This window comes from Lolium rigidum, chromosome 1, assembly GCF_022539505.1.
Source record: "Lolium rigidum isolate FL_2022 chromosome 1, APGP_CSIRO_Lrig_0.1, whole genome shotgun sequence".
Lineage (NCBI taxonomy): Eukaryota > Viridiplantae > Streptophyta > Magnoliopsida > Poales > Poaceae > Lolium > Lolium rigidum.
The window spans coordinates 102,984,283-103,047,422 of NC_061508.1; the positions used below are offsets into that span (position 1 = coordinate 102,984,283).

The 63,140-nt window shown below is 44.2% G+C and overlaps 1 protein-coding gene and 1 pseudogene across 1 annotated transcript; one reads left to right on the top strand and one right to left on the bottom strand.

Annotated features, from left to right (window-relative positions):
- Positions 1-3,452: 3,452 nt before the first annotated feature.
- LOC124678843 lies at positions 3,453-6,882 on the bottom strand. Its single transcript, XM_047214694.1, has 6 exons — positions 6,800-6,882; positions 5,500-5,757; positions 5,289-5,395; positions 4,967-5,099; positions 4,655-4,849; positions 3,453-4,108 (listed from the first exon to the last, which is right to left on the bottom strand). Exons 2-6 carry the CDS (start codon positions 5,746-5,748, stop codon positions 3,668-3,670), a joined length of 1,125 nt encoding a protein of 374 aa, XP_047070650.1. The 5' UTR covers positions 5,749-5,757; positions 6,800-6,882; the 3' UTR covers positions 3,453-3,667.
- A 32,585-nt stretch (positions 6,883-39,467) lies between these two features.
- LOC124649658 lies at positions 39,468-50,458 on the top strand (annotated as a pseudogene).
- Positions 50,459-63,140: the final 12,682 nt, after the last annotated feature.

The window sequence follows — 63,140 nt, forward strand, 5'->3', positions numbered from 1 at the left end:
GTGTTGATGGGATTGATGATCCAGCTACCAAACCATTAGGCTGGGGTGTGACCACCAGAGATGAGATAGATGATGCATTATAGATCCTACTTCAAGGTAGACACCCTAACTTTTGATGCTCTACAGACTGAACCAATTACAGCTGGACGTGTCATGTACCTGGCAAATAAGCATCAGTGGCACATTTAAACTAGCTGGTCGAGCTGTAAGTCAGAAAGTCTGAAAGAACAATCAAAGAATCTGGTGTAAATACAATTATGTTTAGGACTCTTCTCTTGTTCCTTTGTATACTTTTGTTTGCTCTATAACTTGATGTCACACTTTCTATACTTGCTAAAATGAGAATTTGTAATCCTGTGACGGACAAAAATATTACATTAGATTGATTTCATGACCCTTTTGCTTCATGCATATAATATTGTTAGTTAAATTTATTTTGTAAGCGTCACTGCCACTCCACGTTTGGACGGGCAGGAATGTAGCCGAAGGAAAAAAATGCGTTATACCGTTGGAAAAGTGAAGCACATACCTAGCCACCAACTAATTAACCTCAGCATAAATAAATAAAGTGCATATACTTTGCGATGATAAAGAAAAACGAGCGCAGCAAAGCGCGCAAGGACCATCTAGTTCAGTACAAGGGACATAGATCTGGGCGACAGGGAGACAATTTCAGGCTCACATATAACTGCAGCGTTCAACATTGAACATAGAAAAGAAAATTTAAAAGGGGGGGGGGGGGGGGGGGGCTTCGCATCCAAGAAGCAATAGAGCTCAATCTCAGGCTCAGAGGGCGGCCCTGGGCCTCGCCTTGGCGGCTTCCTCCTCCTCCTCCCTGTCGAGGGCGGCGAGGAGGTCTTGGGCGTGGCGCAGCCCGGCGGCGATTTCAGGGATGAACATATCCCGGGTGTAGGCGTTGAGCCGTTGGAGGTCCATCCCCTCGGTGAGCTTCTTCTCCTCGGCGTGATCCTTGACCCACTCCTCCAGCTCCTTCCGGAGGTCGATGCCGGCGACACCATCCATGGGCGCCACGATGTGCCCGAGGATGTCGGGTGTGAGCTCCATCCGCCCCGCGAACGACTCGAGCTCCGCCGCGCTCAGCGGCGGATGCACGCGTAGCTCCTCGTCCATCGATCCCAACCCGCCGCCGCTGCTCATCGAATCGTTGTGGTCGGTTTGGTTCGATTCAGTTTGATTCAACGCCAATAACTCCGGGACGAGCACGATTTATTATCCGGTGTGGTGCGACGGGTACGGCTCGGGCTCGGACTTCTACAAAAGTTACAATTTATCGTATTTAAGTTACTTTGCACTTTCTTACAGATTTTATTAGGATTGTAAAAAAGTAGATGTACCGTATGTGAGTTTCCAACAATCGTTGTTTTCAACTCCCAATTTCATAATACTAAAGAAAACATAAATAATTTTTCATCGACTCAAGTCTAAATACAATCCTCTGGCCTAATTTTGGCGCGCCTGGTGAACTGCAAACGGTTGCGCACGCTAAAACTGAAAAACATGCGCTGCAAAACGTTTTTACAGCACTAATTTTTAGCGTCTTCTGTTGGAGTTGCTTTAAGGCACCTAAGGCACTTGAGATAACATTGTGCAGCCGAAGTCAATGCCTCCACACTCTGCGTGACGGCTGAAATAATACCATCTTGCAGGGTCTGAGACTCGTAGATAACACTAGTTGACACATCAAGTTGTCCAAATTTTTATTTGTTAAAACTAAGAAAAATAACCCTTGTGCATTGCTAATAATATATTTTTAAGATTCATGTGCACTTTAGAACTCTCTACCAAGATATTCATCGATACTAAAATAGGGACACACACATGTCAATAAGATAATATATCTAAGTGTATTTGGGTTTATTTCTGAGTAGTACTATATTTTTGTGAAGAAAGTATGTACTAAAATAGGCACAATCACATATGAATTTAATAATATATCTAAGTGGAATTGATGATAAATGATGTTTGGATTATTTAGGATGGGAATTGAGATTTTTATTACCTAATTGTGTTACTTTTAATATTCCTAGATAGTATAAAAATAAATTATATTTTCGGTTGTTTAGTAAATATTGATCAATTTAAAACTAGTTAGGATGTAGCGACAACGAGATGTAAAAAAGTACAAATGTCTAGTATAAATGAGTGTCTATTGTTTATTCTACCTCACCATGTTCCAACTAATTTTATAGGACCAAGTATGTAATTTTTGTTTTTTCATTGGGCTTATATCCTTTCATCGTCACCATCAAAGGGTCTCGCATTTTTCTTGATACCAAGGTGTTTGCCATCTCTAAGTCGAGACCACGAGGTAGCAACTCTGCAACATAATAGACTAGGGTATACAGAGATAGAAATTGAGGATCCGAGCAGAGATCCACACATAAAAAAAGGGAGGGAATGGGTGGAGGGGGAGAAGACAACACCTACATAGCAAGAACCTCGTCGAGAGTCGGCATCTTGATCAGCTTGCCACCAGCGCCAGCGTCAATGGAGAACGCCGGTAGACAATGGGTGTGGGCTTCCCTCCGACTCCGAGGCTACGACACGGGCGATGTGAAGTGTACACCGGAAGGAGAAGAGAGGACACGACAGCAAGTCGGACACTGTGTGTGGTTTTATTCTACCGTGGCCAAGGCCTATTCCGGTGGGTGAGGGGATCAGAGAAGCCCTTGCAACCAACAGCGACCCAAATGAAGTCTTTTTTATTTTGGTATTTATTTTATTTTGAGGAAGAAATGAACCTTTACATTACGAGACGTGCTAAAAAAAATCTATTGAGAAGATGTCAATAGCCTACTTGATTCAAATTTTATAGTCCATCGCGGGTTTCCTTCTCGGCACGGGTCAAAAATCATAGGCACCACGAAGGGCTACTTTGATTCAAATTTTATAGGATTTGTTGTCCTATGCAGGTCGTATTATTGGGGAAGTTTTTTATCCACTGCAACCACTTTTGTATAATTCAGTTGTTTTCTTATCAGAAACTCTTCGAGAAAAAGTCGTGTAGTTTCTCAATCTTGAATAATAGTAGTACTTGAAAAGGACATATCACTCTAACTATGTATGTTGTGTTCCTGTGTTTTTAAACATATTCAGAAGCTGCATTCAGGTTGACCGCAGTGTTTTGCTTAGCCTTTTGATTGCGCGATACTAGTCGCCACGATCGTGACGGACTGACTGTTGTGCAGCAATTCTGTAGTTGTTCCACGTACAGTTCTTGGCGTCATGTTATCAGCTTAAGGGTTAAGCTGCAGCAGAAACACATGCCCCGAGGCATGCAACGCACAAACAGAATACTGTACATGTCAAAGGCAAAAGAACAGAAAAAATAAAACACGAGGGGGGTGGAGTGATCTGCGGCACTCCAGCAAACATCAAGCGGTGGAAGAAATTCTACATTTGCCTGACTGCCAATCAATGCCAAATAGACAAGTAGTGGAACCAAAGGATTATACAGTCAACTATAAGGGACTATATCTCCCACCGATATTAACACCCCAGGTATCGCACATGAAGAACTCCTGCGCTGACCCTCAACAAAAGGAGGTTCGATGTACTGACGGACCAACCCATAAACCATGTACAGCAAAACGTGAATTGAATGTGGAAAAAATTGCAACCTCACTGCATCCGCCATCTCCCAATGCTAGCAACCCAAGGCCGTGGCGCCTTCTTTTGGAGCAACAGGGGCACCGTCTTCTTTTGGAGCAACCAGGACAGCGCCTTCTTTTACAGCAATAGAGATGCCACCTTCTTTAAGAGCAATGCCGGCTTCTTTTAGAGCAACAGGAATGCCGGTTTCTTTTGGGGCAACAGGGACACCCACAGTGGCACGAAGGATTGATTGGGCGCTTAGTGTGGAAAGCTTAGATTGGCAGAAAGCCTCCCAGGATTCAGCTTCTGGTGAGGTAGCAGGCATGCTGTCACCTTCCCCTGAACTTGAGGCTTGAGACTTCTCGTAGAATGTTTGTAGCTCCAGTGATAGCTTGCGAGCAGCCTCCCTTGACTCAGGAAGCTGGTCACTGAGCTGGGTTGCTGCGACCTGGATGAGCTTATCCATTCCATATTCTTTGATTCCTTCAACACCCTGGATAGAAGAAAAAAAGTTACTGTTGTAGAAAAACTGGACCGTTCTATTCCTGATATTCAGAACAGTGACCAAGAGTGGTTGGTCAGTAGATGCAGACCCCCACCACATAACAATTTCTATGATCAATCTCCAGCAAATAGTACGTGGTAGAAAATTGTGAAACTCTTTGAAGATACAGACTACAGCTAAACATACATTTGCCACTAATGTTCTGAACATATCAAAGTTCTACCGTGTCCACTATATCATCTGAGGCTAAACTCCAGCTTCATATTATGACACAGAAAATTCAAACAAAGTATTTGCATATGTAAATAAACTACAAAGTCCCTGGAAGAAGTTGAATGGAAATTCTAACTGAGCCCATGGACAGGAAGAATAGCACAAGGAAGTTAAATATCCATATGCACGACTGTATCTAGCTAAGCATTACTATGTGGTGTATTTAATTAATTCTTTGGCCTCTCTAAGAATTACTTGGAGATAGTCTAACAATAACTGGGACCAAAAAAATTGTGGTCTCGGATAGAGAGTTTCACTTACAAGGCGTGGTACACTGTTGCTGAAACAAACAGATGCCTTTGCTCTAATCCGTGGATTCCTGTTCTTGAGGTAGGGCTGCATTTTAGGTAACAATACAGAAGGGGAGATCCAGCTTGTCATTGACGTAAGGGCTGCCTCAGCAGCTTCACAAACGAAGCGCTTGTCTTGTGAAGATTTCAGAAATAGCGGCATCAGCTGCGAACACATATAACACGCATGATGTTTTGAAAGACTTCATGGTTTGTACATATCATGCGGAAACTAAACAAGTGCACTAGTGAACATCATATAGTGGGAAGAGTAGAAACACACCAGAAGGTCAATTGAGTCGACCATTAGTTCACCATAGGCCTTAAAGATGTCAGCGCAGGTCATAAGCGCGGTTTTACATAGAGCACTCCTTGGATTCTTAACAGATTTCACAATGAGAGGAACTAGAGGCTCCCTGGAAATTGCATTTATAGCACATAGTCAGTATAAGAGATGTAATGTAGTTTCATAGCATCATTCGATGGACAAATAATGTCAACACAATCAATATATAGCAGTTGCAATGTAGTTCTATAGCGCTGTGGATGGACAAATGATATCAGAGGCTAACAGAAGCTACAGCAAAAACAAGGAAACAACTTACAGCAGCTCCTGCAACCTTTCCTTGTGATATATTGCCAACTGACGAACATTGTTGAGAGCTTCACATGTCTTGACCCAGTCCTTTGACTCCAGCCTTGCAAGCAGAGTCTGTCGAAAAACAAAAAATGGAAAACCTTAGGGCAGAGAGATTTTTGTTTAGATGTGAAGCACCAACAAGAAATCATGAAAATGATGAACAGCTAGTGGCATACACTAAGGCTTGTGTCAACATCCGGGAGATCAGTGAGATTCTCAGAATCAATGTACTCAACATCTACAGCTGCAACGTCGCATCCATTGGTCACATCAGGACATTCAGATAGAGCCTTCTCTTCCTTCTTGACACACTTGTTGCCGTTCAACACAGGCTTGGTATTGCAGGGTTCCACGGAAGAATCTTTGCTTTTCTCCAGCTCAGCTGGTTGAGCTGACTTGAGATCTTGCAACACGCTATCTGACATATTCACAACCTGCATCGATTGCCCAAAATAGGGATAATAAGAACAAAACGAGTAAAATGCAGTTTCTCCTAGCAATTACACAGAAAAATAGTGTGGGGTATCAGCGATCATTGTGTGGAGCATTTTTTGTAATGTACGGGCAGACAATAGTAAGCCATTCCACCAAACAACAATATGAAGAAAATGCAACTATCCAAAGCTACAAAAACTAGTGCAACTGGTCTACATTATAAATTAGGTTTCACCAAAGCTATTGGACCCATGAGAGATGAGAGTTGGTTCCAGTAGACTGTGGGGACTGGGGAGCTCTACTCGAGACCTACTATAGCAAACGCATGATAGCTAGAACTAGAAGCACTGGCACACTGGAACTGAATATGAACTGGATCACTGGCTTGGTTCAGCCGACTCAGCAACCGAAGCCATTCCACCAAAAACAATATGAAAATGCAACTATCCAAAGCAACAAAAACTAGTGCAACTTGTTTACACTATAAATCAGGTTTCACCAAAGCTATTCGACCCATGAGAGATGAAAGTCGGTTCCAGTAGACTGTGGGCACTGCGGAGCTCTACTGGAGACCTAGTACAGCAAACGCAAAATAGCTAGAAGCATCGGCACACTGAACTGGATCACCGACTTGGTACAGCGGACTCAACAACCGAAGCGTCACCAAGCTTGGAAGTAGCGGCATCGGATTTCGCAGACCCTATCTCCCAATTACTCCCAATATAGGCGATCCCATCCACGACCTAGTATTCAACCTACCGCACCGAAACCGCTAGTTCCGCACCGAACTGCGAACGGCGGACAGATCTCCAGCCCCGCCGCTGCTCGCTCCCCAGCCGTTACGCGAGCGGGGCGCGGAAGCGGTAACCCCCGCCCATTTCACCACCAAATTCGGCGAGATCTATCGAACCCCCGGAAATCCCCAAAACAGTGCTGGGTAAAACAAGTAGGAAAGGTCGGCGCGCGGGGGCGGCCAGATCCGACGGGCGAATGCTGCCGCTGCGGGGAGAGATCGCGGGGAGGGATCGGGGGAGGGTGTACCTCGGGCGGCGGCGCGGAGAGGAGACGGCGACGAGGACGCGGCCGGCGGTGTAGGGAGTTGGCTGTCGCTGCGGCGCGGGGCGGGGCGGAGTGTGGGGGGATTGGCTGATTGGTTCCCTTTTGTGCTGCTGTCTTGGAATGGGCTGCGACTGTCGAGTTATAGTGGTGTCCTTTGCTGCTGCCGTTTTGTGCTTTGGCCGCTCGTGGACTCGGTCTGCGGAAGTTGCATCCGGGGGCCTCCAGATCTTGGGTATTCGGTGTAGGTGTCTGGCTTGAGATCTTGTTAATTTTGCCGAAGGCATTTTAGTTTCAAATTCAGCTCACCAATCTTTCTATCCTGTGATTGCAATGTTACCAGCGTATTACATGAAAGTGTACGATTAGGGTGGAAAATAATGAAACATTTTTTTTTTGATACGGTGCAATTTTGTCACAGCCCGAACAACTAGTCAACTACTGTCAATGCCAAGGTTTAGCACAAAATGCAGAATGAAACTTGGATAAATAGAGTTGCAAAATGGTGATTATGTTAGGGGCCGTAGGCAAAGCCTTTCATCGGATTCCCGTAATAATTCGGCAATAATTAAGGGATTGCATTCCATGTGAGATCTGATGGGGTTGGGGTTCGGTTTAAAATAACGGGAAATCCGGGGGAGCCATTGATGGGCCGCTGCAGTTACGACAACAAGGTCGGTCCTCCCTGCTAGTGCTAGCATACATGGGCCACTGTCAGTGAACGAAGCGAGTAGCGGCTCTGTCGACGGTCTCATTACAGTCCACCTCCCGGGCGGAGCAAAACGAGCGAAACTGGCCGTCGTAACGTTCTCGCGCCGGCGACGTTCCAGAAAAAAAGCAAAGCGAACTGGCCGTTGTACGTTCTCGCGCCGGCGACGAGATGCATTGCAAGTGTTCTCCGCTGCTCAAAACGCAGCAAAATCATGCTAGCAAGCCTGAGCTGTGTTCTTTTCTTTCCCTTGCGGCCGTGCGTGTAAAATTGAGTTGAGTTTACGTTGCTAAGAGAACACATGGTCACCAATCTCGTCCCCGGACACTCCTCCTTGCATTGCTCCTCCTCTCTTCTTTTGCCACCCTCGATGGCTCGTGTCGCGGTAACACCACGGCAACTAGAACTACTAGGAAAACCTCTGCTGCAGGCGCATCAAATTAGCTTATTCCTGGCGTACCAGAGCTCTCGTTCGCCGGAAGTAGTACGAATAGGGAACAAAAAAGGCCCACCCACCACCACCCCACCAGATGCATGCATGTCCATTTCCTTCATCATTACATTTACAGAGCATCGGTCAAAAGAAACAAAATTACAACTAGCCATGAATTTTGCACAAAACACCCTAACAAGAATTTAGAAAAGCAATCGGATCCTGAACGCGACGACCGTGGACGGCGAGCCCTGCTCGACGCGACGGCCATGGACGGCTAGCTGATGGCTGCTACAGGTGGCGGGGACGCACGAAGACGGTGGAGGAATGGCTGCTGCTGGTGAAGTCCTCGGGGAGTAGGCCGGAATGGCACCGTGACGCAACCAGGAGACGGTGGAGGAGGACATGGCGGGCGGGGGAGTGGGCGGGCTTGACCACCGCCAGGACGTCATCGTCGCCCCGCGGCGGTGTCCAGGTCCATCCCCGCCCTCCTACAGCGAGTCTCGGTCCTCCTCGACGAAGACGTCGCGGCGAGTGAGGATTTGGAGGCCCCTGCCGCTGCCCCGCCCTCTGCACGCGAGTCCCGGTCCTCCTCGACGAAGACGGCGCGGCGGGTGAGGATTTGGAGGACCCTGCCGGTGCCCCGCCGGCGACACCACTGCGAGGTGCCCACCTACGTGTTGCGCGGCCGCGGCCAGCACGCGCGCCGCGTTGAGCAGTGACGAGAACGATCTCCGCAGCAACATCCCGCCGGCGAGCTCTCGTTCTCACGGCAGACAGAGAAAAAATGGGGAGGAATGGAGGAGGGCATGTGGGTGTGGTTGCGGTAGGGGAAGGGAGTGGGGTAGTGTGCCAGCGGTACACGATTCAGCAATAGGCCATTCCTAGTAGTGTAGTGCTAGGGTTGCTGGGGGTGGTGATGCATGCATTCATGACGATGATGATGATGTATATTTTGTGATATCTTGAACTTTTGAAAATTGATGCCAAGGCATGTGTATTTTCTGAGGTGGTGTATACTAACCTCTCGGATAGTGAACTACTTGCGGTGGTAGCATGACCATATATAGGAGCTAGGGTGAACTTGTAATGTTTCTTTTAAGAAAAAAGACACTCAAGTGCCCAATTTTGAATTAACAACGATCGTCCAATTTAATACAACGTGCTGATCAAAACAACTTACAATCCAAGGTAGACAAAAAGCACAAAGAAAGAAAATTGAAGTGTTGACGGTGAAGATGAAGTACAAGAGGAGCAGCCACTATCTTGAAAACGAGCACGCGAACAGGAGATCCCTGGGGCTGAGGCAGGTCTAAACCTTCTCTATCGCCGAAGTGAGCAGCCTGCTCTCTCATCCTAGATTGAAGGACGCCGCACCGTGGCCGGTAGAGTTGCTTCTACTAGAGCTAAGGAGGAGCTACGCACATCGGTAAAGCAACTATACCGCGTGGTGCATCACAGCTTTATCACACGAGGGGTTAGTATATACCACCTCGAAAAAGTTCATCATTACAGACCGAGGATCGGGCTCAAGCAAATCCTAACTTATGGATGGATACGAGAGCACCTCCTAAAATCAGCAGATCATGATGAAGGAAGCAGAAACACTAAGCAGGAAACTACTTGCGTAGCCAAGTCCTAAGCCAACTCCTCCTCTCCGCTGGGTGCAGCTTACGGTACTCGGCATACTCTTCTTTATTGTCTACAATATAGTCGATTGCCCCGACTAGCAAGTTAGGTTCAAACAGCTGCGCCCTGCATACAAATCGGGGCGTGAAGATCGTCTTCATATGAGCATAGTTCGTGATCGAGGTCCCGACGTACTGACAATGCCTCGGGTAGCGCTGCAATCCACAAGGAGAAATTGTTAGTGCGGATGCCAACGACATACTTTCAGATCTATGAAGGAACTCAGTGAGGCTTACTACCTGAATGTACTCATCTGTCGTCTCTTCAACAGCAAGCAGCAACCATCTTAGCTCATGTCCAGAATGCGATCGTATTTCATTTTGAGTATGACGCTTCATTTGGTCCTCCAGTTTCTGATGTGGTTGTAGATCTGAAGAGTGGTCACATGTATGCCATTGAATGCAAGAACATCAGCATCTAACTTCTTCATCTGCTCCTCTTTGAATTCCAGGTTAAAACAGACGTCGCTATGGATGAGCAAAACAAACCGGTTGTGCACAAACTTCCACATCCTAAAGCACTAGCACATCAATGAACAACACTACCACATTGACATCCTTAAGCACTAGCACATTAATGAACTAACACTACCACATCCACATCCTTAAGCACTAGCACATCAATGAACTACCTCAACCACATCCACATCCTTAAGCACTACCACATCAATGAAATACAAGAAAACAAAGAGCGGCCTTACAGTCAGAGGAGGCACACGCAGCGTCGAGGTCGGGGAAGCAGGGGACCATGGCGAAGATGCAGGCAGCACAACCGTCCCCGTGGAAGAGTCAGATGCAACTGCGACAGCCGTCCCTGTGGTAGAGTCAGATGCAACCTAGACAACCTCGACAACCTCGACCGGCGACGAATGAATGGCCTACAATAGATACATTCAGACCCTTGTGTACCCAAAAGATCTAGATCTAAGGCTATGGTTTGCAGAAGCTTACAACAACCGAAGAGATCGAAGCAGAGGAAGAAGACGATCATCCGTGGCCAGTAGTTGCCGCCACAGCCAACGTCGCCGCCGCAAGCCTCGCCGACCGTGCGGGTGAGAAAGAGCCGGCCATGTCGCTAGATCGGGTAGGGTGGATAAGCTCGAAATAGGGGAAATAGGGGATTTGGATTTGGCGGTGAGAGAGCCGCCCCAATATACGGTGGCGAAATTTCGAGCGCGGTGACCGAATTCATCCCTCCGAGATTTTGCCGTTCCGCGCCAGCTCGCGCCATCTCCTGTGGTGGCTCTGGGCGAACGCGGCGTTGTCGAGTTTTGCGGAGACGAGGGTGGCTCCCTAGAAACGGCCAATCCGAGCGTTCCTCAAGGGCGTGGGCCGAGGGTGCTTTAAAAATCGTGCCATGCGACAATGCGGGTGAGCCCAGGCAACCAAACGGGTCAAAAATTACGCCCCCCATGCGAGCCAAGGAGAGTCCATGCTACCAAACGCGCCCTAGATGATACCCCGCGCGTTGCGACGTGATATTTTTAACGATATATAGAATAAGAATAAGTATATATAGTTTTACGAAATTTGTGATGTATAGAATTTCATTATTTCGAAGTCGATACACGATTTGAGTACTTGAGTGGATTGGTGAAAATAGATGATCTGATCCAAATATGCTTGTGATGTTAGTACAGGAAGGCTCCATGTATGACAGATGAGAGAAGCGTGTGGATTGCAAGTTGTATATTCTTTTGATTTGGACGAAAGAATTGGGATTGTTGTTGCATTGCCACCAAAGTTGTATAAACTGCAGTAGAGGTGCACAATTAAAATATAGTGTTTGATTTCAGCTGGAAATTATATTTTCGATGAATGCATACAGATGGACCTTACAAACGTGTATCTTGGTGCTTCCTAAAGAAAAATGTCAGATAATATTTTAACATCTTAAAAAATCAGGGTAGTGACTTAAGAAAAGTGCAGGAATAATTAAAGTGTTGGGCAAATATAATACACACAAAAGAGAGTGCTTCCTGTTTGTAGTCGCATGGTCTGCCATCAGTGTCTGCATATCGGCCGAGAATTGATTACCATCGCCGCATGAACAATACAGGAAGGATTTGGCATGGTACGGATGGAAAGTTGCCAAAAAGTGATAATGCCCAGCATTTATTTAGGCGGACAGATTGGATTATCTTGAATTGTTCAAGATTACAATGGAAGTGAATCAATCTATTGTTCAGTAACTCTTTATGTAAGAAACGATATAACTAATTTAGGTAGAATCCAGTGCAGTCCTTTGCTGTTCCATGCGTGGTTGTCTAGTTGATGATGCCCTGCATGTGGTTAATTTTTTTAGCAGTATTAGAAAGGTAAGCTTGTGTGTTAAGGTTAGTGATATACTCAATATTTGGATAATTTTTTGGATATGATAATTGAAGGTACTTATGTTATTTTATTGTTGATCCTCTTGCCTTTCTTAGATGTCTGCTGTAACATTGATGTAGGATACAAAAAATGGAAATCTTGAATGCGATATTTGGTAAAAGATATGAGGGGACGGTACATACCCTTGCATTGTTAGAAATGTATTGGTGAGAAATTAAATCACATACTACTATAAGTTTGTCGTCACCTTTTTTTCTTTTGTTGTTTCCTGTTCAATGCTTCATTTTGCTCTAGGGTTTTTGTAAAACAATAATTATCATTTGAAATTCATGTTGATTCTAAAGAAATCGGCCCATGATTATGGATTAAAGTATTACCTGAGCTTGTTTTTGTCCATGGTAATAGTTGCTGGTTTGCAAACAGAAGCAGGTATTGTGTTTGAACAGATGCATTTGACGAAACATTGGCGACAGAAAATTACAATGTAATAACTAATTAATCCCGAGGAGATTCCACTATAACAAATACATTACAACAGAATGGTCACAAAAATAGAAGGGGTGTCTCTAAGTCTCAGTCGGATGAGACTAATCTTAAGTCTCTGTCGACTTACATTAATATGTTTAAATAAAGTGCAAACAATAGCAAACACAAATCTTCAAAAACAAAACTCAATGATAGAACACGTGACTGAGATATAAGCTATGCTTCAGCTAGCTGAAACTTAGCAATTCCGAAATAGAAAATGCGTGTGGTAATTCAATGTAAATTAAATTGAAGAGTAGGAGGTTTGAGCTTGCATACCAATGCAAGTAGGTTCTGTGCAGCATCCGTAGGCAGTACAAGCGATGATGGCATGTTTCTTATAGCTTCAGCCAGCACACCGTGGATCCAATAAGTCCAAATAAATCGGGGGCTTGAGGTAGCAGCAGGAAAAATCCAATCAAATTAGGTGCAGGTACGAACAAATCGTCGAGCGGATTTCAGACGGGAGCTCAACCTGCTAGATTGGAAAGAACGTGTTCACGGATTTGAAAAACAAAGGGCATGGGGAGCGGGCAGGACCGACATGGACGCCGCTGGCAGAGTCGACGGCCTGAGCAGACCGGCGTGCTTGGTGCGGATGGCAGCATGGCATGATTTTAAACCTGGAGGCGGTGATGGCGACGGATGAGTTTTTTTTAGATAAAAGGCAACGACTTACCCGACTTTAAATTAATAAAGCTCTTACGATAGCCAAGATTCAATACAAGCTGCGGCATACAACTTAGCCAAACATGAGACACAACTCGTAAGACATGAAAAGAAACACGACAACTTCAATAGCATCATCCGGGCGGGGGAGTAGAGCGGTCATCACTTGCGATGAGCTCCGCGCGCACCTGCCTTAGCTTTTCCCCCGGCCACTCCAGCCTTGCCCTGTCCTGGGCCTTTGCCAGAGGCTTCCAAAATTGCATTAAAATGGAACATTTATATAGGAGGTCAGCGGGATGGCGAAGCACCTTGGCTTGGAAGATATGTTTGTCGCGAACATGCCAAAGCGACCAACAAAGAGCTGAAAACAGGGTCCACAACAGACGGTGGGCCCTGCCAGCGAAACTAGAAACAATGTCAAAAAACTGCGGGAAAGAAGTGGGAGTCTATCTGCACCCTAGCATCTGGCGGATAACACTCCACCCAACCTTTGCCAAGGAGCAGCAGAAGAAGATATGCCTGGTAGTTTCCTCTATTCCGTACAACGCACACCGGCCCTCTACGGTGTGCAATCAACTCTCTAGTAGGAAGTATGTCCAATGCTAGCTGCCAATTGAAGATGCGAACTTTAAGAGGATCTTGGCAGCCCACAAGTCCCTAAAGTGGGCCACGGAAGCTCCGCGCGACAACACATTGTACATAGAGCTAACCGAGTAAACTCCGGAAGGGTCAAGCGTCCAGGAGACCTTGTCATGTCCAGGGAGAAGGTGTGTGTTGTCCAGGAGGGTCTGTAGCTATTCCCACTCTGCTCTACCTTACTCATCAAGGGTCCGCCTAAGTCTGAGGTGGTCCTGTCCTTCACAAGCCTGTGCTACCGAGATCTTCTGATTTTCACAGATACTAAAGATAAGAGGGAAGCGCTCCCTCGGCACTCCCCCTCCCTCAGCCCATCTATCATACCAAAATTGTGTCCGCTGAACATTATGAACTTCATGCTTAGATCTGATCTGAAGAGGTCCTTGATCTGATACAAGATTTTCCAGAATGCCGAGCCCCCTTGGCCCGTACATGCAAAGATATCTGCCGTGTCCGTGTATTTTGCCCTAATCAACCGAGTTCAATTGGCGACGAATGAGTTCGATCGAGCAGTTTTCTATCCTTGAATGCTTAGATTTATTAGGTGATTTCATCAACATTTCTAATGAGGAACCCTAAGAGCATATCCAGTCGCGTTCCCCAAAGCGTCACCTAAATCACGACGGATCAAGCATTTGGAGGACGCTCTTTGTGTCGCGTTTGGGAATGTCGCTACCCAGCCGCCCCCAAAAGAGGCACCAAATCAATGAAAGTGCATGAAAATAAAGGTGTTCATTCAACTTTGCTTATATTTTACAACTTTGAATGAAAACGGCAAGATTATCTAACCGTAGCCTACTGGCCGTCCGGTGGTGCATCAGCCGCCCCGTCCCGTCATCGCCTCCCCTCCGACGCAGCTCCTGCGCCGCGCGCCGCCTCTCCCTAAGGAGCGCGATGAGAAGACGCCGGTGCTCGTTCGCCGCATCATCGCCTACACTCCGCAGCTGCTCCTGCTGGAGGGAGAGTTCGACGCCACGGTGAACCCACGTGTCGTTGTCCTCCTCGCGGGCACAGGCGTCGTCCTGCAGCTTCTTATGCGACTCGAACGACTCGAGGAGCGCCCTCTGCTGCGACGCTACCTCCTCCAGGTCCGGCCCGTCGTCGCCGAACCAGTTGAAGTCGTCGTTATCCTCCTCCTCCACCACCTCCTCCTTCTCCTCCTCCTTCTCCACTTGCGCCGCCGCCGCCGCGAATGCATCCGCCTCCGCCACCCAGGCCGTCGCTTCCGCACTGGCGCCTCCTCTCGCATTTGCTGCTCCAGCGCCTCCCGCCACTGCCGTTGATGGAGCTCCCGCATCTACAGCCGCTCCTACAGCTCCTCAATGAACCGCTGCTCGTACATCTCATCAGCACGCTGTCGTAGCTCCATCTCATACGCACGGCGGCGCCGCTGCAGCTGCTCTGCACGCCGCCGCTCGCCCATCTCCTCCGCCCGGTGGTGGCGCGCCTCTTCCGCCGTGGCGGCGTCGAACATCGTTGTGGTGTCCGCTAGCGCCGCCTGCTCCCACGCTTCGTTCTCCGCAGCCTCCGGGTTGACGTCGAACTCCCGTGGTGGTGGAGATGGAGGTGGAGGTGGAGACGGTGGTGGAGGCAACTGGCCGCCGTCGGCACGGTTCGTCATTGGGTAGGTGGTGCGTAGGCGACGAGGCATGCGTTTGCGGCGGAGAAAGGGATGCCGGCGGCTGTGGTGGATTCCGTTGAGTGGAGGAGGCCTTTTATAGGCGCCGACGATGCGAGAAGAGGCGGGAAGAAATCGTGGAAGCAGGCCAGAACCCGCGGGAAGAAAGAGCGGAAACACGTGGTGGCGTGCGAACGACATCGACGCGTGGAGGAGGCGCAGAGATGCGTCGGGGAGGCGCAGCGCCGACGGGATGTCTCGCCGATACGTCCCAAACGTATCTATAATTTCTTATGTTACATGCTACTTTTATGATGATACTCACATGTTTTATACACATTATATGTCATTATTATGCATTTTCCGGCACTAACCTATTGACGAGATGCCGAAGAGCCAGTTGCTGTTTTCTGCTGTTTTTGGTTGCAGAAATCCTAGTAAGGAAATATTCTCGGAATTGGACGAAATCAACGCCCAGGGTCCTATTTTTCCACGAAGCTTCCAGAAAACCGGAGGGGAGACGAAGTGGGGCCACGAGGCGCCGCCACAACAGGGCGGCGCGGCCCAGGTGCTGGCCGCACGGCCCTGGCGTGTGGGGCCCTCGTGTGGCCCCTGACTTGCCCTTCTGCCTACATATAGTCTTCGTCGCGAAACCCCCAGTACCGAGAGCCACGATACGGAAAACCTTCCAGAGACGCCGCCGCCGCCAATCCCATCTCGGGGGATTCAGGAGATAGCCTCCGGCACCCTACCGGAGAGGGGAATCATCTCCCGGAGGTCTCTTCATCGCCATGATCGCCTCCGGATCGATGTGTGAGTAGTTCATCCCTGGACTATGGGTCCATAGCAGTAGCTAGATGGTCGTCTTCTCCCCATTGTGCTATCATGTTAGATCTTGTGAGCTTCCTATCATGATCAAGATCATCTATTTGTAATCCTTCATGTTGTGTTTGTTGGGATCCGATGAATATTGAATACTATGTCAAGTTGATTATCAATCTATCATATATGTTATTTATGTTCTTGCATGCTCTCCGTTGCTAGTAGAGGCTCTGGCCAAGTTGATACTTGTGACTCCAAGCGGGAGTATTTATGCTCGATAGTGGGTTCATGCCTCCATTAAATCTGGGACGATGACGAGAAAGTTCTAAGGTTGTGAATGTGCTGTTGCTACTAGGGATAAAACATCGATGCTTTGTCTAAGGATATTTGTGTTGATTACATTACGCACCATACTTAATGCAATTGTCCGTTGTTTACAACTTAATACTTGGAAGGGGTTCGGATGATAACCTGAAGGTGGACTTTTTAGGCATAGATGCATGCTTGGATAGCGGTCTATGTACTTTGTCGTAATGCCCCGATTAAATCTCATAGTACTCATCATGATATATGTATGTGCATTGTTATGCCTTCTTTATTTGTCAATTGCCCAACTGTAATTTGTTCACCCAACATCTGCTATCTTATGGGAGAGACACCGCTAGTGAACTGTGGACCCCGGTCCTATTCTTTACATCTGAAATACAATCTACTGCAATTGTTCTTTACTGTTCTTCGCAAACAATCATCATCTTCCACACAATACGTTTAATCCTTCGTTTACAGCAAGCCGGTGAGATTGACAACCTCGCTGTTACGTTGGGGCAAAGTTCTGTGATTGTGTTGTGCAGGTTCCACGTTGGCGCCGGAATCCCTGGTGTTGCGCCGCACTACACTCCTCCGCCAACAACCTTCAACGTGCTTCTTGGCTCCTCCTGGTTCGATAAACCTTGGTTTCTTTCTGAGGGAAAACTTGCTACTGTGCGCACCACACCTTCCTCTTGGGGTTCCCAACGGACGTGTCAACTACACGCTGAAGGAGATATGCCCTAGAGGCAATAATAAAGTGGTTATTATTTATATCTTTATGTTTATGATAAATGTTTATATATCATGCTAGAATTGTATTAACCGAAACATTAGTACATGTGTGATATGTAGACAAACAAGAAGTCCCTAGTATGCCTCTTAAACTAGCTTGTTGATTAATGGATGATTAGTTTCATAATCATGAACATTGGATGTTATTAATAACAAGGTTATATCATTGTGTGAATGATATAATGGACACACCCAATTAAGCGTAGCATAAGATCTCGTCATTAAGTTATTTGCTATAAGCTTTCGATACATAGTTACCTAGTCCTTATGACCATGAGATCATGTAAATCACTTATACCGGAAAGGTACTTTGATTACACCAAACACCACTGCGTAAATGGGTGGCTATAAAGGTGGGATTAAGTATCCGGAAAGTATGAGTTGAGGCATATGGATCAACGGTGGGATTTGTCCATCCCGATGACTGGATAGATATACTCTGGGCCCTCTCGGTGGAATGTCGTCTAATGTCTTGCAAGCATATGAATGAGTTCATAAGAGACCACATACCACGGTACGAGTAAAGAGTACTTGTCGGGAGACGAGGTTGAACAAGGTATAGAGTGATACCGAAGATCAAACCTCGGACAAGTAAAATATCGCGAGACAAAGGGAATTGGTAATGTATGTGAATGGTTCATTCGATCACTAAAGTCATCGTTGAATATGTGGGAGCCATTATGGATCTCCAGATCCCGCTATTGGTTATTGGTCGGAGTGAGTACTCAACCATGTCCGCATAGTTCTCGAACCGTAGGGTGACACACTTAAAGTTGGATGTTGAAATGGTATTTCTTGAATATGGAATGGAGTTGGAATATTTGTTCGAAGTCCCGGATATGATCCCGGACATCACGAGGAGTTCCGGAATGGTCCGGAGAATAAGATTCATATATAGGATGTCATTTTATGTGAAATAAAATGTCGCGGAAGGTTCTATGGAAGGTTCTAGAAGGTTCTAGAAAAGTCCGGAAGAAACCACCAAGGAAGGTGGAGTCCACATGGGACTCCACCACCATGGCCGGCCAGCCCTAGATGGGGTGGAGTCCCAAGTGGACTCCACCATAGGGGGCCGGCCACCCCCCACATGGGAGGTGGAAATCCCACCCTTTGGGTGGGAGTCCTAGTTGGGCTAGGTTTCCCTCTTATGGAAGGTTTTGGTTTCGGGTCTTATTCGAAGACTTGGACACCAACACTTGGGATCCACCTATATAATGAGGGGCCAAGGGAGGGGGCCGGCCACCCCCAAGACTACAAGCTGGCCGCCCCCCATAGAGTGGCCGGCCACCCCTCCCAAACCCTAGCCAAGCTCCTCTCCTCCATATTGCCCGCATAGCTTAGCGAAGCTCCTCCGGACTTCTTCACCGCCACCGACACCACGCCGTCGTGCTTGTCGGATTCAAGAGGAGCTACTACTTCCGCTGCCCGCTGGAACGGGGAGGTGGACGTCGTCTTCATCAACAACCGAACGTGTGACCGAGTACGGAGGTGCTGCCCGTTCGTGGCGCCGGAACCGATCGTGATCAAGATCTTCTACGCGCTTTTGCAAGCGGCAAGTGAACGTCTACCGCAGCAACAAGAGCCTCATCTTGTAGGCTTTGGAATCTCTTCAAGGGTGAGACTCGATACCCCCTCGTTGCTACCGTCTTCTAGATTGCATCTTGGCTTGGATTGCGTGTTCGCGGTAGAATTTTTTTTGTTTTCTATGCTACGTTATCCTACAGTGGTATCAGAGCCGTGTCTATGCATAGATGGTTGCACGAGTAGAACACAATGGTTTGTGGGCATTGATGCTCTTGTTATCTTTAGTTGAGTACTTTGCATCTTTATGGCATAGTGGGATGAAGCGGCTCGGACTAACTTTACATGACCGCGTTCATGAGACTTGTTCCTCGTTCGACATGCAACTTGTATTGCATAAGAGGCTTTGCGGGTGTCTGTCTCTCCTACTATAGTAAAGATTCAATTTACTCTTCTATTGACAACATTAGTATCAACGTTGTGGTTCATGTTCGTATGTAGATTAGATCTATATCGAAAACCCTAAACCACGTAAAATATGCAAACCAAATTAGAGAGCGTCTAACTTGTTTTTGCAGGGTTTGGTGATGTGATATGGCCATAATGTGATGATGAATATGTATGAGATGATCATTATTGTATTATGGCAACCGGCAAGAGCCTTATGGTTGTCTTTAAATTTCATGTTGAGTAGTATTTCAAAGTAGTTGTAATAGTTGCTACATGGAGGACAATCATGAAGACGGCGCCATTGACCTTGGTGCTTCGCCGACGATGATGGAGATCATGCCCAAAGATGATGGAGATCATGTCCGTGCTTTGGAGATGAAGATCAAAGGCGCAAAGACAAAAGGGCCATATCATATCACATATGAACTGCATGTGATGTTAATCCTTTTATGCATCTTATTTTGCTTAGATCGCGACGGTAGCATTATAAGATGATCCCTCACTAAAATCTCAAGATAATAAAGTGTTCATCCTTAGTAGCACCGTTATCAAGTCTTATCGTTTCGAAGCATCTCGTGATGATCGGGTGTGATAGATTCGATAAGTACATACAACGGGTGCAAGACAGTTTTGCACATGCGGATACTAAGGTGGCCTTGACGAGCCTAGCATGTACAGACATGGTCTCGGAACACGTGATACCGAAAGGTAGAGCATGAATCATATGATTGATATGATGAACACTTTGAGTGTTTGCCATTGAAATTACACCTTTTCTCGTGATGATCGATTTGAGGTGCGGTGGATTTGGTTCGTGTGATCACTAAGACAATGCGAGGGATATTGTTTTGAGTGGGAGTTCACCTAGATTTTTAATTATGTTGAATTAAAATTTGAACTCAATTTGTCATAAACTTAGTCTAAACTATTGCAAATATATGTTGTAGAGATGGCATCCTCAATCAATTTTAACCAGTTCCTAGAGAAAGAAAAGCTTAAGAGCAACGGTAGCAACTTCACCGAGCTGGTTCCGTCATGTGAGGATATTCCTCTCCGGCGGAAATCTGCAATATGTGCTTGATGCACCGCTAGGTGACCCTCCTGCGAAACTGAAACCGGTGAAGTAAAAGCTGTTTACGAGACTCGGAAAACTCGGTACTCTCAAGTTCGGTGTGCCATCCTGTGCGATGCTGGAATCCGATCTTCAAAAACGTTTTGAGCACCACGATCCTCATGAGTTGATGAATGAGCTGAAAGCTATTTTTGAGACTCATGCGGCCGTGGAATGCTATGAAGCATCGAAACATTTCTTCGAATCTGTATGATGGAAGAAGGCAGCTCCATTAGTGAGCACATGCTCGCCATGACCGGGCATGCGAAGAAACTCGGTGACTTGGGAATAGTGATTCCTAACGGATCGGGGATTAATCGTGTCCTTCAATCACCGCCACCAAGTTACAAGAACTTTGTGATGAACTACAATATGCAAAACATGAACAAGGAGTTACCCGAACTCTTTGGCATGCTAAAAGCTCGCTGAGATTAAGATCAAGAAAGAGCACCAAGTGTTGATGGTCAACAAGACCACCGAGTTTCAAGAAACAGGGCAAGTCTAAGGGAAAATTCAAGAAGGGTGGCAAGAAAGCTGCCACGCCTCCTATGAAACCTAAGAATGGCCCTAAGCCCGATGCTTGAGTGCTATTACTTGCAAGGAAAAGGGACACTGGAAGCGTAATTGCTCCAAGTATTTGGCGGATCCGAAGAGCGGCCTTGTCAAGAAGAAGAAAGAAGGTATATCTGATATACATGTTATAGATGTTTATCTCACTAGTTCTCGTTCTAGTACTCGGGTATTTGATACTCGGTTCGGTTGCTCATATTTGTAACTCGAAACAGGAACTAAAGAATAAACGACAAGCTGCTGAAAGATGAAGTGACGATGCGCGTTGGAAATGGATCCAAGGTCAATGTGATCGCAGATCGACACACTTCCTCTACATCTACCTTCGGGATTAGTTTTAAGCCTAAATAATTGTTATTATGTACCTGCGTTGAGCATGAACATTATATCCGGATCTTGTTTAATGCAAGACGGTTATTCATTCAAGTCCGAGAATAATGGTTGTTCTATTTTTATGAATAATATCTTTTATGGTCGAGCACCACAAAAGAATGGCTTATTTCTATTAGATCTCGATAGTAGTGATACGCATATACATAACATTGATGCTAAGCGAATTAAATTGAATGATAATTCTACTTATATGTGGCACTCGTCGTCTTGGTCATATTGGAGTGAAACGCATGAAGAAACTCCATACTCGATGGATTACTTGAATCACTTGACTTTGAGTCACTTGATAGATGCGAAGCATGTCTAATGGGAAAAATGACTAAGACTCCATTTTATGGTATGATGGAGCGAGCTACTGACTTATTGGAAATCATACATACCGATGTGTGCGGACCAATGAGTGTAGCATCACGCGGTGGTTATCGTTATGTTCTAACCTTCACGAGATGATCCGAGTAGATATGGGTATATCTATTTCATGAAACATAAATCCGAAACTTTCGAGAAGTTTAAGGAATTCCAAAGTGAAGTAGAAAATCAACGTAACAAGAAGATCAAATTTCTACGATCTGATCGTGGAGGTGAATATCTAAGTTATGAGTTTGGCATGCATTTAAAGAAATGCGGAATACTTTCACAATTGACACCGCCGGGAACACCACAATGAAACGGTGTGTCCGAACGTCGTAATCGAACTCTCTTAGATATGGTTCGTTCTATGATGTCTCTTACTGATTTGCCGTTATCATTTTGGAGTTATGCATTAGAGACAGCCGCATTCACTTTAAATAGAGCACCATCAAAATCCGTAGAAACGACACCGTATGAATTATGGTTTAATAAGAAACCTAAGTCTGTCGTTCCTTAAAATTTGGGGTTGCGAAGCCTATGTAAAAAAGTTACAACCGGACAAGCTAGAACCCAAAGCGGAGAAATGCGTCTTCATAGGATACCCTAAGGAAACTATAGGGTACACTTTCTATCACAAATCCGAAGGCAAAATCTTTGTTGCTAAGAACGGAACCTTTCTTGAGAAAGAATTTCTCACTAAAGAAGTGACTTGGAAGAAAAGTAGAACTCGATGAGATTAATGAATCTATACTCGTTGATCGGAGTAGCGCGATGCCGGAAGATGTACACGTACCGCGTACACCCGCAACGAGAGGAAGCTAATGATAATGATCATGAAACTTCGAACGAGGAAACTATCGAACCTCGCAGATCGACAAGGGAACGTGCCACTCCTGATTGGTATGATCCTTGTCTAAATGTCATGATTGTGGATAACAATGATGAGGACCCTGCGACGTATGAAGAAGCGATGATGAGCCCGGATTCCAACAAATGGCAAGAAGCCATGAAATCCGAAATGGGATCCATGTATGATAACAAAGTATGGACTTTGGTAGACTTACCCGATAGCCGAAAGGCCGTCGAGAATAAATGGATCTTCAAGAGAAAAAACAGATGCTCGATGGTAATATTACTCGTCTATAAAGCTCGACTTGTCGCAAAGGGTTTCCGACAAATTCAAGGAGTTGACTACGATGAGACTTTCTCACCCGTAGCGAAGCTAAAATCTGTGAGGATTTTGTTAGCAATAGCTGCATTTTTCGATTATGAGATTTGGCGGATGGATGTCAAAACGGCGTTCCTTAATGGAGACATTGAGGAAGAGTTGTATATGGTACAACCCAAAGGTTTTGTTGATCCTAAAAATGCTGACAAAGTATGCAAACTTCAGCGTTCAATCTATGGACTGAAGCAAGCATCGAGAAGTTGGAACCGACGCTTTGATAAGGTGATCAAAGACTTCGGGTTTATACAGTGTCATGGAGAGGCTCGTATTTACAAGAAAGTGAGTGGGAGCTCGTAGCATTCCCGATATTATATGTAGATGACATATTATTGATCGGGAATGATATAGAACTATTAAGCGAGTGTAAAAGGTTATTTGAATAACAGCTTTTCAATGAAAGACCTTGGTGAAGCATCGTATATATTAGGCATCAAGATTTATAGAGATAGATCAAGACGCCTAATAGGGCTATCACGAGTACATACCCGGACAAGATTCTAAAGAAGTTTAGAATGGACGAAAGTAAGAAAGGGTTTTTACCTATGTTACCAGGCAAGGTCTTGAGTAAGACTCAAGGACCGGCTACGGCAGAAGAAAGAGAAAGGATGAATCGGATCCCCTATGCTTCGGCGATAGGCTCTATTATGTATGCCATGCTATGTACAAGACCGGATATAGCGCATGCTCGTTAGTTTGACTAGCGAGATATCAAAGTGATCCAGGAATGGAACAACTGGACAGCGGTCAAGAATATCCTGAAGTACTTGAAAAGAACTAAGGATATGTTTCTTTGTTATGGAGGTGACCAAGAGCTCGTTGTAACAAGTTACACCGATGCAAGTTGGAACACCGATCCCGATGACTCTAAGTCACGGTCCGGGTACGTGTTTATATTGAATGGTGCTGCGATAGTCGGGCAAGCTCGAAGCGGTGCACGGTGGCGAAGTCTTCAACGGAATCGGAATACATAGCGGCTTCGGAGGCTTCATCAGAAGCGGTATGGATGAAGAGGTTCATTGTAGAGCTCGGTGTGGTTCCTAGTGCATTGGACCCATTAATCATTTACTGTGATAACATGGGTGCCATCGCCAATGCACAAGAGCCAAGGTCACACAAGAGGCTGAAGCATATCAAGCTGCGTTACCACTCGATTCGCGAGTACATTGAAGATGGAGAAGTAAAGATTTGCAAAGTACACACTGATCTGAATGTAGCAGATCCGTTGACTAAAGCTCTCCCTAGGGCAAAGCATGACCAACACCAGAATGCCATGGGTGTTAGGTATATTACAATGTAATCTAGATTATTGACTCTAGTGCAAGTGGGAGACCGAAGGAGATATGCCCTAGAGGCAATAATAAAGTGGTTATTATTTATATCTTTATGTTTATGATAAATGTTTATATATCATGCTAGAATTGTATTAACCGAAACATTAGTACATGTGTGATATGTAGACAAACAAGAAGTCCCTAGTATGCCTCTTAAACTAGCTTGTTGATTAATGGATGATTAGTTTCATAATCATGAACATTGGATGTTATTAATAACAAGGTTATATCATTGTGTGAATGATATAATGGACACACCCAATTAAGCGTAGCATAAGATCTCGTCATTAAGTTATTTGCTATAAGCTTTCGATACATAGTTACCTAGTCCTTATGACCATGAGATCATGTAAATCACTTATACCGGAAAGGTACTTTGATTACACCAAACACCACTGCGTAAATGGGTGGCTATAAAGGTGGGATTAAGTATCCGGAAAGTATGAGTTGAGGCATATGGATCAACGAGTGGGATTTGTCCATCCCGATGACGGATAGATATACTCCGGGCCCTCTCGGTGGAATGTCGTCTAATGTCTTGCAAGCATATGAATGAGTTCATAAGAGACCACATACCACGGTACGAGTAAAGAGTACTTGTCGGGAGACGAGGTTGAACAAGGTATAGAGTGATACCGAAGATCAAACCTCGGACAAGTAAAATATCGCGAGACAAAGGGAATTGGTAATGTATGTGAATGGTTCATTCGATCACTAAAGTCATCGTTGAATATGTGGGAGCCATTATGGATCTCCAGATCCCGCTATTGGTTATTGGTCGGAGTGAGTACTCAACCATGTCCGCATAGTTCTCGAACCGTAGGGTGACACACTTAAAGTTGGATGTTGAAATGGTATTTCTTGAATATGGAATGGAGTTGGAATATTTGTTCGAAGTCCCGGATATGATCCCGGACATCACGAGGAGTTCGGAATGGTCCGGAGAATAAGATTCATATATAGGATGTCATTTTATGTGAAATAAAATGTCGCGGAAGGTTCTATGGAAGGTTCTAGAAGGTTCTAGAAAAGTCCGGAAGAAACCACCAAGGAAGGTGGAGTCCACATGGGACTCCACCACCATGGCCGGCCAGCCCTAGATGGGGTGGAGTCCCAAGTGGACTCCACCATAGGGGGCCGGCCACCCCCCACATGGGAGGTGGAAATCCCACCCTTTGGGTGGGAGTCCTAGTTGGGCTAGGTTTCCCCTCTTATGGAAGGTTTTGGTTTCGGGTCTTATTCGAAGACTTGGACACCAACACTTGGGATCCACCTATATAATGAGGGGCCAAGGGAGGGGGCCGGCCACCCCCAAGACTACAAGCTGGCCGCCCCCCATAGAGTGGCCGGCCACCCCTCCCAAACCCTAGCCAAGCTCCTCTCCTCCATATTGCCCGCATAGCTTAGCGAAGCTCCGCCGGACTTCTTCACCGCCACCGACACCACGCCGTCGTGCTGTCGGATTCAAGAGGAGCTACTACTTCCGCTGCCCGCTGGAACGGGGAGGTGGACGTCGTCTTCATCAACAACCGAACGTGTGACCGAGTACGGAGGTGCTGCCCGTTCGTGGCGCCGGAACCGATCGTGATCAAGATCTTCTACGCGCTTTTGCAAGCGGCAAGTGAACGTCTACCGCAGCAACAAGAGCCTCATCTTGTAGGCTTTGGAATCTCTTCAAGGGTGAGACTCGATACCCCCTCGTTGCTACCGTCTTCTAGATTGCATCTTGGCTTGGATTGCGTGTTCGCGGTAGAAATTTTTTTGTTTTCTATGCTACGTTATCCTACACACGCATCAAGCAATTTTTCTGGCGCCGTTACCGGGGAGATCAAGACACGCTGCAAGGGGAGTCTCCACTTCCAATCTCTTTACTTTGTTTTTGTCTTGGTTTGTTTTACTTTATTTACTACTTTGTTTGTTGCACTTAAACAAAACACACAAAAATTAGTTGCTAGTTTTACTTTATTTACTGTCTCGTTCTCTATATCAAAAACACAAAAAAAAATTAGTTACTTGCATTTACTTTATCTAGTTTGCTTTATTTACTACTGCTAAAATGGGCACTGTTGAGAATACTAAGTTGTGTGACTTCACTAGCACAAATAATAATGATTTCCTATGCACACCTATTGCTCCACCTGCTACTACAAGCAGAATTCTTTGAAATTAAACCTGCTTTACTAAATCTTGTTATGAGAGAGCAATTTTCCGGTGTTAGTTCGATGATGTTGCTGCCCATCTTAATAATTTTGTTGAACTATGTGAAATGCAAAAGTATAAGGATGTAGGTGGTGACATTATAAAATTAAAATTGTTTCCTTTCTCCTTAAGAGGAAGAGCTAAAGATTGGTTGCTATCTCTGCCTAGAAATAGTATTGATTCTTGGACTAAATGTAAAGATGCTTTTATTGGTAGATATTATCCTCCCGCTAAAATTATATCTTTGAGGAGTAGCATAATGAATTTCAAGCAATTAGATAATGAACATGTTGCTCAAGCATGGGAGAGAATGAAATCTTTGGTAAAGAATTGCCCAACCCATGGACTCGACTACTTGGATGATCATCCAAACCTTTTATGCAGGATTGAATTTTTCTTCGCGGAACCTATTGGATTCAGCTGCTGGAGGTACCTTTATGTCCATCACTTTGGGGGCGGCAACAAAGCTTCTTGATGATATGATGACAAATTACTCCGAATGGCACACGGAAAGAGCTCCACAAGGTAAGAAGGTAAATTCTGTTGAAGAAACCTCCTCCTTGAGTGATAAGATTGATGCTATTATGTCTATGCTTGTGAATGGTAGATCTAATGTTGATCCTAATAATGTTCCTTTAGCTTCATTGGTTGCCCAAGAAGAACATGTTGATGTGAACTTCATTAAAAATAATAATTTCAACAACAATGCTTATAGGAACAATTCTAGTAACAACTATAGGCCATATCCTTCTGCTAATGGTAATAGTTATGGTAATTCTTATGGGAATTCATACAATAATAATAGGAGTGTACCCCTGGTCTTGAAGTCATGCTTAAAGAATTTATTAGTACACAAACTGCTTTTAACAAATGCGTTGAGGAAAAGCTCGATAAAATTGATATTCTCGCTTCTAAGGTTGATAGTCTTGCCTCTGATGTTGATCTTTTAAAATTGAAAGTTATGCCTAATAGGGATATTGATAATAAGATTGTTACTACAGCAAATGCCATCCAAGTTCGAATTAATGAGAATATTAGATTGATGGCCGAATTGCATGCTAGGTGGGAAAGAGAAGAAAATGAAAAACTAGCTAAAGAGAATAATGTAGCTAAAGTTTGGACTATTACCACCACTAGTAATGTTAATGATTCACATGTTACTACACCTTCTACTATTAATGGTAAAATAATTGGTGTTGGCCATGTTACTACTCCTAGTGCAAAGCGTGCAAAATTGCCTGAAATTGCTAAAACTGCTGAAATTGATAAAACTGCTGAAATTTTTCAAAATATTGGGGATAATGATCCCATTGCTGTAGATCATAATGGTTTAGATTTTGATGATTGTCACATATCTGAAGTTATAAAGTTCTTACAAGAGCTTGCTAAAAGTCCTAATGCTAGTGCTATAAATTTGGCCTTTACAAAACATATTACAAATGCTCTCATAAAAGCTAGAGAAGAGAAACTAAAACTTGAAACCTCTATTCCTAGAAAGTTAGAAGATGGTTGGGAGCCCATCATTAAGATGAGGGTCAATGATTTTGATTGTAATACTTTATGTGATCTTGGTGCAAGTATTTCTGTTATGCCTAAGAAAATTTATGATATGCTTGACTTGCCACCATTGAAGAATTGTTATTTGGATGTTAATCTTGTTGATAATGCTATAAAGAAACCTTTGGGGAGGATTGATAATGTTCGTATTATGGTTAACAATAACCTTGTCCCCGTTGATTTTGTTGTCTTGGATATTGAATGCAATGCATCTTGTCCCATTATATTGGGAAGACCTTTTCTTCGAACTGTTGGTGCCACCATTGATATGAAGGAAGGTAATATTAAATATCAATTTCCTCTCAAGAAAGATATGGAACACTTCCCTAGAAAGAGAATGAAGTTACCTTATGATTCTATTATTAGAACAAGTTATGTTGTTGATGCTTCATCTCTTGACAATACTTGATTCACACTTTCTGCGCCTAGCTGAAAGGCGTTAAAGAAAAGCGCTTATGGGAGACAACACATTATTTTATTTCTGCACTTTATTTTATATTTGAGTCTTGGAAGTTGTTTACTACTGTAGTAACCTCTCCTTATCTTTATTTTATTACATTGTTGTGCCAAGTAAAGTCTTTGATAGTAAAGCCAATACTAGATTTGGATTATCGCAGCGAGAACAGATTTCTTGCTGTCACGAATTTGAGCAGTAGTCCCTGTAGAAAAATCAAAAAAATCTGCCAATTTACGTGCGTGATCCACATATATGTACGCAACTTTCATTCAATTTGGGAATTTTCATCTAAGCAAGTCTGGTGCCACTTTAAAATTCGTCTTTACGAACTGTTCTGTTTTGACAGATTCTGCCTTTTATTTCGCATTGCCTGTTTTGCTATGTTTGATGGATTTCTTTGTTCCATTAACTTTCAGTAGCTTTGAGCAATGTCCAGAAATGTTAAGAATGATTATGTCACCTCTGAATATATGAATTATGCACTGACCCTCTAATGAGTTTGTTTCGAGTTTGGTGTGGAGGAAGTTTTCAAGGGTCAAGAGAGGAGGATGATACAATATGATCAAGAAGAGTGAAAAGTCAAAGCTTGGGGATGCCCCTGTGGTTCATCCCTGCATATTTTAAGAAGACTCAAGCGTCTAAGCTTGGGGATGCCCAAGGCATCCCTTCTTCATCGACAACTTATCAGGTTCCTCTAGTGAAACTATATTTTTATTCCATCACATCTTATGTGCTTTACTTGGAGCGTCTCGTTTGTTTTTATTTTTGTTTTTGTTTGAATAAATCGGATCCTAGCATTCTTTGTTTGGGAGAGAGACACGCTCCGCTGTTTCGTATGAACAAATATGTTCTTAGCTTTATCTTTAATATTCATTGCGAAATTTGAACTACTTCATTCATTGTTATATGGTTGGAAACGGAAAATGCCGCATGTGGTAAATGATAAAATGTCTTGAATAATGTGATACTTGGCAATTGTTGTGCTCATATAGATCTTGTTTAAGCTCTTGCATTATGTACCTTGTACTCATTAATGAATAACTACATAGAGCTTGTTAAAATTTGGTTTGCATGATTGATCTCTAGAGTCTAGATATTTTCAGGTTGAGGTGTTTGAACAACAAGGAGACAATATAAAGTCTTATAATAGCTACAATATGTTCATATGTGAGCTTTGCTGCACCTTTTTATACTTGAGTTTGCTTCAAACAACCTTGCTAGCCTAGCCTTGTATTGAGAGGAATTCTTCTCGTGCATCCAAATCCTTGAGCCAATAACCATGCCATTTGTGTCCACCATACCTACCTACCACATGGTATTTCTCCGCCATTCCAAAGTAAATTACTTGAGTGCTACCTTTAAAATTTCTATTCTTTACCTTTGCAATATATAGCTCATGGGACAAAATAGCTTAAAAACTATCGTGGTGAAGAATATGTACTTATGTGTCTTATTTCTTAATAAGTTGCTTGTTGAGCGATAACCATGTTTTCTGGGGACGCCATCAGCTTTACCTTTGTTGAATATCATGTGAGTTGCTATGCATGTTCGTCTTGTCTGAAGTAAGGGCGGTTCTCACAATCAAATGGTTTGAGTATGCATACTGTTAGAGAAGAACATTGGGCCGCTAACTAAAGCCATGATTCATGGTGGAAGTTTCAGTGTGGACAGCTAATCCTCAATCTTTTATGAAAATATTAACTGTTGTTGAATGCTTATGCATTAAAGAGGAGTCCATTATCTGTTGTCTATGTTGTCCCGGTATGGATATCTAATTTGAGAATAATCAAAAGCGAGAAATCAAATGCGAGCTTTCTCCTTAGACCTTTGTACAGGCGGCATAGAGGTACCCCTTTGTGACACTTGGTTGAAACATATGCTATGCAATGATAATCCGTGTTAACCCAAGCTAATTAGGACAAGGTGCGAGCACTATTAGTATACTATGCATGAGGCTTGCAACTTATAAGATGTCTTATACATAACTCATATGCTTTATTACTACCGTTGACAAAATTGTTTCTTGTTTTCAAAATGAAAAGCTCTAGCACAAATATAGTAATCAATGCTTCCCTCTGCGAAGGGTCTATCTTTTACTTTATTATTGAGTCAGTTTGCCTATTTCTTTCTATCTTAGAAGCAAACACTTGTATCAACTGTGTGCATTGATTCTTACATGTTTACTTATTGCACCTGTTATATTGCTTTGTGTTGACAATTATCCATGGGATATACATGTTGAAGTTGAAAGCAACCGCTGAAACTTATATCTTCCTTTGTGTTGCTTCAATGCCTTTACTTTGAATTTATTGCTTTATGAGTAACTCTTATGCAAGTCTTATTGATGCTTGTCTTGATAGTATTATTCATGAAAAGTCTTTGCTATATGATTCATTAGTTTACTCATTATATTCATCATTTCTTCGAATCGCTGCATTCAACTCATATGCTTACAATAGTATGATCAAGATTATGATAGCATGTCACTTCAGAAATTATCTTTGTTATCGTTTACCTACTCGAGGGCGAGTAGGAACTAAGCTTGGGGATGCTTGATACGTCCCAAACGTATCTATAATTTCTTATGTTCCATGCTACTTTTATGATGATACTCACATGTTTCATACACATTATATGTCATTATTATGCATTTTCCGGCACTAACCTATTGACGAGATGCCGAAGAGCCGCTTCTTGTTTTCTGCTGTTTTTGGTTTCGTAAATCCTAGTAAGGAAATATTCTCGGAATTGGACGAAATCAACGCCCGGGGTCCTATTTTTCCACGAAGCTTCCGGAAGACCGGAGGGAGACGAAGTGGGGCCACGAGGCGCCGCCACAACAGGCGGCGCGGCCCGGTGCCGGCCGCGCGGCCTCGGCGTGTGGGGCCCTCGTGTGGCCCCCGACTTGCCCTTCCGCCTACATATAGTCTTCGTCGCGAAACCCCCAGCACCGAGAGCCACGATACGGAAAACCTTCCAGAGACGCCGCCGCCAATCCCATCTCGGGGATTCAGGAGATCGCCTCCGGCACCTCGCCGGAGAGGGGAATCCTCTCCCGGAGGTCTCTTCATCGCCATGATCGCCTCCGGATCGATGTGTGAGTAGTTCACCCCCGGACTATGGGTCCATATCGGTAGCTAGATGGTCGTCTTCTCCCCATTGTGCTATCATGTTAGATCTTGTGAGCTGCCTATCATGATCAAGATCATCTATTTGTAATCCTTCATGTTGTGTTTGTTGGGATCCGATGAATATTGAATACTATGTCAAGTTGATTATCAATCTATCATATATGTTATTTATGTTCTTGCATGCTCTCCGTTGCTAGTAGAGGCTCGGCCAAGTTGATACTTGTGACTCCAAGAGGGAGTATTTATGCTCGATAGTGGGTTCATGCCTCCATTAAATGCGGGACGGTGACGAAAAGTTCTAAGGTTGTGGATGTGCTTGTTGCTACTAGGGATAAAACATCGATGCTTTGTCTAAGGATATTTGTGTTGATTACATTACGCACCATACTTAATGCAATTGTCCGTTGTTTACAACTTAATACCGGAAGGGGTTCGGATGATAATCCGAAGGTGGACTTTTAGGCATAGATGCATGCTGGATAGTGGTCTATGTACTTTGTCGTAATGCCCCGATTAAATCTCATAGTACTCATCATGATATATGTATGTGCATTGTTATGCCTTCTTTATTTATCAATTGCCCAACCGTAATTTGTTCACCCAACATCCTGCTATCTTATGGGAGAGACACCGCTAGTGAATTGTGGACCCCGGTCCTATTCTTTACATCCGAAATACAATCTATCGCAATTGTTCTTTACTTGTTCTTCGCAAACAATCATCATCTTCCGGACAATACGTTAAATCCTTCGTTTACGTGCAAGCCGGTGAGATTGACAACCTCGTTGTTACGTTGGGGCAAAGTTCCGTGATTGTGTTGTGCGGGTTCCACGTTGGCGCCGGAATCCCTGGTGTTGCGCCGCACTACACTCCTCCGCCAACAACCTTCAACGTGCTTCTTGGCTCCTCCTGGTTCGATAAACCTTGGTTTCTTTCTGAGGGAAAACTTGCTACTGTGCGCATCACACCTTCCTCTTGGGGTTCCCAACGGACGTGTCAACTACGCGCATCACTCGCCTGCCCCTCCGTCGCCATTAAAGCAAAGCTGTGACGCTTCGTTCGTATGTTAATGACGCGTTAGGCCCGCCACTCCCCGCCTCGCTTCTCGCTCTGTCCGATACGCCTGAAGCGTCCCATGTGATGACCTCGGGCGTCGGACACCATATTAGGTTGGGCCGGACAAAAGGAACGTTGAGACGCGCAACTGGAACCGAAAAAATGTCCGCGCGTCCAAAAACGTTTGAGATGTTTTAGAGGATGCTGACTGGAGATACTGTAAGGTTGCGTCTGGGACATTGGTGCTGAGGAGGCCAGACTGTCACGGCGGCGATGTGAGGAGTTATTACTGCCGGCCACGACCAAGAATACACATCATTTTTTTCTCTGAAACAGCGGTTGACTTTTTTATTATACTACGAACGTCCATACTCGAGTTAGACTGCGAGCCCATAAGCAGACTTCAAGCCCATGTTGGTCAAGTCCACGTTGGTTCAGCCCACGCTGGATAGAGGGACGAAGCAAGGAGGTGCGACGGGGGTGCTGTACGCCGACCTGGTCGGTGCGGACTAGGCGCCGCACACCCCCAGGCGGGTTGTTGGGCCGGCCCAACGTTTCCACTGTTTCTTTTTTTTTGTTTCTTTTGCTTTTTTGTTTTTTCCATTCTATTTTTCTTTTTACGTTTTTTAAAAGCTGATTCTTTCTAGACCCGATTTTTAAAATTATTTTAGTTTTTCTGAAATTTAAATATTTTTAAAATTTGAACATTTTTTAGATTGGAACAATTTTTAATTGGAAAATTTTTTAAAATAGAACAAAAAAATCAAAATTTATTATTTTTTTATATGAACAATTTTCGAATTTGAACAATTTTTTTATTTGAACAATTTTCGCATTTGAACAATTTTTTTATTTGAACAATTTTCGCATTTGAATTTTCTCGAATATTTGAGATAAAACAGTTTACATTTAAATATATATTTAAATTAAAAAAATTAAATCTTAAGAACAAAAAAAACTGAAAATAAAAGAAACTGAAAATAAAAAAATAAAAAATAAAAAAATAGGAATGAAAAAGAAAACAGAAATGAAAAAGAAATGAACAGAAAAAGAAATGAACAGAAAAAAGATCTCAAAAAATGAAAACGGGCAAGTGGCCCAACACCCGAACTGGGCCGGCCCGTACCGCGCGCGGGGGTGTGCGGCGCACGGTACGCGCCGACCTGGTCGGTGTATAGGAAATCCGGCGACGGACGGCCTACACGAGCGCACTGCTGAAAATAAGGGGTCACGTGACTGCATGAGAAGTGATGAAAATTTAGTAGCGGGAGATTTCTATTTAGACATAAAAGATTTTTACCTCTATTGTTTTATTACTAAATCGTCCATAAATGGATGCCAAAGATTTATTCAAATTCGGATGTATCTATACACTAAATCGTGACTAGATACATTCAAATTTAGACAAACTTTTGGCATCTATTTATGAACAGAGGTAGTATTATTTTCTTCTCTACCGCAAATTGTTTAATTTTTAATTCAAGACAAAGAAAAGAGAATAATTTGGAGGTCTGAGGTGAGAGGATGCAATGCATCCCTAGAGAGTGGAGATGCATGCTGAAGCATGATACAATTAGAGCCAACATTCTTACCAGGAACAGGTAAGGGAGCACAGATCAACGTCCATTCTGTTTATAAAATTTTGTATGGAGACGCATGCTGTAGCATTGATACAATTGGAGCCAACATCTTACCAGGAACAGGTAAGGGAGCACAGATCAACGTCCATTCTCCTTATAAAATTTTGTATTTTAGTTTCTGATCATTTTTGGATTCTGATTGTTTTGGAAAAAAGGTCCTGGTCAGAGATCTTCTGTAATGTGTATTTTTGTTCATAGAAGCATCTACTTGTTTTGTTCTAGTACGTCGAACTTGTTTGCAGCTTATTGACGTATATCACCTTATACATTAATAGTTGAGATGAGTAATGAGAGGAGAATCAGATAGAGGATGAAGTGTTGAAGTTATGAGCGATCAGAAGAGTGCACTCATCCTCCATGTACGCCGACGACGTGGTCACCTTCATCAGGCCTAGGAAATGTGACCTCCTAACTTGTGCCTCCATTGTGGATGACTTTGGGGTGGCATCGGGGCTCCGCACCAATCTCGCCACATGCTCCATCCACCCCATTCGCTGCTCGGTGAAGCAAGTGGATCTTGCGCTTTCGATCTTGGGCTGTGAGGTCGCCTCCTTCCCCTTCAAGTACCTGGGCCTTCCCCTGGGGCTTCGAAAGGTGACGGCCGCCCAGCTTCAGCCTCTTGTGGACAATGCGGCCGGCAGGCTGCAACCGTGGTGTGCGAACCTTCTCACCAGAGGGGGGAGGACGATCCTTGTTCAGACGATGTTATGTGCGATTCCCATTCACGCCATGATGTCGTTGGACATTCCTCCCAAGGTTCTTGAGTCGTTTCTCAAGATCAGTAGGGCTTTCATGTGGAAAGGCCGGAGAGAGGTCAAGGGAGGACACTGTTTGGTGGCGTGGGACAAGGTGGCCTCGCCTAAGCTGCTGGGTGGTCTGGGGATTCCGAACCTCAAGCTCCTCAACATGGCGCTTAGGTGCCGGTGGTCGTGGCTCCAGAAGGTGGATCCCTCCAAGGCTTGGGCTGATTTTCACATCCAAACGCCCAGCATGTGCTCAACGATTGTTGACGCTGCTACTTACTACGAGTTGGGCAATGGAGAGCGGGCGCGGTTTTGGAAAGACAGGTGGCTGGGAGGAGAGAAGGTGGAGGATATAGCTCCACATGTGGCCCTGTTGGTCTCCAAGCGGAGTGCCAATGCCCGTTCTGTCAAAGAAGGGTTGGCAGGTGGGTGGCTCTTGGACTGCGGTCCAGATTTGGGTGAGCGAGCTCTGCCTGAGTTCTTTCTGTTATGGCACAGACTAGCCACTGTCGTCCTCGTTCCCGATCAAGAGGATAAGCTAGTTTGGAGGTGGACTAGCGACGACTGCTACTCTTCCAAGTCAGCCTACGAGGCTTTCTTTGGCGGGACTATCAGAGCCCCAGTGGTGGATGAGATCTGGCATTCCAGAGCGCCCTACAGTTGCAAGTTCTTCGCGTGGTTGGTGTCGAAGAACCGCTGCTGGACGGCGGACAGACTGCTACGCCGTGGTCTGCCGGCCCCCGCGGCTTGCCCCCTTTGCGACCAGGAGCCGGAGACGCTGCAGCACCTTCTCCTTGGATGTGTCGTCGCGCGGGAGGTTTGGATGTGGGTCCTCCGGCAGTGGGACAAGACGGACTGGCTTCCGGTGGCTGATTCAGACATTATGGAGTGGGGGACGTCTAGATCCTGCCCGCGGGCTCACCAGCGGGACCTGTGGACGGCCATCATCCTGGTGTTCTGGTGCATATGGAGACACCGGAATGACGTGGTCTTCAATGAGGCGGTTCCATCTCAGGCTTGCATCAAGGAGAAGATTAGGGAGGAGTGCGATAGGTGGAAGCTTGTGAAGCTCTTCCGTAGCTCTTTTTTTGTTTTTCCTGAACCTGAGCTACACCGTGGCAGTTAGGAGAGTAGGCTTAAGGTGAGAACCTGCCACCTCTTGCTGGCAGCCCTTCTTTGCCTCTTGGCACCCCTTCTATGTGATTGATACACCTCTCCATGGTGTATTCTCAAAAGAAAAGAAAAAAGAGTGCACTCATGAAAACAATTTATGGACTGTGTCAACTGCAAGAGCTCTCTATGTACTTCCCTTCTGTTAGTAAAGAAGAAAACAACATGGTTGATTGTACTGTTTGAGTTAATAGTTTCTGGAAGCTGTCTATAAACATTATTGTCCTATGACTTTCCCTGTAATTTTTTGAATTTATATATGCTAATCCTATGCTGTAGTGGTGGTGCTGGTACTGGACTGAAGGCTCGTCTTCTTTTGAATAAAAAGATTGTAGAAACTCTGGCATATGGAAAAGCAGGGTGGCATCAAGGCTAATCATCGGCTACCACAGTTGCCATCACCCTCCATTGTCTTGTTTGTTGATAGTTTAGATATAAGCAATTTTTGCATTAACCAAATAAACCTCGCAGAGATCAGGTGTGGACACTTTAAATTTAATAAAAAATAAAATTGTAGATAAAACATACAAAAGCGATTTATCTAGCAAACGCATCTCCTTTATAATTGCACGACATCAAATTGTCATTTTAGTGACCGCTTTAGCGTGAATAATTGTAGGTTCTTATCTCTTTTTTAGAGAGGAATTGCTTTGTGCTATTACTAATTTCATATGCTATACATCTTGCATATTGAGATTTACTAGTTGAATGCCCGTGCGTTGCTACGGATCCCATTTAAATTTTGTACAGAAATAATAATATTTTTTCTTTAATAAAATTATAAAAATCGACAATGTATGCATAGAAAACAACAACCTGACAATTATATCTTAAGACTAAGTGTAAAATGGGTAAACAAAATAAAATATACATCCTCAATAAAATTTGTTCATTTTTTCATAAATGTGCATATTTCATGCGATGCCACACCAATGTTGCTTTTTTGTATCTTCTTCGCCCATTGTTTTGGTGATTATATACTCATTATGCTTTTTTTGTATCTTCTTCCCTATCCTCAGCATGCACAAGAAGGGGCACACCTTCTTCCTCATTTCATCCCTCTCATTTCATCGGCTTCTGCTCTTCCTCTTTTAACATAAACTTCTGGGATTGTTTACGCTGATCATGATTAGAACTTCACACACCAAGTCACATGTAGATGTGCAACCAAGAAGATTATAGCGCACCACCTCGAAGCTCTAGTACCGAGAGTGGATTTATGGAGCAGGTGCGCAGTGCGCACTTGTACAGTGGCAGTATTTGGCAGAAAAGACAAACTCTATGCATGAGAGAATTGTGCAGCCATGTGAGAGAGAAACTTGTCTTTTGTGAGAGAGATTTCTCAAAGTTTTGGATTATATGCATGCATGTGAGAGAGAAAAGTCAAACAGCCAAATTTGAGAGGAGATGGACGGTGAAGATAGGCATGCGCAACGCGCACCTGCGCAGAAGCACTTTTTCCTCTAGTACCTGCCGACACCAAAGTCGAAAAGCACACCTAGCATCTGGCATCCACACCACGACGTGCTAGCTTCATGCACAATGAAGGGTAGCAAGTATATACTCCGTTAGTGATGGTACTTGGCAAAAATAACTGCAAGAAGTACCGTATTTTCTACAGGAAATCTTTACATAAGCATCTTGTGAAGATATTCAATACAAAATGTTATAATAATTGTTTTACCATAAAATAATCTCAAAAATTAAAATATACATGTTATCGATATTTTCTTGAATGCCCTGGATACTGGTTGATAAGTTGGGTCTTAAATCTTTCAGAAAGAGTGTCCCACTATTATTAAAGTCCAAGGATTTAAACATTTATGTAGCTCGCGATATAGCTTCATTAGGTAAGATCACTTCAAAAGTAATATAACAGAATAAGTGTGCAGATTTATTATGTAATGCAGACTGGACCATCAATAAAAAAAAAGCTGAGTTTTAGTTCATACCACTTGAATAGCTGCACCGGAATCTTCTTAGCTTGTTCATCACAGTAATATCACGTTTCTTTATCTAGGACCAATTTATCTTAATTGGTCCATGGATGACCCGTGTGCATATAGTGAATAAGATCTGAGACGTCATACACACAAAACTGGATTTATACAGAGTAAGCAGTGCAATATCTTGCAGATGAGCAAATCGAGCTGTAAAACAACGATGCTAATAAATGGATAGATGAGTTTCTCTACTACTTAAACAGAACGAACGTGTTCCCCCTTCTCCCCCTACTTTCGTCGTCCTTTTGGTCGTCCGTCCCATCAAAACAGGGAAAGTCCCACGCTGCAATCCAGCAATCAATCAGTCTGCAGCAATCAATCAGTCAATATCACTCACGCTGCAATCTAGCACTTTGGTCATCCTAACTTTCCCAGAATATCAACTCGCACATTTAATCAGCCTGGGCCGCTTTAGGAATCATCAGCCCAGAAATCACGCTATGGTAATCTCACAAATTACCTTCCTCAGACATTTACATAATAAACCCCTAAATTTCATAAGACCATTTCGTCCTCCCACTAAACCACAAGATTTCAGAAAGTTTCCAAAATAAATGACGTGCACCCAAACTCCATGATTTCATCCTACATAAATCCCATTAACACACCGCTGAAATCCATAATTTCAGCCTACATATTTGGAAAATAAAATAGGACGTCTAGGAAGATTCCATAATTTCAGCCTAAATAAATCTCATTAATACATCACATCCACATATTTGGAAAATAAAATGGGACGCTCGGAGACAATTATCTCTCCTTTTGTTCCCCAAAAATCATCATTGCTTTGATCTCCCAGACTCCGAAACATCCTTGCCACATTGTGGCGGCGCTACACGAGCCTGTCGGTCGCCGTGGGTGAGTCTCTCCGGCACCGCCGCCTCGATCCTGCACGCGCCGTTGGCCGCCAAACACACGACCCTGCTCATCGCCGCCGCGCGAGTCTCCGCGACACCGCCGCCTCGATCCAGCATGCCGTCGTCCGCCACGAGCCAGTAAGCGATACCTCCATTCGAGCCTACATGCCGATGTCGCGCGAGTCCCAATGGCGCCGCCGCATCGACCATCAACGCCGTCGGTCTCCACGAGCCAGCACACGAGGCCGCCATGCGAGCCTAGCCACCTCTATGTACCGCAACATGCCGACCTGATCAGAGACCACGGCGGCTGATGGTAAATGTTTTTGCTACATTGACAAGCTCCAAAGATGCCTCCGATGACAACAAATTCGTTCTCACAGGTTGGTACCTCCATGCTCGTCATATGCATTTCCGCCTCCATCCCCGTCCTCCTCCGCTCTGCCAGGCCATGCACAGAGCGTTGGGAGCGAGGAATCGCTCACCAATTTCTAACTTCGTCAGGCCGATTTAACTTCAAACTCACGCTCTGCCTCGTCATTGTCGTCCCCTTCAAGTTCTACAGGTAGTACTCACTACTAGGAAAAGGCTTATAGCCGCATTTATTACCGCCGGCGAATTTGAGCTGAAGTGGCCGGTGGTAACACCTTTCAGGCCCACCTCGCGTTACCGCCGGCAAATTTGTTTGGGGGCGCCAGGGCTAACCCATTTATCGCCGGCGAATTGGAACAACAAGTGCCAGGGATGTGGTGGGCCGCAAACCACATGATAGGTCTCCTCTTACCGCTGGCGAAAATGGGACGCGTTCGCCGAGGGTTCGCCCTCTACCGCCGGCGAGTACATGCCACGCGCGACAGGAGAACTTGGGCTACCTGGGCTGGAAAATACCTCCTGGCCCCCGTTCACTCCCACCCACCCAACCCATCCACACGTCTTATCCCTTCTCCTCTCGATCCCCTTTCTCTCACCTCCGCAAAATCCCCAAAATCCAGCCGCATGTGCTGCCGCCGGTGGAATCAATCCCTAAAATCCAGCCGCTGCAAACCCACCTCCGTCCCCCGCCCACCGTCGACCCAGCCAACATCGTCCGACGCCGCACCTACGCCGACACGCGAGGCCGGGTCACGCCCTACCTCGTCTACCTCGACCATGCGCACGCCGACATCGTGCTCGCGCTCCGGGGCCTCACCTCGGCCGCGAGTCCGATTACGCGCTGCTCCTCGACAACCGCCTCGGCAAGCGCCGCTTCGATGGCGGCTACGTCCACAACGGCCCCCTCCGCGCCACCGGCTAGGTGCTCGACAAGGATTGCGACCTGCTCCGGGACCTCCTCGGCCGGTATCCCGACTACACGCTCACCTTCACGGGACACTCCCTCGGGGCCGGGGCCGGGGTCGCCGCCATGCTCACCATGGTCGTCGTGCTCTACCTCGACAAGCTCGGGGTAGTCCAGATGGGAAGGATCCGCAGACGTCAACAACTCGGTCGTCCTACAGGTGACAAGAATTTTGTTATTCTGTCAGAACAACATACATGTTCTACTGCTGAAAGGTTTCTTCTGTTTTCAGATCCAGTAAAAAAAAATGTCTGAATTATGTTAGTACCTGTTATGCTTACGAGGCAGAACATCACATTCTTCATATGTGGAATAGATGTACAGTATGGATAGCGTGAGCGTAATTGTTTGTCTGGTTCATTCCACTTCGCAGAATCGGTAGAATTTTTAACATCTCTGTCTGAATTTTTTGTCATGTGCTACTACTGTGTCATACCGCATACAGCTTGCTGCCGCTTCCAAACGATATAGATTAAATCTAATTCAGTTACTCGTTGCCAAGTAGTACTGTCAAACAGCATAAAGTTTCTAGGATAGAACTTTGCCGTGTGAAGCTCAACATAGTTCTTCTTGTTGACAGGATGATTTCTTGCCTCGGACTGCTACTCCTTTAGAAGATATTTTCAAGTCTATTCTCTGGTACGCACATGGCGCCATTGCTCTTTATTCTATTTTCATACTCACCGCTGTTAGCTATAGTATGATTCTAGTACCAAACACACCTTTACATTATGTAATTTTAGTGGCCAGCCAGTACTTGAAGTGTATCAGTTGAAAATTTAGCATGTCATAAACTCACGATTCATTAATTGTTGAATTAGTTACCTCTGTTGCCTATTCTAGGCCTTCAAAGTAAGAATTAGCAACTGGCAACTATATATCTCTGCCTGGGGATACAATGATCCAACTGGCAGTGATGTAGTAGTATTTGCATTGTTATCTGAAAAAATAGAGTTTACCTCTAGGTAATTATTTTCTTGTATCTGGGGTGTATGATCTTTTTTTTTCTAATTATGATATGGAGTATGTTGACTGCAATGTGATTATTTTCTTCCATATTTATGGGTTGAAGCAATTTTAAAATTGGACCATCTTCTCTTGGGCAGTCTGCCATGTCTAATACGTTTGAGATGTTTGAAGGATACTTGCATACCTGAAGATGCTCTCTTGAAAGATCCAAGGAGGCTCTATGCACCAGGTCGGATATATCACATTGTGGAAAGGAAAAGTTTCAGGTACCCTCTGTTCTTAATAAATGTATAACACTCAAAGGATCTGAAATATTACATTGATGCAGAGTAACACTAGATACCACTCGTATGTACCAAGTGTTACAAAAAGTTAATGGTGTAATGGCAGAGGTTCTCACAAATTTCAGAAGTAGAAATAATGTAGCTGATTGGTGTCAAGGGTCATCTGTATCCCTGGTATCCTATCAGAACCTTCACAATAATTTATGCCCATTGATCTGTAATATAAAAATGAAGGTGCTTTTGTTTTGCATCGTTGTTTGATACAAGCATATTGTTGGCTATGGTAAACTGCACTAGATGCCAGAACTCATTTTTTGTAAAGTTGTTTCGCTGTTCCAAATGAACTGCATGACTGATAAGGGGTAGCCCGATCTTCTCAGTAAGCAACGGTGGTGATGATGATCACGGAGTGATGGCAGCGGAGAAACACGACGATGTAGTGGATGATAACTTGTATGACGCAACGAGATCTCTCGATTGGTCCCTGTCGCCGCATGCAACAGCTCTCAACCCTCGCAAGATATTCGCAACTCCACACACTTGCGCACGTAGCCGCCGACCACGAAGCGGTAAGTTGCAACCGTCTAATTCCCAATGGAACAGCAGATCACACAAGACTTAAATGTGGATCTACACAATATCCAAGCAATATGGTGTAGGGAATTCAATAGTTTTGCAGAGCAAACAACTAAGAACTAGGGTTTATCTTAAACGTGGTCTAAAGCAGCTAGGGGGCGTCCCGGGCACTTATATAGGTGTCCGGGACGAGTTCTGGTCGAAAAGATACAAAAATAACCGACCCGCAATAGATCTCGGTCGAGAGCAGACTCGGACTCGGTCCGGTCCGGGATCCGGTCCACCGGCCGTGGACCGACGGTCCGGTTTGTGGTCCGGTCAACCGGGCTGTGGACCGGCCGGTCCGGTCGGTGGTCCGGTCAACCGGTCGGAAACCGGAAACTGCGAAGATTTCCGGTCTCGCCCCGTACGATAAATTTCCTCCGGCTGGTGGCCGGTTTACGACCGGTCGACCGGGCCGTGGACCGGGCTGGCCGGTCCGGGGGCCGGTCGGACCGGGTTCCGGACCGGCCCGGACTTCTTCTTCTCCTCTCGCGCATTCCTCCCGCTCCTCCCTCGCGCGTCCATGAGATATCTTCATGTCCAGCTCCATGTCCAGCTTCACGACCCTCTTGACGTCCGTCTTCATGTCCAGCTGCTCCTCTCCTCGTGCGATGCTTGTCTCCTCTTGATACCTGATGATACATAAGTAATAGGACTTAGGCGGTATAAAGTTCTCATCAATCAAAGTACCGTTTAGAAACAAATTCACCTGTTGTTTAAGTAGCTTCGCACGAGCTCTTGTAATTGGTCCAATCCGAACTTCATTGAACTTGAGCTTCACAGCAGGTTCATCTTCATTTGTTAATGACGGAGGTAGTAGTGAGGTAGGGATGTCCTCATCATCTCCCCCTTCAAAAGGCGTCGACCCCGACGCTCCAAGGTCTTCTCCGTCATATGGTGTCAAATCAGCAACATTGAAAGAATTACCGACACCAAACTCATCAACCGGAAGATCTATCGAGTATGCATTATCATTGATCTTGGCAAGCACTTTGTAAGGACCAGCACCACGAGGCTTCAACTTAGACTTCCGCAGCCTTCGGGAACCTATCCTTGCGAAAATGTACCTGCACTCATATCACCGAGCCGGAACAACATCTCTTTGCGCTTCTTGTTCATCCTTGCAGCATTGCTCTTGCCTTTCTTCTCGATCAACTCTTTAGTCTTCACATGGATCTTACGCACAAAATCTGCCCTCTTGGATGCCTCCATATTAACTCTCTCATGTATGGGTAAAGGCAACAAGTCAAGTGGAGTAATGGGTTTGAAACCATACACCACCTCAAAAGGACACAGACTCCGTGGTAGAATGTACCGCCCCGTTGTAAGCAAACTCCACATGCGGCAAACACTCTTCCCACTCCTTCGTGTTCTTCTTGATCATGGATCTCAACAGCTTGTGACAAGGTTCGATTCACCACCTCGGCTTGACCATCGGCTTGAGGATGACAAGTAGTACCGAACAGTAGCTTTGTCCCCAGCCTTTCCCCAAAGTGTCTTCCGAAGTAGCTCATGAACTTCACATCACGATCGTAAACAATAGTCTTCGGGACTCCATGTAGTCGAACAATCTCCCCGAAAAACAAAGTTAGCAATATGCGACGCATCGTCGCTTTTGTAGCGGTGCAATAAAGTGTGACATTTTAGAAAATTTGTCTACTACCACAAATATAGAATCATGGCCTCTCTTAGTACGCGGCAAACCCAACACAAAATCCATACTAATATCTTCCCAAGGTGTAGTAGGTGCCGGTAAAGGAGTATACAAACCGTGAGGCTTCAGCTTGGACTTGGACTTGTTGCAAGTAATGCACCTCTTCACATACCTGTCCACGTCCCGCCTCATCTTTGGCCAATAAAAATGATCAGCCGAGCATGAGTAGCGTCTTCTCACGCCCAAAGTGACCCATCAAACCTCCAAGCATGTGATTCCCGCAATAAGAGCAAACGCACGTACGATTCTCGGAACACATAGTTTGTTAGCTCTAAACAAGAACCCATCATGTATGTGATATTTTTCCCATGCTTTACCAAGAGCACATAAGCGATATGGTTCAAGCAAAATCATGATCGTAGCATACAAATCACATAGTATCTCTAAACCAGGAATTTTAACATCAAGTTGAGTTAATAGCATATTCTTCCTAGATAGAGCATCGACAACAATATTATCTTTTCCCTTCTTATGTTTAATGATGTATGGAAAAGACTCAATGAACTCAACCCACTTAGCTAAACGCTTATGCAAAGTAGATTGGGCTTTCAAGTATTTTAAAGCTTCATGATCAGAATGTATGATAAATTCTTTTGGCCACAAATAATGTTGCCAAACCTCAAGAACTCTAATTAAAGCATACAATTCTTTATCATATATAGGATAGTTCAACTTAGCACCGTATAATTTCTCGAAAAATATGCAATTGGGCGACCCTCTTGCATCAACACACCACCAATTCCAATACCACTAGCATCACATTCAATCTCAAATTGTTTATTGAAATCGGGAAGTGCAAGCAAGGGTGCGAAGTTAACAATCGTTTCAGCTCATCAAAAGCATGATCTTGGGCAACGCCCCACTCAAAGACAACACCCTTTTTAGTCAATTCATTCAAAGGTGCAGCAATAGTAGAAAAATTGGGCACAAAACGGCGATAAAACCCAACTAGACCATGAAAACTTCTAACTTGACTCACATTCATGGGAGTAGGCCAATTTTGAATAGCTTCAATTTTAGACACATCTACTTCTACTCCATGCTTAGAGACAACATAACCCGTAAATATGACCTTATCTTTGCAAAATGTGCACTTCTCAAGATTACCATAGAGTTTATTATCACGCAACACTTGCAAAACATGTCGAATATGTATAGTATGATCAGATTCATTGCGGCTGTAGATTAATATGTCATCAAAGTATACAACCACAAATTTGCCAATAAATTCACGCAAAACATGGTTCATTAGTCTCATGAAAGTGCTAGGTGCATTAGTTAACCCAAAAGGCATTACTAACCACTCATATAAACCAAATTTTGTTTTAAAGGCTGTTTTCCACTCATCCCCTTCTTTCATCCTAATTTGATGATAACCACTACGCAAATCAATCTTAGAGAACACAAGAAGCACCACTCAATTCATCTAGCATATCCTCTAAACGGGGAATAGGATGACGATATCGAATAGTAATGTTGTTTATAGCTCTACAATCTACGCACATACGCCAAGTACCATCTTTCTTAGGAACTAGAATAACAGGAACAGCACAAGGACTAAGGCTTATGCGGATATAACCTTTGTCGAGTAGCACTTGTACTTGCTTCTGTATCTCCTTCGTCTCTTCGGGATTAGTGCGATATGGCGCCCTATTGGGTAGCGATGCTCCGGGAATCAAGTCAATTTGATGCTCAATACCTCGCAATGGTGGTAGTCCCGCGGGTACCTCCTCCGAAACACGTCGCCGAATTCCCGCAAAACACTAGAAACACCAAGAGGAAGAGGGGTCATGTCGTTAGAAACCAAAACCGTACCCCTGTACAAAAGCACAAGAGGCATGGCCGTAGGATCCTCACTAAATTCTCTCATGTCTTCTTTGGTGGCTAATGAGACTAAGAAATTCACTCTCTCACTTTTCGTTATATCACTCACGGCATTACAATTCTCTCGCCTATCTATGGATGCATCCTCCAAATTCACTTCAATCTTCTGACGAGACTCATTGACAATCTGTTGTGGTGACATAGGCCGTAAGTTAATTTTCTTGCCCTTGTACTCCAAGTGATATGTATTGGCTCGGCCATTGTGTTGCACGTAACGGTCATAGAGCCAAGGCCGACCCAATAAGAGGTGACAAACCGTCATAGGAACCACATCAAAATCAATGCAATCCTTATACGGTCCAATCTCAAACTCAACACGCACCATATGGTTTACCTTCATCTCACCATTGTCGCTCAACCACCGAATATAATATGGATGCGGGTGCGGTAGGTACTTCAACTTCAGCTTGGTGCATAACTCCTTGCTTGCTAAATTGCGGCAACTCCCGCCATCAATAATGACCTTGCAAGCCTTGTCGTGACCAACCAAAGCTTTGGTTTGGAACAAATTGCAACGCTGAGTAGATGCACTAGGCAACACATTAAGAGCACGCTCGCGACACAACAATGGTACGAGCATCGAAGGATATGCATCTTCACCATCGTTGTCATAGTCATCATCGTCCGGAGCATTTGGATCAACATCATCTCCAGTCTCATACTCATTGTCCTCATTGATAAACATGACTTTGCGGTTAGGACAATCTCTCTTGAAGTGACCCTTGCCACCACATGTATGGCAAAGCATATCGCGGTTGCGCGTTGTAGACACACCGTAACCACTCGTACTTGCCGCAGATTCGGACTTCTTTGCATTAGATACATTGGAGACCGGTTTACTAGGCGGAGTAGAGGAAGGAACGGAGCGCGTTGATGGTGCCGGCGCCGTAGAGGGCGCGCGGGGTGTAAAACGCCCAGCTCCCGTAGCACGTCCTTTAACCTTTGCTTCTTCAGCCAACTGTGATTCAGCTTCTCTTGCATGATGTAACAATTGATTCATATCGGTGTAGGTGTAATGACGAACAATGCCTTTAACGTCGTACTTCAATCCATTGAGAAAACGCTGCATTGTCATCTCTAGAGACTCACGTACACGACCACGCTGCATAAGCATCTCCATCTCCATGTAGTACTCATCAACAGTCTTCACACCTTGCCTCAATAGTGTTAGCTTACCAAATATATTCCGCATGTAATTTGTAGGCACAAAACGAGAAGTCATAACCTCCTTCATCGCACGCCATGTACGGATAGGTTGTGCACCATCTTCGTCGCGGTTACGAATCAAAGAATCCCACCAACGTAATGCATAACCATCAAATTCAGAAGAAGCAAGCTTGATCTTCTTATCTTCAGAGTAGTTGGGATGTAAACTCCATAACTTCTCAATCTTAAGCTCCCAAGTGAGATATTCTTCAACATCAGCTCCTCCTTCAAACTTGGGTATGGAAAACTTGGGCTTACCCAATCCATCTTCTTCATCTTGCCCACGACCATTACGGCCAAGTGGAGCCCAACCACGCGGACGATGACCACGAGGCGCACCACGAGCATTGTGTACGTCATCTTCAAGCTCGTCTTGTTGGTGTTGTGCAGTCAAATTCTCAATAGCGAGGCGCATATCGGCAAGATTGCGCTGTATATCAGTCATTTGATCAGCCAAACCAGTGACGGTGACATTAGTAGCATCCAACGTCTGTTTGATCTCGTCAACCGTACCCTTAAGCTCATCATCCTTAGTGCGGAATTCACGTCGCATCTCGTTACGAAGAGCTTCATACTCCCTCCATGTGATGATATCTCGCCGAATTCTTGTTTTCCCGATTAACAATCTTAGTATCACTAGCAGACATGATTAGTAGGTTAGTGCACTAAATCAAAAATATATGGTGGTACTCTCACAACTCACTCAAAACTGATAAGAAAAGGAAATCTTACCGTTCCAAAGTAAATTAGTGTTGCTCACCACTTGTAGTAACAACTAGTGCACGGATGTAGCGAAGCGAATATCAAGGGTATAAGAACAATCACACGACAAAGCAGGATATATGTGGGGCTGTAGGTAGGCTACCTATTTGCACCAATAACAAGCTCTAGCGCTGACCGTAGACAACCAATGATACTCACACACGGCGATATAATGGGGCAATGCAACTATATGTGGGAAAGGTTGCAATGCACAAGAGAGACGCTAGCAAAGCTCAACGAGACGAGCACAAGATTGCTCAACTACAAGTGCAAGTAAAGAAAACTTAGGCCTTTCACTTGATTCAACTAGCACGACACTTTTCTTTTTGTATTTTTCTTTTTGTATAACACACACAGCTATGTAGCTCTTTTTGCTTCTTTTCAATTTTTTTTTTTTTTTTTTTTTTTGAAGACTCAACTCCTTGATAACACGGCCAACAAGATATGCAAAGCACCAAAACCCTAATGAGCAGCCTGTCGAGCGGTAAAACTAGTCTCTTCTGGGGAAGTTCCTAGTCACGTATATCGAAAGGCTGTAGCTATGGTTTGGACAAACACACTGTATGCTATGTGGACTCGGAGTAAACAAAAACTGACTCTAGATGACAAACTAGATGAAAAGAAAACACAAACCCTAACAATTCTACTAGAAGAAAGATAAAGGTACGCAAAAACAACTACGAAAAGCAACTAAAACTCGAAATTAGTGCAATCTAAGGCTATGGCAAACCCTAACCCTAACTTTTTATGGCTTTTTCCGGATAGGACAACACTCACAACTCAACTATGGGGTGGATTGTGGATAGCTTACCGAGGAAAACTGGAAATCTGATACCAAGATGATAAGGGGTAGCCCGATCTTCTCGATAAGCAACGGTGGTGATGATGATCACGGAGTGATGGCAGCGGAGAAACACGACGATGTAGTGGATGATAACTTGTATGACGCAACGAGATCTCTCGATTGGTCCCCGTCGCCGGATGCAACAGCTCTCAACCCCGCAAGATATTCGCAACTCCACACACTTGCGCACGTAGCCGCCGACCACGAAGCGGTAAGTTGCAACCGTCTAATTCCCAATGGAACAAGCGAGATCACACAAGACTTAAACGGGATCTACACAATATCCAAGCAATATGGTGTAGGGAATTCAATAGTTTTGCAGAGCAAACAACTAAGAACTAGGGTTTATCTTAAACGTGGTCTAAAGCAGCTAGGGGGCGTCCCGGGCACTTATATAGGTGTCCGGGACGAGTTCTGGTCGAAAAGATACAAAAATAACCGACCCGGAATAGATCTGGTCGAGACAGACTCGGACCGGTCCGGTCCGGGATCCGGTCCACCGGGCCGTGGACCGACGGTCCGGCTTGTGGTCCGGTCAACCGGGCCGTGGACCGGCCGGTCCGGTCGGTGGTCCGGTCAACCGGTCGGAAACCGGGAACTGCGAAGATTTCCGGTCTCGCCCCGTACGATAAATTTCCTCCGGTTGGTGGCCGGTTACGACCGGTCGACCGGGCCAGGGACCGGGCTGGCCGGTCTGGGGGCCGGTCGGACCGGGTTCTGGACCGGCCCGGACTTCTTCTTCTCCTCTCGCGCATTCCTCCCGCTCCTCCCTCGCGCGTCCATGAGATATCTTCATGTCCAGCTCCATGTCCAGCTTCACGACCCTCTTGACGTCCGTCTTCATGTCCAGCTGCTTCCTCTCCTCGTGCGATGCTTGTCTCCTCTTGATACCTCGATGATACATAAGTAATAGGACTTAGGCAAGTATAAAGTTCTCATCAATCAAAGTACCGTTTAGAAACAAATTCACCTGTTGTTTAAGTAGCTTCGCACGAGCTCTTGTAATTGGTCCAATCCGAACTTCATTGGACTTGAGCTTCACAGCAGGTTCATCTTCATTTGTTAATGACGGAGGTAGTAGTGAGGTAGGGATGTCCTCATCAATGACTTATGTATTACTAGCTGATTAGTCAAGTACCAATTTTATCATTTTCTGTTTCGAGAGATGTTCACTGAATCCTAGAGTGCCAATTCTATCATTTTCTGTTTTGAGAGATGTTCACTGAGTCCTAGAGTACCAATTCTATCATTTTCTTGCATTATTTCAGTCACTGATAATTGAAATGAAATTGCTCATGTTTTTCTCATTAACACTAGTTCTAATTCATGGAATTCTTTCATGTGATTTTCTTCTTCAGTTGAACTAAACAAACAATAATGATACTTCCATGTGTAGGGAGCTTGGCTTCGGAGTCCGAGCACGCAGGAGTAGGAGCTGGCTAGCGGCGTTTCGGCGAGTAGGCTGGCCAGCATCGATTGAGCGAGTAGGCTGGCCGCAGCCAGCGAAGGAGCGAGAAACCTGGTGGGGCACCTAGCGGGCAGAACTTGTATCTATTTGTGTAATATTTGCTAGTTAGAGACTTTCAATATCTGTTGTGTTATTGATGCATGCACGTTATGAACATTTGGATACTTTCTATATCTGTTGTGTTATTGATGTGTATCTTGCTGTCATTCTGGTATTTCCCTCTATATTATGTGTATATACTATGTATTATGGTGTATATACAGTGTAATTTGAGATTTTTTTTGGCTCCTGTTATTATTACCCCTGGCGTTTTTAGTTTTACCACTGGCAAGAATGTAAGTGCCGGCGATACACACCGTTACCCCCGGCGAATAGGCTAGGTGCCGGCGGTAACAAATACCGCTGGCGAATTGGAGAAGGTGCCGGTGATAAGTTGGAGTTACCACCGGCGAATCCGAGGACGCCGGCGGTAAGCGCTTACCACCGGCGAGGTGATCGCCGGCGAATCTGAAAGTGCCGGCGGTAAGCCTTTTCAGGTCGCCGGCGGTAAGCAGTTTTGTAGTAGTGTCGTGGCCCTCGAATTCTTCTCGATCTGCATATTTGTGGATCCTAGAATGAAGATTGAATTCAAACTCTAGATACTTGTAAGGGAGCATCCATGCGTGGGTTGTATCGAGCTCAGGTAGGCCGCCGACACGGGATACATCCACACCCCGCTCCAGATCGTATCCACGACATTCTAATAAGGTGAAGTCGATTGCTCTTCAAGTATTTGATTTAATGCCTCTGTGGTGTATTTGTTGTTCTGTGTGACCATTGTGCAGCTTTGACTATTGACGCTTTTATAATTGCTAAGGACCCAATACTGCTTTTGATTCACGTGAACGGAAGAACTTTGGGGCTGTGCATTGTAATGTTTCAGAATATAACTGGGCTCGTAACCATGAGAGACATAATAATCTGCTTACCTAAATTTGCAAGGTACATAATAGTCCTACCATTTTACATATGCTCTCGTCTGAATCGTTCATCTTTTTTAATCAGGAAGCACCCGCTATTATGGGTAATCTGAATAGTTCATCTAATCGTTTCACACTAGCGTGTAGTTTTACATATGCCATGCATAGATGATTCGTCTACTCGAGTAGGCGAGTATCACCACATGAGTATATCTGATAAACTTGGTCTACTCGGCAATTGAAGATATTTTGGGTTTATTTTTCAAGTGTGAGAACTACTTCTCTATTAAGATTATTTAATAGTTTGGGCCAGGTTTAGAGGAGTACATAGGCTTCCAATTAATTTATTGGACACTTATACTTTTGTAACATCTCAATTTTTACGATAGCCAGATGGGCAATCCTCTCCGAGGAACTCAAATCCTGAAATGGTGATCTTCTGGTAATCATGATTGTTACTTGAGTTGTCTTTATGATCTATATTATGGAATTCAGAAGTATCGACTGGGGTGCTCTTTAGCTCGCGATCTTGTGTCACTTCCTCCTTCGGCGCCACTTCCTCCTCTGGCTTCCTCGAGGAGATCGGCGAGGAGGAGATCAGTCGATGCGCCATTGAGGCGTCCAGGGAGATGATGACATGGCCCTGACCTCACTGATGGCCACGGGCCACGACATCACCGGATCTTGCCGTCCAAGGACCCGAGGAGGGCTAATTGGTCGGAGGAGCTGATGACACGTGCTCGCGTGGAGGGAGGATAGGGATAGCACTAGCAGATCAACAACGGGGTGCGTCAAATATGGTGTTTCTTTCTAAATCATCACATAAGGTACAACTGTAGGTTAATCACATCATTTCCTTTTTTTCATGTAACTAGCCACGGGTATCAACTAGATTATCATGAGTAGGTACCGGTGTATGCTAGACATCTATGGGGAATTCAGGTAATAAGGCTCAATACTGCTATACTAGCCAACACCTTTTTATTTATGAATGAATTATCTTTGGGCTTTTTCTCTTGGTTTTATATCAAAAAATGTTTAAAGTTGTTTTTATTTCTATTTCTATCATAAAAAAAATGTGAGATCAAGTTCAGACAGCATTATGTAGTTAGCTTCTATAACCGAATGATAGATATAGATATTAGGTCGTTTTGTACTGATAAACATTACCGAGTTATGTGCAAAATTTTGGAGCATTAAAGGAAGAAAAAAATATTATAGCTCTACCGAAGACCTTTTTTATTTTGCTTTATTCTGACCCTCTTTCTGCTTGCATATGTACATCTATATGCTAGGGTTGTGGTCAAACTACAAAGGCTGTGAGGATGTGTGCATGTAGAGGGCTAAAGGCAAGAGCTACGTACCTCTTCATGTTCCCGTTCCGCAGTCAATTATATTTCAGATGTGATGGTCGATGTGGGCCTTTTCTCCTCTTAGAACCAGAAAAATATGATCTTCCTCGAATTAGCATCCTAATTTAGTTCAGTTTTGCAGGTTACAGTCGTGGCCAGGTCTCGATGTGTTGAACAGCAGTGTTGATTCTATTAAGCTATTGTGGTAAACAATAATGTTTTTCGTCTTGATTGAAAGCAATTCAGTAAGGTCAGATGGATAAATTAGGATAATTAAATGGTAGGTAGAAAAAGCGAGATATTTGCGCCCCTAATCTAAATCTCAAGAATATGGATGTTTCTATTACTCTGTCTATGTAAATAAAAAAGCATACATTCTCTTAAATACATTCTCTTTTGCATTTGCAACTTTGCATGTGTCTTGAAGACAACCTTAGGCTACTTAGAAACAATCTTTCACTTTAAACTTTACGTCATGTATGAAACATGATATTTTTTTGTTTCAGGGTCTTTTCTAAACATGTAACCGAGGTGTATACGTGAGCAGCCTCTAGATGCCACATGATCTGCGTTGAGATCCGGTTCTCGTCAATTGGATTTGTTGTCTTGACGTTGTCTTATCCATCACTAAGCGTACTTGGCGTGGGTCCTACGTGATTTGCAAGTGCATCTGACCGACTATTTGAATTCTAAAAGGTGGGTCCTACGTGATTTGAAAGTGTTGTTTGTGCTGATGTGGTTTGCTAACCTAACAATGATGGTAACAGTGGATTGCTAGATGTGACACGTGTCAACCAATGGATGCATGCTCACGTATACACCCGGTCACCAGGCTTCTTTAGTCAAAGGAAGACAACTTTGATTTCAAATGCATATTAAAGTTGTTTTTTGAAGTCGTCTGCTGCAATATAGGAATGAAGTGAAATCTTGGCATGCAGAGATAATTATTGGTTGTTGCTTCATGCATATGATGTAGAATTACATTTCATATTGATCTATCTTTTAGGCAAAGTATTTTTCTTGCAATATTATCTAGCCATCTCTTTTCATCGTGTGAATTTGCAGTGTGTTTTCTTTGCATATGCGGTAAAAGTTTCTATATTGTTTCCCGTGGCAACGCACGGGCATTTGTACTAGTTTAAAAGAAAAGACAGAAAAGTGTTAGTAGTAGTAACACTCTTTTTCTGGCAATTTTGCAGCATCCCTGTAAGTCTAAAAAAGAACACCAGACGTAATGAGATGAATTCAGAATAGCTTACCGTTTGAATAAGCAGAAATTTCATACATTTGGAAAAACACATTTTTTTTCTGTGAAGTGACCGACCAAGTAGCTTGTAATGGAGTAGATCCATGTAATTACCAATTCCAGTCCCCGCTCAGCCGCAAACCATTGTTTGTATTCCTGTTATTTCTCTCGTAAATGTGCTATACTTCTTCATCCTGCAGTAAAAGAGAATGGATCAATTAAATTGTATCCTCACATCACAACCCCAAAATTTAAATCATGCACATCCGCTCAGTCATCCGATCTCCTGAACTCTTGACACTACCACGAAGTTGCCTCGGGGTCGTCAAGAAAATGATGGGAGCCGATGGCAAGCAGCCTGCCAGGGCAAACGAACTGTGTGGCGGAGCGGATAGCAAGCTTACTTGACGACCAGATGGAGACAGTGCCATCAGAGGCAGAGAAGCTCCTCTATGTACTATGTGCCGAGGTTCTCCAGCTCTATCAGACTATCACGCCCTCCGAACGCTGTATGCCGACGGCCTTCGACTTCTGGGTCGATGTCGCGGCCATGGCCGGCCACCTGCGCATGGAGTGTCCGATTCAAATTGAGCCATGGCCGGCCATCTGACCCATGAATGCATATATACAGGAACGGTGGCATCCATGACCGATGCTCACCCTGGATCGCATGAAAATGGAAAGAAAAAAAGTACAATCCCATCTTTTAATATGGCATATCATACTAACTACGTCTAGGCTATTCATGAGGAATGTGCAAAAATCAGTATTAATATTCTTTTTGATGATGGGATGTTAAAATGAGGTACAGTTCTACCTTTTCGATGACAATACTGAACATGAACGCTGAAGTCGTTTTTCCAATTTAGAATTAGATCTGAAGTGAAATTAGATCTAGTTACAGAAAGTTTGCCTAAATGTGGGATATGAAACCAGCTCAATAATTTCAGTTGTAGTATTAAGCAATCTAAGAATACATCCCACCTCTCACCTCATGTGCTTAAACGATGTGTGTGGTTGGCACCTCAATGTCGTCCAAATGCAAAACGTGCCTAGTTCCCTTTGTTTCTGGAGCCTAGGCAAACACCACCATGAAAAAGAGAAAGGTCTTGCCAAGCTGCAACCTTTCATCTTGACAGGATGAAGCCGGAAGCACAAGAAATACCCAAAACCATGTAATCTGCAATGTCAGACTTCAGAAGTAACACCGGTAGCACCAGATTTAGAAATCGAGCAACATGACAATTGATCAACATCACATGGATGTAAGTGTTCACTACCTTAAGAAGTAAAACTAATTAATTTGGCTACCACTTCTACACGATGATATTGACTACAACCCTGAGGAGGTCACGAGAAACTCACGCATGGCTACGTGCTAAATAAGTGCACTGGTCTATCCATGGAAATTATCAAAAGATTACTGAATTGGGATTATGAAATTGTTGTTATAAAGTGATCCCTGATTCTCCCTTGTCAATAGTTTAACCTTCAATATGCTTAATAAGTGAAATCAATACGATGAAAATAGATTCAATATGCAAAGAGAAATTCCCATAAAGGATAATTTTAAAAGCATAGAGAAATTTCAGCAGCAGATTAATACATCGGTTATTCCCAAAATTTTCACCAATGCAAAAAAAAACTTACTGGTTTGAAATACAAGCTTACTGGTTTTTTCTCCACACTCTAGCTATGAATGGCACAAGAAAGTACTCACAACTTTGTGACGAATTCAGTATCACCCACATTCCATTGAGTAGAAAAAAGTAGCATCAGTCCGTGGTCGACGTACAGTACCTTACTTTGGTTATCGACACCCCTAGTGTGCGCCCGCTCTTCTTTTTCACCATTCCTCCTTCATGTCCTATGAAATTGACAACACAAGCATCACATAACAGCTCATGAGGAGGCCACATGAAACGTACACATATCTAGGTGATCACATGAGATGCATGCCATGGAGAAATAGATTCAAATTGGCGGAGAGCTGGTTCATGGCTTGAAAATGCACAAACGGAATCTGTCTCTTCTGCATTTTTTTCAAACAGATGACATGCATGAGGTTGTTGCCTGCTGGGTTGGTTGGGAAAGAGAGGCCGTGGATGCAGAGGAGGCGGGGAGGGAGTTGGAGAGCGTCATATGATCAAAGTGCGCCAACCTCTTATTGACCTCATCGTCGACCTCTTTTTGTATCATGGCCAACAGGTTGGAGTCGCAGACGGCGCGTCGATAGCCAGCAACTCCGGCCGGCGCCCCATCTCCTCGAAAAGCTGCCGCTAAGAGGGGAACCAAGCCACCATCATGCGCACCTCCCGGTGGTAGAGTTGCAGAGCAGGAGCGGAGGCCGGGAACCGGCTCAGAGCAGGAGTTCACATCAGGGGGAGCGGCGTAGGCAAGGGATTGGTACGGGTTCTTGGCATAGGTGGCTGGTAGTGGTGCCAAAGCTCTAGGGGTGGCGGCGCCAGTTCAAGGGTTACCGGGGAGGGCGAAGACCACCAGCCTCCTCTGTACCTCACCGCAACAATTCCTACACAGTGGCGAGTTCTCCGCCCCTGCTCGTGCGCGAGCACGAACATGGTGGCCGGCTGGCATGCGCGTACTTCCTTGCATCCTAAGCGTCGGAGGACCGGCAGGCGGTGGGAGGGGCTAGGATGGCCGGCAAGGTGGGTTGTACGAGACGGGGTGATTAGATCGAGAGGGAGATTAGTATTCCGGGAATGACGTATATGACCGGCAAGAAAATATTTCCTAATTATTTTTTGATTAGCATCCACAGGGCTACTTGCCTAGTTATTTTGTATCCTAGTCACCGTGAGGGAGAGGAGCACCAAGTCAGGAATAGAAAATATCATCTCATACCATAGCCTTTAGCGTGATTGAGCGTGATTGATGTTACCATAAATACCTTGAGCTCTAACTTGATCGGACGAAGCTGAGATAGGGAGAATAGATAGAGGGTCCGGATTGTTTTAATGACGACCACCAAAGTGCGTTGAGTATCAAACGACCAACTCCCATTTAATAGTAAAGATACAGGGTTCGCAAAGTTGGTTGAATTTTGGAGCTTTCCATTGATTGTCAAGGAACCCAAAATTCAAGGAGTATTATTGGATAATTTAGAGGATGCATGTTAGAGATATATTTCGTATAGGTATATAGGTAGTCTAGGATTTGTAATCTCTACCTACCATATCTTTAGGAGAGCTATCTTAGGCTCTAAGTCTGTACCACTATATATACTCGTTCGAGAGACTCAATACAACATCCATCATATTTCGCATATCACTCTATCGTTTCACATGGTATCAGAGGGTTTTGTTTCTCAACCTAGTTTCTAAACACGCTTCCGCCGTGCCGCCCCGGGCGATCTCTATGATCAGGGGTCGTGCATCTCTAGCGCACAGTTTTTGAGTTTTTTCCCAATTGTAGATTGGTTTTCTCTGAATTTTTTACCGATCGTAGATTGGTTTTTCCGTCGCCCGCTGCCGACTGTCAAGTGACCTGCGATCTGCTTCAATTTGTTCCGCTCGGAAAAGACTCCACGGTCATGCTAGATGTCCTCGTCGTGTCGGCCGCGCCCCATCTACATAATGCGCACATGCGCAATGTGTATACGTGATCTCTTGTGCTTCACGCATAGGTGATAACCCACAAGTATAGGGGATCGCAACAGTCTTCGAGGGAAGTAAAACCCAAATTTATTGATTCGACACAAGGGGAGGTAAAGAATACTTATAAGCCTTACCAACTGAGTTGTCAATTCAGCTGCACCTGGAAAAGCACTAGTAACAGGGGTGATGTGAAAGTAGCAATAATATGAGAGCAAGTAGTAATAGAGTAACACAGCAAGCAGTAATAGTAACACAGAGGCAATGGCACCAGTAAAATAGTTGATACTACTTCCAATGACATGTAGAACGAGTATATGATGATGAGAGATGGACCGGGGTTCCCAGCTATCTACACTAGTGGTAACTCTCCAATAACAAGTGTTGGGTGAACAAATTACAGTTGGGCAATTGATAGGATTGAAATAGCAGTAAGACAGAACATCAAGATTATTAATCATGTAGGCATGTTTTCCATATATAGTCATACGTGCTCGCAATGAGAAACTTGTACAACATCTTTTGTCCTACCAGCCGGTGGCAGCCGGGCCTCTAGGGAATCTACTGGGAAATTAAGGTACTCCTTTTAATAGAGCACCGGAGCAAAGCATTAACACTTGGTGAAAACATGTGATCCTCATACCTACGCCTTCCCCTCCAGCTTATCCCGAGCTTGTCGTCACTCTGGGGCCTCGGGTTTCGGACATAGACATGTGCAAACAACTTGTAGATACGATCTAAGCAATAAGTATAGAGCTTAAATCTAAGATCATGCCACTCGAGCCCTAGTGACAAACATTAAACACAACAAGATTGCAGCAACAATAACTTCATAAACTTTATAGATAGACTAATCATAATGTAACAATCCATCGGATCCCAACAAACACAACACCGATTACATCAGATGAATCTCAATCATGTAAGGCAGCTCATGAGATCATTGTATTAAAGTACATGGAGGAGAGAGTACCAACTAGCTACAGCTAGAACCCGTAGTCCATGGGGGAACTACTCACGGAGCATGATGGAGGCGATGGCGTTGATGGAGATGGCTTCCGGGGGCACTTCCCCGTCCCGGCAGGGTGCCGGAACAGAGACTTCTGTCCCCCGAAACGGAGTTTCGCGATGGCGGCGGCGCCCTAGAGCCTTTCTGGAGTTTCGTCAATTGGTATCGAAGATTTAGGTCAGGACGGCTTAAATAGGCGAAGAGGCGGAGTCGGAGGGGCCACGGGGGTCCCATACACTAGGGGGGCGCCCTCCCTGGGCCGCGCCGCCACCACGTGTGGGGCCCCCAGGGCTCCCCTCTGGTCCCTCTCTGGCTCTCTGGAAGCTTCCTGGAAAAATAAGGTTCTGTGCGTTGATTTCGTCCGATTTCGAGAATATTGCCCGAACAGCCTTTCTGGAACCAAAAACAGCAGAAAACAGGAACTGGCACTTCGGCATCTTGTTAATGGGTTAGTTCCGGAAAATGCATAAAAACATTATAAAGTGCGAGCAAAACATGTAAGTATTGTCATAAAACAAGCATGGAACATCAGAAATTATAGGTACGTTGGAGACGTATCAGCATCCCCAAGCTTAGTTCCCGCTCGCCCTCGAGTAGGTAAACGATAAAAAGAATAATTTCTGTAGTGACATGCTACTTACATAATCTTGATCATACTATTGTAAAGCATATGAGATGAATGCGAGTGACTCAAGGCAATGATCTATAGTTGCTAACAAATAGATAACATATAGCAAAACTTTTCATGAATAGTACTTTCAAGACAAGCATCAAAAGTCTCGCATAAGAGTTAACTCATAAAGCAATAAATTCAAAGTAAAGGCATTGAAGCAACACAGAGGAAGATTTAAGTTTCAGCAATTGCTTTCAACTTCCAACATGTATATCTCATGGATAATGGTCAACACAAAGTAATTTAATAAGTGCAATAAGCAAGTATGTAAGAATCAATGCACAGTTGACACAAGTGTTTGCTTCTAAGATGGAAGGAAGTAGGTAAACTGACTCAACATAAAGTAAAAGAAAGGCCCTTCGCAGAGGGAAGCAGGGATTAAATCATGTGCTAGAGCTTTTTAAGTTTTGAAATCATATAGAGAGCATAAAAGTAAAGTTTTGAGAGGTGTTTGTTGTTGTCAACGAATGGTAGTGGGCACTCTAACCCCTTGCCAAACAGACTTTCAAAGAGCGGCTCCCATGAAGGATGTTATCTCTACCAGACAAGGTAGATCATCCCTCTTCTCTTTTGTTTACACATGTATTTTAGTTTTATTTATGGTTGACACTCCTCCCAACCTTTTGCTTACACAAGCCATGGCTAACCGAATCCTCGGGTGCCTTCCAACATTCACATACCATGAAGGAGTGTCTATTTGCAAAATTAAGTTGCTTACCGATGAATCGGGGCAAAACATGTGAAGAGAATTATTAATGAAAGTTAATTAATTGGGGCTGGGAACCCCGCTGCCGACTCTTTTTGCAAAATTATTGGATAAGCGGATGAAGCCACTAGTCCATTGGTGAAAGCTGCCCAACATGATTGAAAGATAAAACACCACATACTTCCTCATGAGCTATAAAACATTGACACAAATAAGAGATAATAACTTTTGAATTGTTTAAAGGTAGCACATGAACTATTTACTTGGAATGGCAGAAAATACCACATAGTAGGTAGGTATGGTGGACACACATGGCATAGGTTTTGGCTCAAAGTTTTGGATGCACGAGAAGCATTCCCTCTCAGTACAAGGCTTTGGCTAGCAAGGTTGTTTGAAGCAAACACAAGTATGAACCGGTACAGCAAAACTCACATAAGAACATATTGCAAGCATTATAAAACTCTACACTGTCTTCCTTGTTGCCCAAACACTTTTACCAGAAAATATCTAGACCTTAGAGAGAGACCAATCATGCAAACCAATTTCAACAAGCTCTACAGTAATTCTCCACTAATAGGTTTAAACTACATGATGCAAGAGCTTAATCATGATCTACTTGAGAGCTCAAAACAATTGTCAAGTATCAAATTATCGAAGACAATATGAGGCATTTTTTGTTTCCAACCAAATAGCAATAAATGCAATAGCTTCCAACTTTTGTCATTGAACATTAAAAGTAAAACGAAGAACACAAGTGTTCATATGAAAAAGCGGAGCGTGTATCTCTCCCACACAAGGATTGCTAGGATCTGATCTTATTCAAACAAAAACAAAAAATAAAAGCACACAGACGCTCCAAGTAAAGAACATAAGATGTGACCGAATAAAAATATAGTTTCAATAGAAGAAACCTGATAAGTTGATGAAGAAGGGGATGCTTTGGGCATCCCCAAGCTTAGACGCTTGAGTCTTCTTGAAATATGCAGGGATGAACCACGGGGGCATCCCCAAGCTTAGACTTTTCACTCTTCTTGATCATATATCATCCTCCTCTCTTGACCCTTGAAAACTTCCTTCACACCAAACTTCTCATAAAATTCATTAGAGGGGTTAGTACTCAAAAAACTTTAATCCACTTTAGCCCTGTTGTGACACATTGCAAGAACTCAATAAAACATTAGCTACAGCTCTCCTTGTCTAGAAAGCCTTGCTTAAAGTCCACAGGAGACAATGCAAAAAACAGACAGAATCTGTCAAAACAGAACAGCCAGTAAACACGAATTTTTTTAAGAGGTACTTCCGTTGCTCAAATCAGAAAACTCAAAACTAATGAAAGTTGCGTACGTATCTGAGGAACACTCACGTAAATTGGCAGATTTTTCTGATTTACCTACAGAGAATCTTATTCAAATTCGTGACAGCAAGAAATCTGTTTCTGCCAGTAATCCAAATCTAGTATCAACCTTCTATTAGAGACTTCACTTGGCACAACATTGCAATAAAATAAAGATAAGGAGAGGTTGCTACAGTAGTAACAACTTCCAAGACACAACAAAACAGTAGCAAAATAAAGACATGGGTTATCTCCCAAGAAGTGCTTTCTTTATAGCCGTTAAGATGGGCTCATCAATTTTAATGATGCACTCGCAAGAAATAAGAGTTGAAGCAAAATAGAGCATCAAAAAGCAAATTCAAAACACATTTAAGTCTAACCCACTTCCTATGCATAGGAATCTTGTACACAAATAAATTCATGAAGAACAAAGTGACAAGCATTAGAAGATAAAACAAGAGTAACTTCAAAAGTTTCAGCATATAGAGAGGTGTTTTAGTACCATGCAAATTTCTACAACCATATTTTCCTCTCTCATAATAATTTTCAGTAGCTTCATGGATGAACTCAACAATATAACTATCACATAAAGCATGTCTTTCATGATTCACAAACACATAATTTTTATCAAGCTCAGAAATAATAGGATTAAAACTTTCAAACCCACTTTTATCAATAATATAACAAGATGATTGATCATTCTCAAAAGATATGGGACTCATAGATAAAGTCAAGAACTCTCCAACCCCATTTTCATTAGTAGTACAATTAATATTATCAAGTAACATAGGACCATCATCTAGAGATTTATCATAAACATTTGCCAAGCAAAACTCTTTAGTACCACGCATTTCGACATCAGGCACAAACAAAGCATTATCATAAGATTTATCAAAATAGCATGGATTATCATGAATAACAGTAGCATAATTATTCTCACAAGTTTTACTCATAGAGAATATTTCAAGAGAATCCACAGGAACATAACATTCATCCTTCTTTGGTAAGCATGGAGGACAATCAAATAGTGTAAGAGATAAAGAGTTACTCTCATTAGAAGGTTGGCATGGGTAGCTAATCCATTCTTCCTCCTTTTGTTCATCACTCTCCTCTTCTTTTTCATCCAATGAGCTTTCGGGTTCATCGATTTCCTCCTCTTTTTCATCCAATGAGCTTTCAGTGTTCATCAATTTCTTCTTCCACTAGTTCCTGCAAATTGTGAGTGCATTCTTGTGCATTAATGAGTCTGTCTTTATAATCAATGATATAAGGATTATCACTGTAGCTTTCTATGCAAAAATTAAGAATAGAAGAGACATAATCTTTAAGGTCCTTACAAACAACATAAGTTTCATAATTTTTAGCAATGAAGGATTCGATCTCAGAAGCTCCCATAAACAATACAAATTGTTCTACTTCTTCGAACCCAAAATGAATATAGCTATTCCAATTATACACTACAAGAAAAGTTGCCATGGCCGACGAAGTTGAAGTCGCGCCGTGGTTGCTGGTGTACCATGGCCGACGATTTTGGTCCCTCCGTGGTGCATGTCAAAACTTTTTTTTTCTCGTTTTTGAGGCCACCTAGCCCGACGAAAGCGGCCAAAACGTCGCGTATGGTGGCCCGGGACGTGGTGCATCGCGAATTCTCGGGTTCGCCGGCCGAGTCAACGCAAATCCGCACCGCCGAGGGATGTAGGGCCCAGATGGCAGCCTCTCTGGCATTGTTTTTTTTCTCGATCGCGCCATCTCGTTCAACGTTCTCCGATCGAGCCGTTTACGATGCAGATCATGGGTCCCGCATGTCATCCTCTATGAACCAAAATTCTTTCTATTCTTGGATTTTTTTTGACCCCCTGATTTCTGGCTACTTCCTTTTTCTTTTGATCCCTTGCCGCCTTGGAAACGTTGAGGCCGCTGCTGCTAAATGGGACCCGCATGTCATCCTCTATGTGCAATCAACTTTCTTTTCTTGGAGTTTTTTTTGGCACCTCAAATTTGGTCACTTGCCTTTTTCTTTCGATCCCCTGCCGCCTCTCAAACGGTGAT

Coding starts and splice junctions, on each gene's coding strand:
- LOC124678843 (XM_047214694.1), bottom strand. CDS start 5,748: ATGTCAGATAGCGTGTTGCAAGATCTCAAGTCAGCTCAACCAGCTGAG. Junction 5,396..5,499: donor ATGTTGACACAAGCCTTAGT/GTATGCCACTAG, acceptor GTTTTTCGACAG/ACTCTGCTTGCAAGGCTGGA. Junction 5,100..5,288: donor GAAAGGTTGCAGGAGCTGCT/GTAAGTTGTTTC, acceptor TGCAATTTCCAG/GGAGCCTCTAGTTCCTCTCA.